The following is a 72,089-nucleotide window of genomic DNA, read 5'->3' as shown; positions in this document are numbered from 1 at the left end:
TTTCAGGCACCCGCTAAAGAGGCTGGTGGCAGTTGTTACTTTTTACCCTATTTTTGAATTCATTCATCAAGACTGCTGAAACAGCCGCGATAATGCACTATAGGGGGACCATATAATGAAAATGTCTCCTCTTATCATTTCAAGTCCTGTTTAAGACGTCCTGTCCTTTGTTGGCCTTCCTTCTTCCTTCCCAGGTAGGGACAGGCCCTTTCTTTGCATGCACCTTTGCAGGGTTCTTGCAGAAATCCAGTGAGGGCTCTCCTTTGTGTGTGTGCTGGCAGAAAATGAGGAGGGGTTGCCCAGGCCCCAATACGAACCCCCAGGAGACTTGTCTGTTGCTAGGCAGATTCTGGGAGGAATTCTGCCCCAATTGGACAGCCACCTCTAGTTTGAATGTTGCAAGTGTCCTTATTGGAGGGCTGGGGTCACACCCAGCCACTTTCCTGCCTATAAAGAGACAACCTCGATCCAGGAACAGAACTTGATCACTTGACCAGAAGAGACCTGAAGAAGAAGCCGACTGAGGGACGCCGGAGGACAGTGACCAGTACTGGACCAGTAGAAACCATTGCATCGCACACCTCGACCTTCTAATTGACAGGAAGACCTCTGCAAGGTGCCTTCCTCCATAAGACTGCGGGGACTAACCAGTCATCTGTCCTGCTCGAGGTTTATCACCAGTTTTCCACCGCTGAAGTATGCACTGCTGCACTTGCTCTCCAAAGCCCAAAACTAGCAGGCTTCTGTTGCAAGGACCTCCGGCATGCCAAATGACTGGAACTTGATGTGGACATACATCTCCAAGGCTCAACAGGGGCTCTGGATATACACTGTGCTGCCCCCCACCAGGAAACATGCCTGTAAGACAACCAGAGTTCAAACGCTGAGTTGCAGAGTGTGCCATGACCCTCTCTGGGGTCAATGCAAGAAGTGCATCCATGAAGATCTCTTTGAGGGTCCCTTCTTCATCGTGGAACCAGACCATATAATCCTGCCTACAGTCTGAGGCCACAGTAGGTTCTAAAGATGACTGGGGTTACTTTCCTCGAACCCATGACCATGCCCGATGACTTCAATGGTGAGCCTTGCTTTTCCCAGCAATTTGCTATCGCCTGGGCCTGCTTCCAACTTTCTAGCGGTTCGGGCCCTGAGATTATCTATTGACCTGAACACCCTCCCCACAGGGTTTGCATTGGGAGCAACGTCCTGCTTACCTTATGTTAGATGCTTCATACAGACCTGGCCTTCCCAAACCTTGGAGAGTTTACACCAGGGCAAGAAAGAGAGGAAGCTCAGACTTGATGTATCAGAACTCCCTCCCACTCCCCTAGAGTGATATGGAGTCCCAGAAAATTAGGCAGGGAGGTCTTCTGCTCTGAAAAACTGCAGTCAGTTAGGGAGAGATAATTGAGAGTTAGAGACCTTTCCCTTAGTTTCTCTATCTTTATGTACCACAATGATTTTTTTTTAAACTATTTTATTGGTTCCAATACAAACAGCATACATCAACTGATATATCACAATCAAATGTTCAAAACCTTATTTTATATTAACTCCTGTCTTCAAACAGAGACGCTACTAAATGTCTCCAGCTTATCAATGTCTACGCCTCATCTTCCCCTCCTCTATTCGTGGCTTCTTGCCATACAACCGTTTCAGCATTAGTCCATTTCCAGAGATCCTGCCACCATGCTTAGCCAGTATATACGCCAGGTCTTTAGGCTTACGCACATATTTAAGGTTACGTGGTCTAGGGAACCCTCCGAACATCCCCGCGCACAGGGAGTCTACATCAAGTGTTATCTCTTTCTCAGCTAGGAGATGCGCCACCTCTATCCAAAATCTTCTGACTTCCGGGCATACCCAGAACATATGTGCCATCCCAGCATTCACCTCTCCACATTTCGGGCATGATTGAGGTCCTGCATCCTTGAACTCAGCTATCTTCTCAGGGGTCATATATGCTCTGTGAGTTATAAACAACTGAACTTGTTGAAGCCTTACATTCCTAGAGACTTTTTTTATGATACCCTTGCACTCTGTTCCACAACCCATCACTCATCAGCTCACCGCCATCTTTTTCCCAATCAAGTCTTACTTTGATCACCTCCTTCCCCAATCGGGTCATCATCAACTCGTATATCCAAGAGACTTCATGCCCACCCTCCGATATATCACAGAATGTTTCCACCACAGTATTAGGTTGTTGAGCCATGACCGTCTCTGTCCATTTACTCTTAACTATCTTAATCAATCTGGCGTACATAATATATTGACCTTGGTGCAATCCCGTATCTCTTACCAACTCCTTGTAAAGACTGGAGGGGGGTCTGTACTACTGCTCTCTATATGGTAGAGGAGAGGCACAGAGGATCCCAGCCAAGATTCTCTATTGTTGGTAGCAATGGACAAGCAATTAGGCCTAGCTTCTCAGGCGGTGATGCAGGCTTGCTCGTAAGTACAGTGTAGTCCCCAAGCACCCACAAAGGAATGTCCACACACTGTATTAGTTAAAACACAGTCTTTATATAATTAATGTTCATGGTTATGTATAATATCACGATAACTCACTTTGTACTTAGTTATCTGCAATAGCAAATCTATTCAGTTCTACGTGGTACCACAATCACTATTCGATCTATATAAAGTGCATCAACTGTACAGTTAAATGTCACACAAATCAGTTTGTAAAGGAAACCAACAATAGATATAAGAGGAAAGCAGTTGGTTAGAACAATTGGCAGAATACTGGCCCCTACCACTAGACACAGATCCCCCCACCTGGGCAACCTGTAGAATAAAGATATATCACAAGCCCAGCCCATATATTGTTCACAAGAGTCTTTCCAATACTTCAGCAACCCCAAAGTACCTGGTGTTGTAGAGTTCCTCATCGGGAAATCGACGGCCCTTCTTGAGTGCAATCCCTTTAAGGCAGGAGCCACTGGTCGACGCACATCCGTCGATGAACAGGGTGAACTACGGCATTGAAGTGGCAGCTTCATTCCTAGGGGTGCTCGTCGATGACGGAGCATAGATGTCCTGCAAAGAAGAGGCATACGGGCACCTCAGTGTCGATAGTTCAGGACCGCTTTGAAGAACTGTGGCCCAGCAAGGGCGGCGAGTCGTCTAGCATCTCTGTGGTCTTTAGGTGGCGGGAAACCCACCGGTGGATGCTCCTCCGCGCGTTGGTGGCCTCGACTTTCTCCGGCGGGACAAAGTGGTAGACGGTGCAGACGAGAGCGTCCTTGGATCAAATGTTCCTAGGCAACGGGAGCACTGCGGCTCCCGTCGGCGACGGCGGTTGTCGACGGTGATGGACAACAGTCCGGGCGCTTCTCCTTGGGATTCCGCGGCAGTCCACGTCTCCGGTCGGCAGCCTTTCGTAGGTCTGTCTACCAGGGAGCTTTGGCAAAGATCAGCTTGTGCACAATGGTCCCTCATAGTTCGGGGAGAGGTCTCCTTACCAGGTCCTCCCTTGGATCAGTTCTTGGAGACACAACCACTTTCAGATCAGCAAAGTAGGACAACAGCAATTATTCTCTTCCAGCAGGGCTTCAAGGTCAAGCTTCAGTTTCAACTCCAGTTTCTCTGCAGCTTCTGAACGATTTCTAGCAGTGAGAGGCCCCCAGATATACTGTTGATCTCCAATTCATTCTGCTGGGTCACACTCAGGCAACCAATCACTCAGAAGGGCATTCAGCTCTCAGTCAGCCAATCAGGTGCACGGTGCATTCAGTCCGTTCTTCTCTATCCAGACACTCATAACACAGAATGTGGAGTTGGACAAGTACCACGCCATTCAACACTACACACTGCATTCATACCAGTTCGGACAGGGCTGTCTCAGTCATTGTGTCAAACACCAGATACCAGTATCCACAACAAGAAGTGCATATTCGTCACACACTCCATTCACCCAGGTCCCACCCACAGGTGTGCCCACAACATACAGTGGTTGGGAAGGCTCCAGCCAGACTGGTCAGCACTTTCCCACAATACCATATATGGAACTTCAACCCACCAGCAAGTCAGGGGGAAGGGACAGAGTCAGGGCTTCCCGGGACTTCGGGAAAACAAAGGTAACAGGCGATGGAAGGCAAGAGGCCACGGGGGCCATCTTATCTCAATCAGGAATCTACCGATCCCAATTGTTAGGCAGAATCCTGTTCAGTTCCCTTGGGGAACACTGCAAAAAGATTAAGACTACAGGAGTAAGCAGTAAACCCAATTGGTAGCAGTCTGCACTGCCCAGATTTACCTGGTAGCTGTGGCTGAGCAGTCAGACTTCTCCCAAGAAGAGTAGGGCAGTATATAGAGTGTACACAATAGGGGTAAAAACACAGCAGAGCAAACAAACACTGACCAGAGCTTTGTATCAAAAGTATATAATTATTTATTTAAAACACACTTTAGGCAATAAACTAGCACTCTAAATCAAAAGCAGGTTAAAACACAGTCAGGTAAAGTATAAACACCTCCCTTGATAACTATTAGACAAGTCAGAGTTAAAACACTACTATTTGTTAAAACAGATGTGAGCGCGTAACCTAGATGGCACTCCAATAGTTAAGTTAAAGGGAGAGAAAAAGGTTCAAAGCAAGGTAGTAAAGGCAGTATACACTGTAGAGTCAAAGTTCATAGGCCAGACCCACTTTAATTGGACCAAAGTGAAATGTGCCCAAGATCACACAGTTTAAAATGCACTAAAAGTCTTTGCAGATGTTCAAAAGAGGTTGGGGTGATTAAAAAAGTAAAGTTAGAAGGTCTGGGGCCGACCCTGTTGGAAAGCCAAGGATTTAAGGGTCACCTTTAGCAATCTGTGGAAAGGGAGGCCAGGCAGAACACAGTACCTTATAGAGAGAGGAAGCTCCAGCGGTGGCAGTTGTTCCTGGCAGTGGGTGCAGTTGATTGTTTCGACCAGGGGAAGAGAGGATCTCGTCGAGGAGGAAACTTGGAGTCGTTGCACTGCCCAGGGATGAAGCCAGCCACAGAGTTCGTCGGTTGAAAGGTGAGTTCCTTTTATTCGCGGTAAAAGTGGTGAAGCTTGGCTATCCGGCCACCGGGGTGCTTGGCACGGGCGATTCGACCAAGAGACGTCTTTGGAAGACGAAAGGGGCAAACTGGTTGATCCCACCAGCTCAAAGGAAGAAGACTCATCCAGCAGAAGATCTTCTCTTGTCGTTGGGAAAGTGGTGAGTTTGTTGCAGCAGGGCTCCACCGGCGGTGTTGTCATTGCAGATGACTCAGCTTCTTCCCTCTTCGAATTCTTAGGTCCTTTGGCGACTTCTGAAGTTCCAGTCCCAAAGGCCCTGCTTTTATGCAGAAAAAACCCCATTCAACAGCCTAGCTGTCACTCACACATGCTAAGTGGTGAGCCGGGCGGCTCACTACTGGGCCAATCAGAATAGAGTGCGACTTGGGTTGCTAAGGCAATGCAGTCCAGGGTGCCAATTCCCATCCCCACACATCCTGTGCAACCCAGACAGAGTGGCACCATTTGGAGGGCTTCTGTGGAGAAGCCCGCCAAAAAGTGGAACAAAGGGCCCGACCTTGGTTGGAGTTACAGAGACGGACACGAACGCCATTTTAGAAAAGAGTTCTGGTAAAAAGACCCAACTGTTGATTTAATATGAAATAAATAAACCAGCGATATCTTTAACATTGCACCAAAAAGTGGTGCGTTTAAAATCAATGGGAAAATCCCATAGGAAATATTCAGGTGGAATATTTTGCGTGGTAACCACTGCCACCAGCCAGAAACTCGACAAGGGGGGACTGGACAGTGCCCCCTTGGAAACAGACCCAGGGGCAATTGAATTAACCCCTTCCAGTACTTCCACAATATGATGGTTTGTACTGGTTCTGTTCACAATTTTGGACTAGTAAAGTCAATGGTGACTTTACATGCCCTGGTAGACAGTAGTCAGTCCCAGGGTATGGAGTCTATGTTTGGGGGTCACTATGACACCCCTGTGTTACTGCACTGAGGGTGCTGTGTAACACATACACAAAAGCCAGATGATACCCTATGGAGAAAAAAAAACATAGCCCATAAGCACACAAAAAGTCAAAGACATACCTCAAATCATGCCTAAGAGTGGGAGGAAAAGAGTCTCACTCCTAGCAGGATTAAAAAACAAACCCCCGAAAATCCAGCAAAGCTGCTGGGGGACTCACTAGGTTTGGGAAATTAGCCTTATAAGAGAATTCTCCCTAACACCAATGACAGGGCCTGGGCACCCCAAAATGGAGGACGCTCAGGGCACCTGTCAATTAAGCGTGCAGCTGCCACCAGCCCATACCCTGCTCTGTGGGCCATGCACAGGTGCCCAAAACATACACTAGGTGCACAGGGTTGTACCCCCACCCATGGGTGCCATAAGGGTATCCCATGGGTCTGTACACAAAACCAAAAGAGAGAGCTGCACTGCCAGGAGTCCCACAAGAACTCTTGCGTGGAAAACACAACAGAAGACATGATAAAAAGCAATAAAGGAGAAGGATTTGGAGGCCATGCCCCTCCGATGCATTTCCAGCATCACACTCCTCAAATTGTACCATTGCACCTTCTTGCCATATATCCCCATGTGTTGCTATGCCAACGGTTTCCCAGTGCCTCCTGAGTATCCCCCGCATATGGCGATCAATCCTGTCTAACGCTACAAGTGGCTTTTGTGGGAGGCACAGCTCTGGATTACCTAGCAGCTGACAGGATCTCCGCCATACGTTTTTACCCACATCTAACAACCTCGACCGGCATTCCACTTTCTAGTTGGTAACCACATCCATTCTTTCAAGAAGTGAGGGGTGCAATCTGCTCCAAGCAACCTGGAGTCTGATGTGGAATCATTCGCCAACCACCGAGCCACATATTGGAGCTGGCTGCCCAGAAAATACACCTCAAAGTTAGGTAGTCTGACTCCACCCTGCTCGTATGGATTTTGTAGTTTCCATAGCGCAATCCTATTTCTGTTATTGCGCTAAATAAACCCTCTGCACATGCTCTGTATACTAACAAAGAGGCGTCTCGGTATCAGGTATGGGATATTGGCAAAATAATGCAACAACCTAGGCAGCACAACCATTTTCAACAATGCTACTCTCCCCATGATGGTTAACGGGAGCTTAGCCCAGAATATCATGCTGTTTTGAATGTTAGTCACTGCCTGAACCGTATTCCGCTCATATTCGACCTCAACCTTATGGTAAATATCGGTTCCCAGATATCTGAAAGTTTTGGGTGCCCATCCAATCTGTAGCACAGGGAGTCTGTTCAGTTGTACCCCCGCGTATCTACCCAACGGGAATATGCTGGACTTCCCAGGGTTGACAGTAATGCCAGACAACTTTGCGTACTGTTCCATTACTTCTGGACTGTACTGAAGATTTTCTTCAGGGTATTGTAAATATAACAACATATTGTCCACATACATCGAGATTAGCTGCCGCCGCCCTTTGGTATTAATCCCAACTTCTCCATACTGCTGTTTTAGATATGCCGCCAGGGGCGCCAGTGCCAGGATAAATAACATTGGGAACCAAGGGCATCTTTGTCGGGTGCCCCTACCCAGCCGACATTGTTCAGAAATAGTCACCCCTGTTTTGACCCGAGCCAACGGGTCACTGTACAATAGTTGAGCCCATTTAAGGTATCCAGGCCCCACCCCATACTTCTCCAGCACCGCCAGCAGCCAAGGCCACCTGACTGAGTCAAAAGCCTTCAGCGCATCCAATGAGATCATCGCTATTTCCTGTGTGCTCCCTTCTGTCTAGTCTATAACATGGTCTAGCCGCCTAAGATTATCTGATATGCACCTCCCGGGACATAACCCGACTGATCTGGGTGAATAAGTCGCTGTAAAAGGGGATTCAATCCATCCGCCATCACCGCCGTCAATATTTTGCTATCTTGATTGAGCATTGAGAGCGGTATGTAGGAACCACACTCTGCCTCTGGCTTGTTAGGCTTGAGCAGTGGAATCATTATTGCTTCATGAAGGGATGTGGGCAGTCTACCGGCCTCAAAGGCCTCAGTCAACATGGCTAACAAGGGTGGGAGCAGCTCCTTCATAATTACTTTGTAAAAACTCACTAGGTAGGCCATCTGCTCCTGGGGCTTTACTAGTAGGTAGTGACTTGATAACGTATTCAAGTTCCTCTATCGTCACAGGCGCATCTAGACTCTCTCTCTCCCACTCCTCTAATTGTGGTAGGGTCATTTCCGTCAACTCTTCCACTATATCTGTTTCACCCTCCTCCTCAACTTCTGCATACTGTTCCTTATAGTACTCATAAAAGCTTCCATTCACCCCTTTCTGGGTATCTCGTAACTGTCCATCTGCCCCTTTAACCACCCTGATAACTTGTTGTGGGCTCTCACTTTTGCACAACCATGCTAGTAGCCTGCTTGGTTTATCCCCTTCAGCATGTTGTCTCTCTATAAACTTCTTATAATTCAAGTTACTCAATCTATCCCAGTGCCCCCTACATGTTTGTCGTAGTCGGTTTATGGTCTCTGCCCCTCCTGGAGATCCCCCCTCTTCTTGTAGCTTAATTTCTAGTTCTCTCTCCGCTTTACTCCGGTCGCTCATGATGCTGCCTTGAATGTGATATGGCTGACCCTCTTACCACCACATTGAATGCACCCCACAGTGTCCCAGCTGAATTTACGCTCCCATTATTAAGTTGAAAATACTCCACCATGTCTTTTCTCACTCCTTCTCTGAAGGCAGTGTCTTTCAATGCCTCTGCTCTAAGTCTCCACGTCAGGATTTTCGCTCTAGGGAGAGAAATCTGCCATGTTATTATCAATGGTGCATGATCAGAGAGGACGATAGCTTTGTATTCTGCTTTCGTAATAGCATCTAGTAACTCAGGTCCAACAAACACATAATCCAGTCTGGTACATAAGTTCTACGGAGCACAATAATGCAAATACCCCCTGTCCTGTGGGTGTTGTACTCTCCATATATCCTCCAAACGAAAGTCTTGCAATAGAGGACGCAAAGCTGTTGCAGCAGGGGCAGGCTTCCCTCGTCTGTTATCTGATCTATCTAGTTCTGGGTCCAACATGCAGTTGAAGAGTCCACCCCAGATACCCGCTGTATCCATATACGGGCTAATCTTAGCATACAGGTTCCTAAAATATGCCCCGGTGTCATGGTTGGGGGTGTAAACATTTACAATGTTCACTTCTGTATTCTCAATGAATCCCTTAATCAGTACCATTCTCCATCTATGGTGGACTGCAGTAATCTGTACGGGACATGTGGCGCGATCCATGTAAGGACCCCCCTTGCGTAAGCCGAATATTTTGCCCCTAGGGTTGTGCCTTTCCATTTTGGCATAACCACCCCCAACCGTTCCTTAGTTAGGTGAGTCTCCTGTAACAATGCGACATCAACTCTCAACCTCTTCAGATAAATCATTACCTTGTTTCATTTGATATAAGAATTCAATCCCCTCACATTCCACGTCACTATTCTTAAGTCACCCATTTCATCCGTATCCTACACCGTTCATCTCCACCCCCCCTAGATTCCCTACACGGCCCGTTGATGCAGGCTTGTGTTTCCATTTTCAAAAATATCTTGTGATCGCAGGCTCTGCCCCTCCCCACAACCCCAACTCTTCTCCCATCCCTCCACCCCCCCAACAAAACTACCCCGACCCCACTCCCCCCCAACTTCCCAAACAAATGCCCAGCTCCATCCCTGGATCTCAGGCTCCCCCGCATCTAGCCCTTTTCTATGGTTCACACCGATACCCAGAACACAGCAGGGTGATACTAACCTACTAATATCCTAACTCCTAGCCTAAGCTACTGGGGGTTACACATGCTCTTACTGGTGTCCCTGCATAAATTCCCATACACCGCTATGCTCCTCCTATAGAGGATCAGTTCAGTATAGTCCGTCTTACATCGCACATGTTGCCTTAAAGTGTTGGCCCACAACCGTTAACCCTGGCAAAGAATGGCATATTTATCAGAACCCAATGTACAGTGTGTCACAGCGACCTCTAATGTTCACTCATCTGCTTTGCTCTGCACCTGGTCGTATGTATCTGCTGGGCAATTCTGCATATCCATCCACGCTGATGCTTCCTCAGGGGTGTCGAAGCAATGCGCCTTGCTGTTATGAATCACTTTCAGTTTTGCTGGTACAGTACCATGTATTTGTACCCAGCATCGCGCAGTCTCCTTTTCACTGACACGTAACCCAACCATTGTTTCTGTAAGAAGAAAGTGTAGTCCAGATAGGTCGTAATGGTCGCAGACCCCCTCCTGATCATCCCGTCTTTCCGAAAATGGTCCAGTATCTTCTCACGTACTTTATATTTCAGGATCTTGCCAATTAGCAGTCTGGGAGGGGCTCCTGGTCTTGGCCTTCTAGTCAGGGCCCTGTGTACTCACTCTACTGTGAATCCCTGAGAGAGTGCACCGCGCTTGGGGTAAGAATCACCCGATACATATGTAACTGGCCAGTATGAATCCTGTGTCAGTTTCGGGGGCACGGAGCTTCACGGCCTGTCTACGCGCATTGCCACACGAGACCAGAGCAACTATGTATCAATGTTCGGGCCCGGTCTCCTCTCCGCACTCACCATGTCTCTGCCTAAGCTGGCTCTTAAGGTTGTTCAGGTGCTGGTGCTGCTGCCCATGAAGCCGGTCCTTTGTTCCTGTTGTAAATCCTTTGTGCTCCGGTTAATGTTTCAATGTGTGGTGGTGTCCTAATTGTGCATCGTTATCTATGGCCTGCATTGACTAAATTCTGTATTACACCTGCCCAAGTTGAGTGTGCCCTCCTGACTACTCACCTCCATCCTCCAGAACTCTTTGGAACCCCCATAATATCTAGAGACTTGTGGTAGACTAGGGCTGGATTCTAAAGTTTAGTATATGGTGTTGGGCCAACCTATGTGATCACATAACATGCTCCCTAGGATTTGATTACTAGTATATATTATACAAAGTTATTACTAAAAAAACTAATTATAAAACCTGGAACCCTGATTTCAGTCCGTCTAGAGTCTGAGCATTACAGAACATGAGGTGTGTTAGCTTATGGACAGAGAGTAGTTCCAATGTAACTGTGGGGCTGCTTTACAATCACAGCAGCAGTGCAGCAGTGCAGCTTAGGTTGCATGCAACCCTTCATTGTCAGTTCAGCAAAGCTGATTCTGTCAAGACAAAGCTGTAAGGCAAGATGCCTTTTCGAACCAGGTAATGACACAGAGTCATTCCCCCTTTCCATAACCTGATGAAAGGTTTGAATAGCTGAGATAGCTCATGGTTAGTTCAGCACGAGTGTTAAATATTCTGGTGCAACCTGCAGTCATAAATTCGGATCGCGGTAGGAAAGACTCTGCCTATTACCCTTCTGATAGCTATATGTTGAGTACCATAATTAGTTAATAATTTAGCAATATGCCCCGAGCGGCGGGGCCATTACCGACTCAGGTAATTACCCGGGGCACATAGCTTCGCTCGGGCCTTAACGAAGTACCTTCCCTTCCCTGTTCTTGTAAATAATAAAAAAAGAAGGAAGGAAGGAAGGAAGGAAGGAAGGAAGGAAGGAAGGAAGGAAGGAAGGAAGGAAGGAAGGAAGGAAGGAAGGAAGGAAGGAAGGAAGGAAGGAAGGAAGGAAGGAAGGAAGGAAGGAAGGAAGGAAGGAAGGAAGGAAGGAAGGAAGGAAGGAAGGAAGGAAGGGAGGGAGGGAGGGAGGGAGGGAGGGAGGGAGGGAGGGAGGGAGGGAGGGAGGGAGGGAGGGAGGGAGGGAATGGGGTGAAAGAAGGAATGGATGGAGAAAGGAAATGAAGGAATGAAGTAAAAGTAGCAAGGGGTGTAGAGGGGACAGGATGGGAAGAAAGAAGGAAGGTTGGAAGGAAGGAAATGTAGTGATAGAAGGAATGGATGGAGAGAGTGAAGGAAAGAAGGGAGCCTTAGAGGGTTGGAGAGATGGATTGATGAATGGATAGAAGCATTGATCAGTGAATGGACGGACAGTTGTATGAATGAATGGACAGATCAGTGGATGGGTGGACTGCCAGACTGACAAATGGATAAGTGGATACCTGGACAGATGGAGGGATGGGCGGATTGATCAATGGATGGATAGATGGACGTACAGATGGATTCGTGGATGGGCAGATGGATGGGTTGATGGATCAGTGAATGGATGGACAGACGGACGGATCTATGGATGCATGGGTTGATGGATGGATGTATCTGTTTTTGGATGGACAGATGGATGGATCAGTGGATTTACAGGCAGATCAGTGGATGGATTGACTGGCGGATGAACGGATGAATCAGCCTAGGGACAAAAGAAATGGTGGATGGACGAACGAACGAACGGATGGAAGGATCAGTGGATGGATAGACAGTTGGACAAATAGAGGGATGGATTGATCGATCAATGGAATGACAGATTAATGAATGCATCAGTGGATGGATAGTCGAATGGATCAGTGGATGGACTAATTGATGGTTGGATCAGTGGATAGATGGATGGATCAATGGATACATGGATAGAATGGTAGGTGGTCGACGGACTATGGATGCGTGGATGGATGGGTCAAAGGATGAATGGATGGATCAGATGATTAGTTGATGCCGAGATAGATGGGTAAACGTATGGATGAACTGATGAATTGTCCAGACCTGGAGAAAATGTCCTGGTGTTCTTTTAATGGAGAATGAAATAAACGTGTTTGTAAAAGGTCTCAATAATCTAAAAATAAAGTTTAATTTTTCATAGGTGTGTATTTATGTTTTAGGAATTATGTTATCCATGTTATGAACTATCTTGTTTTTAGATTGTATTGCTGCAAGTTCTGAGTCACATGACTTGTAATGTTTTGTGATGTTTTGTTGATATTTGCGCTGGGAATTTTTGTGTATGGTTGTTTTAGTACAGCCAGTATCACAATAAAATGTTTAAACATGATGGATGGATGACTTGAAGGATGGAGGGATGGAACAGTGGATGGATGCTTAGATGAATGGATGGATCAGTGGAAGGTTTGATGGGTGGATGGGTATGTTTGTATAGATGGGTGGACGACTGAATGAGTATGGTAGCATGGTGGATGGTTTGATGCATCAGTGGATAAGTATGAATGGACTAATGGGTGGATGGATGGATCCGTGGATTAGTATGGTTGTATGGATGGATGGGTGGATAGGTACATGGAACAGTGGATGAGTACGGATGGATGGATGGTTGAATGGATGAATCATTGGATGAGTATAGTTGTATGGATACATTAATGGATGAGTAGGGGAATATGAAGCTGCATTAGGGAGTGAATCTGTTTGGATGGGAAGATGGATTGATGGAGGGCAGGGTTGGATGGGATTGATTGGTGAATTGGACTGAGGGATGATCTGTGGATGGATTGATAAGTATATGGATGGGTTGATCAGTGAATGTGTATGGTTGGATGACTAGATGGGTTGATGTTTGGAGGGATGGATGAGTATGTGGATGTGGTTACATGAATGGAATGATTATTGGGTTTTTTTGTGCTCAAAGCGGGACTGATTATCTTCTAGGCAGCACCAGATGGGAAGTGAATGTTGGGCAGATGTTATCCACCCACACTCCCTACATGCTCCAAATTATTTGACCATGATCTGGAGACTTCCGGGATTATTAAGCCACCAGAAAGCTTTCTTCCTGGACAAAACCCCACTGCAGTTTAATTTATATTTGCCCATAGTTCGATTAAGTGGTACCTACAAACTCCAAGAGAGTAGCATCCATTAACATAGAATTTCCTCTAAAGTATACAGTACAACAAAATGTCATCTTACCAATGTCTTTTTATGTCAGGGATGGATACATTTGCATAATTAAATGGCAAAAAGTAAAGCAATCATTTCCACATATGTCCATGTTTCTATTGCATCACACTTCTTTTTTTTCCTTTGTCCTTTATTTTAACATTTTGGAACATAATTCGTTATTTTCAGACTTCTGTATAAGTTAGGTTTGGTTTTCAGTTGCTTATTGTGTGGCTTATTGAAATATAGGTACAACACAACAAAAAGATGTATAAATCTGTAGCTCACAGCCTAATACCAGCTTAACATGGACATTCATTTAAAAGAAAAACTACACAAAGCTGTAAAAAGCATTCTGTTGACAGCTATTGCAAGTGGGAAAGGCTGCAGGTTAAGGGCTGTGAAAATTAAAGCATTTTATATCCTAGGAATGCGATGTACAGCCTACGGACGTCATTAAAGAAGCTTTCCTGTTAGCTGCGCCTTTAGCATGGGGCGTACGGGGGGAATCACTGGAGCTCTCTGGCTGTCTTGGTAATTAGATAGAAGTGCATATTGTGGCAGGTGAGGAATGAGGTGAATGGCTGGACGTCCACAGGTGTCCAGACAATGGGACTGTAGTCTTTACTGCCAGTCAGGATAGATGTGAATCACAGGACCTCTCTGGGGATTGGAGTGCATACTGCAGGCCAGCATAGCGGTTACTTGATGGATCTCTGCTAGTGCCTCTGTAACAGGATGGCTTCTGTGTCAAGAGATGGTAGCAAATATACGGATGGAATGTATCAGCAGTAGGCAGTTAAGGGAAAAGTCGAAAATCATTACGAGCCTGTATGTTACAAGGCAGCAGAAAATGACCAGATAATCTAATGGAGCCCACATGACAAAAACATAAATCCTTTCATTACTTTTGGGTATTAGCTTCAATATTAAGCAAACACAATTAAACACCCAGCATAAAAACCATACCAAAATGTGTAAATTATTTTCAGGAAAAAAATATCATCCAACTCCAACTAACACAAGAAAGGCATTGTCTCCACCTTTCCTCTGCCCTCCTCCTCCCTTTTGTGTGTTGATGCACCACAAGAAGGCAAAAAAGGCCTATGTTTTAGCCAAAACATTGCCCATCTCACACTTTTTCAAAATAACTTCAAAACTAAACAAACACAATTTTCTGACGCTTATCCCAGAAATCTTACTAAATGTTGCAAAAGTGTAAATATTAGGGCACAAATAAGTCAACCGTGCCATACTTCTGAAAGGAAGCGACTCACTTGCCAATCACCTCTCCCTTTTTTTAAAATTAAAAATAGCTTTTAATCGGCGAGATGATACCTTACACGCTCCAGGAGGCACACTGGGGGTGACAATGCTCAACTTGTGCATATGTCGATCCTAACAGCCTATCCCAATCTCTTGAAGGATATGATATGATATGGCATTTATACCACACCTATACACAAGTGTTTCAAGGTGCGATGAGGCAGGGGGGGGACAAGGGGAGACAGACAACGATCCTACTAGGCCAGGTGTCATTCTGATTGCGCAAGTGCAGGGTGGAGGGGAAGGGAAAAGTGCAAGGGGGAAAGGGAGAGAAGAAGTGCAGTACAGGTTTAGTAGAACAAGATAAATAATAAGGGCCCGCTGGTGGCAAGTGCAAGATAAGTGCAGACAAGTGCTGGGAGGAGGGGCTGTAGGGATACAGAAACAGTCCCACAGTGCAGGGGTTGCCAGGGAGGCAGTGCAGGGGAGAGTGGCAGGGAGACGGACTGGGATAGGTGAGTGGCCCCGTAGCAGATTCAGTGCAGTTTCAGTAATATTAACAGGGGAGAGGGGGAGAGAAAGCGGAGGCAAAGAGGAAGGTTTTGAGGTGCTTCCCGAACCGGAGATGGTTCTCCTCAAGTTCTATCTCTGGAAGGACAGCCCTTATAATGAGATGAAAAGTGCTGCCTTTCATTCATAAACTGATGCACAAAACCTGCCAAGGAGCTTGGGCAGAGATATTTTCTTAGCAAGTGGTCAGAGATACGTCAAATTGGAGACTGGAGTGTTAATGGATTTCAAATCTTACCATCCCACCCAAATGCCCTTTCATTTTATGTTAGCATGTTTCTCTTCACATTCCTGCAGCCTCTGCACCACATTTAGGCCAAGGTATGGCACCCCCCAGTTTTGCTGGACTCTTTGAGGAATCCACACTCCATCTTTTATCCTCCAGCTCCTCATTTCATCATGAGTACGCCCATGCAGGTTTTCAGCACCATTCTGAAACCAAAGTTATGAATCTGCCTCAACACCGAGTGACAGGGAGCGGGTGTGGACCGAGGGCATTTCATTTCACCCTGTGGCTGCGTGGTATGTGTACTGGGAGCTTGAGACTTATGGGAGACACTGGGGAAGATCGCCCGGAGAAACTACTAGAGATTCTGGCACTTGCCCCTATCGCCTGACGAGCACCTGTGATAGACAAATGTCCCAGCTGGCCACAGCTCCTTATTAGGTTAGTGTGGTGAGGCTTAAGGTATCTGGACACTCATGCATGAAGCAGTTGCACAGAGAAATGTGCAGACAGAAGCATCATTTTCCATTTCTAAGGAGCACCGTGGAAGAGGTGCATGGGGAACTCTCTGACTAGGTGAAACAGCTGGGTGAAACTCAAGATAGGCTTACCATGGAGCAAGGCAAGAACCTATGGAAGAACTTCTATTTCCTGAGACCACTAAGGGCAAAGAAGCATACCTCAGACTGTTTTCCCTTCCACACTATTATCTGTCATATCCACCGTCTCTGCTCCAGCATGTATCTGCCTCCCCCGGACATCCTGCTAATAGACTCTGTCTCTCCCTTGGCTGCACCGGTTGATAGCATAACAACATGCCCATAACACCTTCCCCTGTCCATGTCCCCTTTTCACTTGACGCAAGCTCACCAGCAATTACTTCTACCACTGCAAAAATCCACTCGTTGTAGCTTCTGCCTGAGATGGCCATACACCTTACATTCCCTTTTTCAAAGGAGGAAGAGGACTGGTGTCCCTTTGCCTGATTACCTCCTGATTACCTCAAGAAAACCTTGTTTGTGGATGATATACAGGTCATTGATAACATTTGCAAACTCTTTCCGGGTGAAATGGTCTGACATCTACTCAAATAGTTGGTCATTATCTAACAGAAAACACAATGGTTAAACAATGACTCCTAATAGGAAGATCACTATGTGGCATTTTGTTCATTCCAGGATCTTGGGGAAAAACATGACGTATTGTAAGAACAAGGTACATGATTTGAAGATGGAATGTTGCAATCCATGGCCCTCTGCACCAACACGCACTACCTCCCTTTCCCCTAGTACAGTGAAGTTCTATATTACCAAGCATTACACCTCCACCCTACTTGCACAGTGTGAACCTTCAAAATGCTAACATCTCCTGGCACCCCAACATTACAGTCACGAGCAGCATTTACAACATCTCAACAAACTAAACCACTTCTAGAGATTTGCCAAGGCAATGTTGTTTATCGCAAAAAGTGTGTCATATATATCATGTGAATACAAGTGTACAATATGAAAATAAGTTCATGTTTTTATAACGCAAACATCAAAGGATCAGAATCTTACTTGCCAGTCACTTCATGTTCTTGCCTTACTTGAGTGACTGGCTTGTGGGATATATAGTGAGTTGCAAGAACTCCCACCCCTTGTTAGGGGTACTAGACACTAGAGACTGGTTTGGTCCAGCTGATACCCAATGTGCAAACTGACCCCCGCTGTGTTTGTTTTTTGTTTTTTCTTAGCATCTGTGGCATCAAATGACAGTAGCCCAGCTCTGAAGTGGCCTTGGGGAGAAAGCGTACTACCGATTGCCAAGACATGTTTGGGGAATTGTATTTGAACATGCTCTACCATTGGACTGTACCAGATTTCTTTGTCAAGGAATCAGTGTGAAACAATATTGGACCAAGGAGAGTTACTATCCCTCTACCCCATTACATACTTTCCACGTATGATTTTTTGCTAAACATGAATGCTAGTTGTTACAGTTGAGCAGAGTTCATGCTCAGTGAGTATGTAACATAACTGCTGCCATTATTATGTAATGATGATTTATACTGTGCACCGCTGCCATTTACATGGTCTCCAGGCGCTCACGTGGCTCCATAAGAAAAGGGGGTGGGGTGGTTAGAGAGAAAAGGGGGATAGGATAGAGGTTGTGCTATTCTGTTGATGCTTGCAGAACCCAGGGAAACCAGTGACTGTGTGTGTGAGCTTTCTGGGTGTGCTTTGGTGTGTCCACTGGGCTTGTGTGACCAGAGGGGTGACATCCAGTGTCTGAGTTGTTAGGTGTTTGCAACTGTTTGATTTTGTGGCATGGTTAGCAAGGGATGTGTGGTTTGCAGGGTTTTGTGTGCAGTTTTGCTGACCCTTTTGGGTATTTGTAGTATGTGAGAGGTATGTTGGTGTGGGAAAAAAGGAGGGGGGTGGTTAGTTGGTTTCTATTTGGTTCCGGGTGTGCAGTGTTTTTTTGTTGTTGGTTCTTCAATCCGTATTCTCCCATGTTTGCTTTGGTCCCAGAATATAGTTTGTGGGGGTGGACATTTTTAGGTGTGTCTCAATAAATTGAATAGATAGGTTTTCAGCCGTTTTCTAAAAGTTAGGTGGTCTCTCTTTGGTGCCGAGTTGCATAGTTGAATAACTTGATGCCACTTTTCGCGTTAACTTTCTTTAAAGAGACATAGGCATTAACAGATTAACATCATACATCTGTCTATTGGCGCCGTTAATTATGTATGATTCTCATCTATCACTACACCTTGGAGAGAGTGGAGTTGTGCAGTTAGTTTTCTTTTAGGTGTAGTCATGACATGGAAAAATACATACATGTGTGGCCTGTCAAGAGGAAGGATATCATTTTACTGCAAAGGACACATTGCATTCCCCCTTAGATTACACATTGTATTGCCCATACTTACTCGAAATGCCTGCTTGAGTTGGAAGAATTATATTTGGTATAAAATGAAATCAGACACCAATATAAAGGTTACTAAATATTTTATTGACGTATACCCTGATGCATGCTAGAGAGAACACACAACCAGAGCATCATTGCGTGAACATTTGTATTCCTTCTTCCAATTTCATAAGGGTATATGTGTGGCAATGTTGTACATGCTTATTATTGATTCTAAGAACTCCATAGCTTAAGTGTAATAAATGTAATATCCGATCACGAACTTGTTATGCTCGTCCAAACTTCAGGTTCATAAAAAACGTGTTATTTGGTGAAGAATGTTAGGGGTACCGCAGGACTGCAGAAATCAGAGCATGACACACTGTGGATTATGTTTGAGTGTGAACAACAACAGTGTTCTAAGAACTTTTGAAGCAATGTGTCTGGGTTTACGATTCCAGATCCGAGTCTGCAGACAGTACATCCTTTATTAAGGCCCACCGCACCACAGCAAAATCGCTCCCGAGAAAATCGATGACAGAAAGCAATGAAATGTGTGCATTCCATATAGCCAATGTGCACAATGCACTAAATGAGACTTTTCGCTTTGGCCACGGTACACACGGTGCCCCCCCCCATCCCCCACCCTGCTGTGCTTAACTGGGGACTCGGGGGAGGATAGAGGATGTTTTATTGATCATGGCTGCCGAATAAGCGGGAATAATAAATCACGTGAACCTCCACGGTTCATTCGACACTGGCAGCTCTGTGTAATGTGGTTTGAAGACCTGCAGAGTTTAAAGGAAGTATATTCATCATTTAGTAGTTACTACTGTCAAATTGATTCTTTTTCTTTGCCTCCTAAATCAGGACTGGTCGCTTTCTCTGGAGTAAAATATGTTTCAGGAAGACCAGTATATGCGCCTGCCCTGTTTTAGACAAGACGTTCATAATGAAAGAAAACCTAGGAGTTACTGTGTTTTTTGTAAACACTATTAATAGTATCACTGTTAATAATAACACGTCCCGCCCCGTTCGCGGGAATGCAGACCGATCTCACAAAAGCAGGTGCACGACCGCGCCTCATCAGCTGATCCCTGCTAAACAGGAAGTAGTTGAAATGACGTTGACCCAAGCATGGGAAGACTCAGGGCCCGATTCTCAACTGGGTGGTAATTGCCGAAAATTTCGCAAAAAGGGCTAACGACATTTTCAGTAATTACACACTATTCTAAAGGTGGCGCAATATTCCGAAGTCAGAATGATTGCGCCACTTTAGGAATATGGGTGCCGGTTGCTAGGAAGGTCTGGAAACTGACCTAGCAACCAGCACTCTCGTTAACTATGCCTTTGCATGGTTATTCTTGTGGCACTCCCCCAATTTCGCAAGCGCTTGAAATTGGCGCTGAAATATGGTACACAATTGGTGCCGTTCGGAGGAGTGCCACAAGAAGCAGTTGTTTTTGTATGTGAGTTGGGTGAGAAATTATTTGTGTATGCTACCATACTTGCCAAAATGTGTGACCAAAAAGATGTATGCTTTTGGAAGTTTCAAAAATAATAATTTTAAAATACATTGTTGGCACCACTGGAGCAATCTTGCGCAATAAAACAGCAAGCGTTTAGCTATGCTATAGCGTTTGGACTGAGCAGGCTGCAGCGTTTGTGTCCGCCCTGAGTTTTTCCAGGCACGATTCAAGCAGCTTCAACGTTGCTGCAACGTTGAAGCTGCTTGCTTTGGTGTACATGAAAGTGTTCATATACAGCACACGGGTGTATATGAACACTTTCATTTACACCAAAGCAAGCAGCTTCAACGTTGCATCCTGCATCCTGCAACGTTGAAGTTGCTGGCTTTGGTGTAAATGAAAGTGTTCATATACACCTCACGGATGTATATGAACACTTTCATTTACACCAAAGCCAGCAGCTTCAACGTTGCAGGATGCAACGTTGAAGCTTCTCGCTTTAAATGAAAGTGTTCATATACACCACACGGTATATGACCACTTTCCTATACACCACAGTAAGCAGCTTCAACATCCTGCAATGTTGAAGCTGCTCACTTTGGTGTATAGGATCGGCAGCATTTTCGTTAAATAATGATTCCCTCGTTATTTCACGAAAGTGCTGCATAGGTTCTGCAATACGCCTGTTTCCATTAGAAACAGGCGGATTACAGCGAAAGCACTGTCGTGCTTTGCGATGACGCCCAGGCCCACTTCAGAATAGCAGTGGTGCCTGGGCGACACGAAATGGCGCAGTGAATGATGCTATTTAGCAAGGTCAGTGCGCCATGATGAGAATCGGGCCCTCAGAAACTGATGCGATTGAGAAATACAGTGATTGATTTTAGGAAAAGGTGGCTGGAAAGTGCATTAACTGTCAGTGATGCTGAAGACAACCAAAACAAACATTATGCAGATTCCAGTTTCCATTTCACGACAGTTATCTGGCTGAACATTTGGAAATCAGGGTGTCACTCGAAGCGTTTCCCAATAATCTCCGCCCTAGTTGCACTGCAGAGACCAAACAGTACTGTATGAAGGCGGAATCAATCTTCACCTCTCAGCAGGTGTAGCTTGCAGCTGTAGATTGTCATGATGACAAACGAATTAAAGAGAACCGCTTCTCCAATGCTTTCACTAGTGTCGATACAATGAATAATTCATCACTAATGATTTGACCTTGATTGTCAGAAACACTCTTCGATCTGTGTAATCGGTCTCCGAGTGCTAGATTTCCACTCGCTCCTTGGAACACTTGTGTATAGGTGCGTTATAAATGCCATATCATATCATGGATGTGCCAGCCGCATTGCCGTCTTCTATTGCTCACCGAAAAATGTAAACTGTAATAACAATACAGAATCATGGTCCCTAAAATTACATACATATATTTCAGCTGAATTGGGTCTTGAGACTTCACGCGAAGAAGTTTCCAATGTTGGCTTACTGTTTCCGCTCCTTTCAGCTCCTAGCCCCCCTCTACTGGAGCTCCTTACCTCTCTCAATCCGCTCCATACCTACCTTTTCCTCCTTTCACACTTCCCTGAAATCTCTCCTTCACCATTCCCCGCCTTGAACCCTTCCCCACCTCTCATCCTCTCCCCTTCCCTCAAATCTTCCCTATGATCCTCTCCTCCCTCCCCTTCCCCTTATCCTCCCTCGCTTCACCCTTATATCCCTCCTGTTTCTCCCCTCCTCTTTCCCTTCCTCTCCCCTCCCCTTCTCCCTCACAGATTAATTGCTCTACTTATTGTTTTTGTTGGTTCGATTCATTGTAAATTGCTTCTTCTGTTAAAATGTTCTAATGTTCTATGTATTATGTTGTTATAATGTAAAGTGCTTTGGATGAAAGTGCTATATAAACATAATAAATACAAATACAAATACAATGGCCCTCATTAGGACCTTGGCGGAGGACCATGGCGCTATTAGCACCATGGTCCATGGCGCTAAGCTGCCAACTCCGCCATGGGGGTTGGCGGACTTACCGCCCCATTCCGAGGTTGGCGGGGCGGTAAGTCCCCAATCCCCATTTACCCTTCCCCATTCCCATTTCTGGCCCCATAGGGCATAATGGGAGTGGGGAAGCCGTTAATTACGCCACCGTAAATTACGGTGGCGTAATTAACAACAAGGTCCCTTAGCGCCATGGATTTTAACGCCTGCTAAAAGCAGGCGTTAAAATCACCATGGCGCTAAGGGAACTCGTACTCAGGCGGTAAGGGGCGCCATGGTTTACGCCGGCGTAAACCCCTTACCGCCTGGGTCCTAATGAGGCCCAATGACCCTCGACAGGGCCATCAGAAGCTTTATAGCCATTCAGCTGCAGCTGTCGTTCCCAGGCGCATGCTTGGAAACTAGTTCAGACTTTTGGAGCTGGAAAGTGGTTGGAAATTGCAATTTCATCTTTGTAACAGAGGGTCATTAGTAAAGAAACGTTGCTGTCGCTAGTGTACGCTGGTGCTCGCCTTTCTGAGTTGGTACATTATATTTCTATTAATTGCTGCATGTTATTTTCAGATTAATTTGAATTTGCCCATTGCTGGTTTTTACCTCAGGTGATGAATTTTGTAGTCTGTCCATTAGCAAATGGGGAAAGCAATTGCCAAGCATTGACACAAGCAGCCAAACAATAACTTTTTTTCGGTCAAAGGCCATAAAAGGACATATAAAACCACCAATGATACAATGGTAAAACAATGAAAGACGTTAAAGCATACATAAATTGCAGTTAGAATCATAGAGCAACACATCAATACATTCTGGGAAAGACAAATCGCATCCTACGTACCATTCGTGTAAGACTTGGCTAAAGTTAACGTATGGCCTTAACTATCAAACCTAAAACATAAAATCAATACAAAAAAAATATAAAAGAAAGGGAGGTTGTATTTTACTTCCAGTGTCCTAAAGTGCAATGTCCTTGTGGGGACCCGATCCTGCGTGATCTCGAACCCCTGAGTCTCATGAGATCACGCACGTGAAGCGCGCAGAGAACGGAAGAACTGGGAGACGCAGAGCAGACCCAGGGGGCTCTGGACTTGCCCCGGCGCTCCTCCTGGTGAGAGGCTTGAGGCCTCCAGAAGCAGTCAACCACATTCTGGTTTTCCAGGTACCCAATGAATGTAATTGCATGGCTGTCATCTGGAGCCTTGTGGGAGCTCATGTAAATATGTTATAAAAGTGCAGCAGAAATTGAATCATCAATGCAGTGACTCCAACTGCCCCCATCTGTCCAGAAGACATTGACTGTGAACATAGCCACCCCTCTGCATTTTTATGTGCTGTTAATAAAGCAGCCTATGTTCATCCAGGTGTCCTGTGAGAGAAATGGTGTGGAGAATACAGAAGAGCAAGTATGTAATGATAGCGCAAAGAGACGTGCACAGGTCCGCCCAGCGTACAGAAGTCAATCAGGGGGACCTTGTAAAAATATGGCTGAGGACAAAGATACCATAACCGGCTCCAGGTGTAGCTAAGCCATTGAAGTTACCCAGAAAGGTACCAACCACATTTATACCTGTGATGGAATAAGGTGGAACCTAGAAAGGGTGACCTTGAACAAGAAGAAAAAGCCAGAGAGCGCACATCCATAGGAGTGGGAGATACCAGCGAACTGGGAGAATCAGCCGACGATGCTGAGCTGACTAGAGCAGGGGACACTCGGCAAGCGAGGCAGGGCGAGAGTGTCGTGATAAGCCCTGCAACTCTGCAAGTGGACTCCACAAAGAAGAGACTCTAGATCCCCAAGGCTCAGAGGAAGTATCGGGCGTGAGCATGAGCGTTCGCAGTCCCCAAGCAGCAACCAGCGAGAACCGACCCCAACGAGAAATATGAAAGCCAACCAAATATAGCGACTTCATAATGGAGTAGGCCAGAGTTGTTCTAACGAAAGGAGGTATGTGGGGATCCGATCCCGCAAGATCTCAGACACCAGAGTCTCACAAGATCATGCGCACGAAGCGTGCAGAGAACGGAGGAACTGGGAGACATGGAGCAGCTCCAGAGGGCTATGGATGTGCCCTGGCGCTCCTCCTGCATTGAGGCTTGAGGTCTCCAGAAGCAGACAACCACATCCTGGTTGCCCAGGTACCCAATGAGCATAATTCCATGGCTGCCATCCGGGCCCTTATGGGAGTTCATGTAAATATGTGCAGCAGAGATTGAATCATCAGTGCAGTGACTACAACTGCCCCTGGCTGTCCAGAAGACATTGCCTGTGAAAATAGCCACCCCTCTGCATTGTTATGTGCTGTTAATAAAGCACCTTATGTTTAACCAAGTGTCCTGTGATCATTAGGCCACCACAGTTATATTCCCTGCATATATTTTGTTTAAGTATAAACTAATTAAGGAGATGCATGCTAGCAATTCAAGTTTCTTGTACGTGCAGCAAACTGCTTTAAATGTTATCAAATGAATGTTCACCTTGCTGACTTTACATAACCCCACTGCTAACTCCATATAGGGGTTACCCAGTTCAATTAATTATACAGCTGTCTTGTGTTATGATTGGTGTATTGACTCTAAGAGGTTTTGATCTGATCTTCCAAGCCCTATATAACTATGCAGATACAGTAAAAACAACCAGGTTGTTTGAGGAATATTGGCTATAAGAGCTTCTTTGACCATCTTGTAGTCCTTTCTGTGCATAGCATTAAATTCCATAACAGCATCACAGCCATTTTGGGGGACTTCAGACATAACCCATGGGATAAACTCATTCTCACTGATATCCTGCACACCACAGTTAAACTCAAAATTACCCAACCAATCTAGTATATCAGGCTTTGCCTCATACCCACTTGCCACCTCTTTGGGAAGGTGAGGCTTCTTGGAGACATCGGACTGAGAGGACCCTGAAAAGGAAGTAGAGTCAAGAGACATCTTTCTCATGTCATATTCATGCTGCATTTCCTTTTCTGTGAGTGTCCCCGCTTTGTCTTTGTCTTCAGATTGGAAAGTTAGTTTCCTGAATTCTAGTTCAATGCGCATTTTTCAAGAGACAGATATTCAGGTTGTAGATTGTGCCCTGGCTTGGTCATTGTAGGAGGAATCTGGAGTATGGCAAGGAGATGTGAAGGGGGGTTTTCAGACCCTCTTGGTTTCCCCCTCATCCTCTCATCCAGGAGGCAAATTAGAACTGAGCTCTAATCGTTCATCCTCATCATTATCTTCCATATTAATGTTAGGAGTAGGGGTTACATGCCTGCTTGTAGGGTTTCGGAGATTCAGTAAAGCTTGAATCGGTTCCTTCTTTCTACCCTTATAACTGAGGCTTTTTTCTTTGCACAATTCTTTGAGTGTATCTACTGGCCTTGTCCTTAATTTGGGTGAATACCCAAACAGCAAAAACAGTACTCCAAGAACAAAAGAGCGACAGCATTGGCTCAAGGTGAGTGTACCAAGAGAGTTGTAAGGGAGGCATGGTATCACAAGTAGTCACAGACACAAGACTGACAAGTTCAAAAACCTTTATTGTAACTTGAAGGGGAGGGTTGAAAAACTCCTAACTTGCCCTATAGCTAAAGATGGGAGTACTCTCAACCATCAAAGTAAAAAAACACAGTACTAGTCATTTGTCAGGCAAAACAAAATGGCCTATACTAAAAAAAAACTATTGCCTGACCTTACTCTACTACAATAAATGTGTTTAGGGAAAGATATATATGTAAAGGAAAAAGTAGTGTTCAAAAGAATATGTCAAGGTAACTAAGCAAAACGCCCTTCCCCACATTTTTAGCATGGGATAAGGTGGCACACTTGGGTCTTAGAACACACTCTGGCTTTAGACACAGGGATGCAGCTCAGGATGCGGACCAGGGCCTTCCATGAAAATAAGTCTCTTGGTCACACTAAGGGCCCGATTTTCATGTAGGTGTTAAGTACCGGAAAGGACGTTAAAGGGCTTAACAACCTTTTCGGTACTTAAGACCTATTCTGAAGGTAGCGCATTCTTCTGAAGTCGGAAGGAATGCGCCACTCTCAGAATAAATGTGACGGTTGCTAGGATGGGTTGGAAAACAACCTAGCAACTGCCACATTCGTAAACTGGCTTTTTGGAAGCCTATTCTTGTGGCACCCCTCAAGTTTAATATGTGCGTTAAACTAGCGCACATCTACGGTACCCTTTTGGTGCCGTTAAACTGGAGGAGTGCCACCAGTGTAAATAAAAGTGTCCATACACCTGTGTTGTATAAGGACACTTTCATGTACACCAAAGCAAGCAGCTTCAACGTTGCTGCAATGTTGAAGCTGCTCGCTTTGGTGTAAATGAAAGTGTTCATATACACCGCACGAGTGTATATGAACACTTTCATTTACACTAAAGCGAGCAGCTTCAACATTGCAGGATGCAACGTTGAAGCTGCTCACTTTAAATGAAAGTGTTCATATACACCACATGGGTGTATATGAACACTTTCCTATACACCACAGTAAGCAGCTTTAACATCCTGCAATGTTGATCCTGCCGATCCTATACACTTTGGTGTATAGGATCGGCAGCATTTTCATTAAATAACGATTCCCTCGTTATGGCGCAGTGAATCGTGCTATTTAGCACATTCACTGCTCCATGATGAGAATCGGGCCCTACGTCTTTTGTAGCACAAAGTTTCTTATTCGATGATGCCTTGGGTTCATTCAACAAAACAAAGGTTACTTTCCTCCAGGATTCATAGTTCACAAACTTCAGGTTTTATAGCTCACATAGGTCTCCCTCTGTCAGTCTTGGACCTTTCTGATCACACTTTCTCACAGTTCGTTACAGGTCTCCCTCAGTTGGGCTCAGACCTTCCGATCACACGTTCTCACAGTTCGCTACAGGTCTTCTTCTGTCAGGCTCGGACCTAACAAATCACAATTGCTCAAAGTTCGCTAAAGGTCTCCCTCTATTGGGCTCAGACCCTCCAAATCCCAATTGCTCACAGTTTGCTTTTCTCATCAAAGACTTTCCAAAGTGTGAGGAGTTTTACGAACACCTCAGCATGACCACTTTGATTACAGTTCACTTTTCGTATTCATTTTCCCACTGATGTCAAATTCATTTGTCATTCATGGGTTTCTTGGCTTTTTACTTTTCCACTTGCACCACTATGCATATTTAAACAGAGACCTTAGATTGGGCACTTTCGCTATGCTGGGCCTCTCTGTTATCTCTCCATGTCTCACTTATTCGATTCATAGTTCAGCAATACTTTGGTGGCTTAATCACATTTTACTTTCACTCGCATCTCAGTGTACGCGCAACCTTAATTCTTGTGATACACTGTGGCGGCTTGTAAATTTTATCTTCAACACAGACCATCCTTTCACGGCTTTCTTTAACTCACGGGTTGTGCTGGTTTCTGTCCTTGCATCTTTCATCTAGGACCCAAGGTTGATAACAGAGCTGCTCGTATCTTTCGCACACAATGCCGTGATCATGGTTTTCTTTCGTCAGGGTCACTTGTGCAATCTTCAAGATTCTTTGGAGGTAACGATCGGTCACGGGAACGCCCAAGGTATCTCCACTCCTTGATTCTGCTTCTCGGCATGCCATCTAGCTCCACTTGCTTTGCTGCTGCCCCAGAAGAACTGCTCCTTCTTGTGCTTTGCCTTGCCCCAAGTGTGTCCCAGTCCTCTACCTTTTTTCCTTGTGGGGAAAGTCAATAGGTATCAGGTGTATGCAATTGTGGTCAATTGCCTGACTCTGACTAACGATACTAACGAGACATGTTCGTGTGATGTTTGAGTGTTTGTTTTTCTTCGCTCACACCTCCTCTTCCTCTGCTCAGTGTTTGTGCAGGAAAGGGTGGGAGTTGTAAAATTGGAATATCCTAAAAAATAGGATGGGGTAAAGGGGTTTTGATAAGGGAGGGATACCGCATCTCACCATTGGGTATCACACCCACACTCCCCGAGGACACCTCACCCAGGTGATCCTACCACACTGGTCCACCCCCAGGGTCTGGGTCCAAAGTCAATGGCGGTGCCCTGGCTACCTGAGCAAGAGATACCCGGGGACTAGATGGTGAGACACCCTCTGGTTTCTCACATGTCCTTCCATATGCAATGTGGACACATCTATTTCACAAGGGAACCGGGAAAGGAAGTCAACATTCCCCATTAGATAGTATTGAAGATGGAGGACTAACCTTTTTATGGCCAACGCTTTTAATTGTAATACAGAATATGTATTTTCTCTGGGGAATAGTTTACGCCTAGCAAATAGGATGGGATGTTCTAGACCATCATGTACTTGGGATAATACCACTCCTAATCCTGTCAGGGAGGCATTGGTCTGTAATGCAAATTCTTTGGAGAAGTCTGCCACTTTTAGTATGGGGTTCTGGCATAGGCTCTGTTTAGGTTGGTATAAAAGACATCATCTTCTTCAGTCCAGCAAACTTTCTGAAGCTCTGCATTTTTTTATTTGTCAGTCAACCTTGATGTTTTGTCGGAAAACCTTGGGATAAACATATGGTATTATCCAATCAAACCCAAGAAGGCCTGAAGATCTATCTTGGTCTTGGGTGTGGGAGCGTCTAGAATAGCTTTTACCTTTTCTTGCTGCAGCTGTACACTACCATTCCCAACAAAGAAGCCCATGTATTTTACTGCTGATTGAGCTAATTTGAATTTCTATGGGTTGGCCGTCAATCCGGCTTGTCGGAGTACCCTCATAATAGTGTAAAGATGGGAGAGATGGCCTTCCCATGTTTTGCTATATATGACAATATCGTCAATGTAGGCTCCACAGAAATCAGAGTAGGGTTGGAGTATCCTATCCATAAACCATTGAAAAGTTGCTTGAGGCTCATGTACCCCCAAAGGCAGGACTTTAAATTGGAATAGTCCTATTGGGGTCGAAAAGCTGTCTTTTCCTTATCAGGTCCATGTACCATGACCTGCCAATATCCCTTTGTTAAATCCATGGTTGACAAAAATACTGCCCTTCCCAGCTTATCTATCAAATTATCGTTACGAGGCATGAGATAGGCATCAAAGGTGGAGATGACATTGACCTCCCTGAAATCTATGCAAAACCCACCAGGAATGGTCCGGTTTTGTTACAAAAATTATAAGGGAGGACCACAGCTTGAAGAGGGGTCACTGACATTGGCTTTTAGCATATTCCCAACCTCCTCAACCACTATTTACTTTCGTGCCTCTGGGAGTCTGTATGGTTTTAGAAGCACTACCTTCCCTTTTGGTCTCCTGATGTAGTGATATGTACCCTGTACCCTTCCAGGTTTTTCACTAAATACGTAAGGGAAAGTACCAGCAAGGTTATTTAAATCTCTCTGTTTATCCTTAGATATCTCTTGTGGAATTAAGTCTAGATTATCCATCTCTGCAGCTACCAGGCACAATAATATGGAAGAGTTGGAGGCAGCTGGGCTTTCTTTCCACTCCTTAAGGAGATTTATATGATACCCATGTTTTTTTTGTCTTTTATCAGGTTGGGCTACTCTATAGGTACAGGTGCCCGCTTGTTCTAGAAACTCATAGGACCCGTGCCATTTTGAAACAAGTTTATTTTCTGAGGTGGGTAAAAGGACTAACACTTTCAGACAAACTGGTTCACTCTCTTATCATAGGCCTGTTTTTGTTGGGCTTGAGCTTTTTCCATATGAGTATGAACTAGAGTTCTAACTAGCTTCTTGGGTTCTCGCAATGGTAGCTGTCTGTGAGAAGGATATTGGTGCTTCTTCTCTTTCTGCCCATGTCTCCCTGAGCATGTCCAAGACATCTCTCGGCTCCCAACCATACAGTAATTTGAAGGGGGAGAATCCGGTTGATGCTTGGGGGGGGGGGTTTCTAACTGCAAACAGGGCCCATGGGATCATGCGATTGCAATAATTTCCATCCTTACTTACTAACTTTCTCAAAATCGTCATGAAGGTCTTATTAAATCTCTCCCCTTCTCCGTCTGTATGGGGGTGGTAAACTGAGGTTCTCAAGGTAGACATATCGAGTAATTACTTTATTTTTGTGCTCTGAAACACTTGTTTACGATTGCGATATAAATAAAATATCATATCATATCATTTCATTTCACCCATGAGCTTACTCATGAAATTCGCTCCCTGATCAGTTAGAATGTCCTTGGGGAATCCAACCCTAGAAAAGAAGGGTAAGAAATGCTTTAAGATTTGCTGAGTGGTATTACCTCGTCCCCTGCACACCTGTACGTACTGGAAAAAAAGTCCAGTCAAAGTTTAGTTCTGTTTTCTGTTGAACCGTATTTCTTCAATGTTTAGGATTAGATGTCTTGTGACTCAGCGACACATTAATATCTCTAAGTTATCAACACATCAATGTTTCTTGATTTTCAACTCAAATAGAGTTTATTAATAAATATTTTCAAAAAGATTTTCAAAAATAATTTTGTATGTACTCATGGTCATACAAATTTCAATATCTTCACAGTTATTTCAAAATACATACATTTAAAGCCTGATACATAACAATTAAATCAAAAATTCCAATTTAAAGCTCAACACATTTCGAGACAATAACTCTCTTCTTTAGGAGCAAAATATAATCCTTTCACTATCAGTAATTAACAGTTTATTGTTGATTTCTTCTGTCTTTTATGTGGATAATTCCATTCTCCAACTTCCAACTATTTGCCAATGTGAAGTAATGGGCACAAGAGCTTGAGTGTGGTGATGAAAAGGACGATCTGCAAAGTATAGAACTGTATTACTATGCTGCTCTATTCGAGTGATACTCATTCTATTCATAATAATTGAGTATGATTTACCTAATGCTTGCAGGTACTAACTTCTGAAAGTTGCCAGACGATTACCAAAAGCGTCCACTAAGTTAAATTTTTTCAAATTGCTCTGTTGACCCCTGAAATATAGATGTCTCTGTGTGAATGCCATTCAAAAAACATCATGTTAATACATGAGTGTGTATATTATATGTTTGTAAACCATGGCAATTATTTGAAGATAACTTGTGATCACCTATTTCATGCTCGCCGGATGGTTGATTAGATAAATCCACAGGTTCCAATCTTTCGCCTCGCGTGGGCGAAGTCAATCGTGCATGTACACATCTAATTGAAAAATATGTGTATTACTATCTAAGTCTAAGATTTTATTTTGGAAAACTAACTTAACTTGACTTATCCCTTACTTAATCTCTGTCATTCGCATCTATCTCACACCAGCCGCGATATGGAAAGTCCAGTCGCGATGTGCAAAGTTTGCGCATTGCCAAGCAACCGAGATTTGTATCGGCGTACGTGCCAACGTGCCGTGGTCATGTGTCATGGTCATCGGGCAAAGAAGACAGACATGGCCCGGATGGACACAGTCCTGGCGCCATTGACGCCAGGCTCATGAATAACAGTCAACAAGAACGTTCATTCAGGACAAGAATGCTTTTATTGTGAACATAGCACCTCATTTTGGGAGCAAGGTGCATTTAGCATAGGAACTTCCATCACTAAAGCAGCCCCACGTGTACTCTTGGGTGGGGCTATTATTATTGGGTTTCCTTGCACGTGCTGACTCACTAGGAGTGGCAGGGTGTGGCAGGCAAGCCAGGCCTAGTGGGCGTGCCCACGATCACAGCTATATAAGCTGCTACAATCCAGGCAGACGCTTTGCATTATTCTGCACTTACATGCAGCGTAACGCTCACCGCCACCTGGGAAATCCTGCTTCGTGCCTTTATACTTGCCACATGGGGAATTTTCTCTCACCTGTGTGCGTCTTCTTCAAATCTTCCAGAACGCCAATATCTTCATCTTGGCACCACAGCTCACCTTCAAACCTTCAGGAACGCTAAAATCTTCATTGTGGAACCGCAGCTCATCTATAAACCTTCCGGAATGCTGAAATCTTCATCGTGGAACCGCAGCTCATCTTCAAAGCTCCAGGGACGCTGAAATCTTCTCATTGGCACCGCAGCAGTATGCGCTTCGTAGGTGACCGCAGCACCTGCAAGTAAAAGCAAAAAGCAAAGTTAGACATTAAAAAGACATTGGGCCTCATTACGAGTGAGGCGGAACTGGTTAATGGGCTCCGCTAAAGGAGGCGAGCCCATTAAATCCGTTCCACCTCATTACAAGCTCCCCTCGCGGGACCCGGTAAGTAACACCTGGCCAAACCAAGTGTCCTTACTGGGTCCCATGAGGGGAAGAGGGAGCAAACAACGGGCCTCTCGTAATCGGCCTGTTGTTTGCACCCTCTGCCATTCTGATTGAGCCCTAACGGGGCTCAGATGGGAAAGGGGAACGTCCGGGCCCGGGTTCCTGGAGGGAGGAATTACCAGGCCCTCCAAACTCGGAATGGCCCAGTAATTCCCCATTCTGGGAACCCGGACCCGATTTCGGTGGCAGCCATGCCGCTACCGCCAAAGTCGTAATGAGGCCCATTAAGTTTAAGGTCACACATCTCGCGCTTTTCCTTAAACCATCACTCACCTGTTGTCAGACAGTGTGGTTTCATCTATCTTCCTCCCGGCCACGTTCCGCACCTCCACAACTGCTTTTGGGCCGCATTTCCATCTACTGGGAAGAAAACAGAAAAGAACACGATATTCAGGAATTAACAACAATATTGAGAACAATAATACCAAGACAGAAAGCGAGAAGGGGCAAAGAGAAAACAGAAAGAGGAAAAGACAAGAGACATTGAGAGACACTTACTACCAATCAAGAGAAGCATAGTCGCAGCTGGACTGGACTATTACTTACCAGGGATCAGTAAAGTAACTAGATCCCATGAACAAGCGCCCCTGCCAGAAGTAGCAGGACAGAAAGCTCACTGTTAGGCAGAATCCTGTGCAGTTCGCTTGAGGAACACTGCAAAAAGATTAAGACTACAGGAGTAAGCAGTAAACCCTATTGGTAGCAGTCTGCACCACCCAGATTTACCTGCTAGCTGTGGCTGAGCAGTCAGACCTCTCTCAAAAAGAGTAGGGCAGTATATAGAGTATGCACAATAGGGCTAAAAAACAGTAGGGCAAACAAACACTGACCAGAGCTTTGTATAAAAAGTATATCATTATTTATTTAAAACACACTTTAGGCAATATACTATCACTCTAAATCAAAAGCAAGTTAAAACACAGTCAGGTAAAGTATACACACCTCCCTTGATAACTATCAGACAAGTCAGAGTTAAAACACCACGATTTGTTAAACAGATGTGAGCGCATAACCTGATGGCACTCCAATAGTTCAGTTAAAGGGAGAGAAATAGGCAGAGCATAGAATTAAAACAGGTCCCAACACTTTTAGGAGTTCTCAGCAAGGGAATAAAGGCAGTAAATACTGTAGAGCCAAAGGTCATAGGCCAGGCCCACTTTAAAGGGAGCAAAGCGAAAATGTGCCCAGGATCACACGGTTTAAAGTGCACTAAAAGTCTTTGCAGAATGTTCAAAAGAGGTTAGGGTGATTCAAGAAGTTAAAGTTAGAAGGTCTGGGGCCAACCCAGTTGGCAAGCCAAGGATTTAAGGGTCACCTTGGGCAAACCGAAGAAAGGGAGGCCAGGCAGGACACAGTACCTTAAGAGAGAGGAAGCTCCAGCGGTGGCAGTTGTTCCTGGCAGTGGTTGCAGTTCGTTGTTTCGACCAGGGGAAGAGAGGATCTCATAGAGAAGGAAACGTGGAGTCGTTGTACTGCATAGGGATGAAACCAGCCGCGGAGTTCATCGATAAAAGGTGCGTTCCTTTTATTCGCGGTCAAAGTGGTGAAGCCTGGCTATCCGGCCGCCGGGGTGCTTGGCACGGGCGATTCGACCAAGAGACGTCTTTGGAAGGCGAAAGGGGTGAACTGGTTGGTCCCACCAGCTCAGAGGAAGAAGACTCGTCCAGCAGAAGATCTTCTCTTGTCGTCGGGAAAGTGGTGAGGTAGTTCAGCGGCGATCCAAACAAGTTCACCATATTCATGAACTAATGTCGCCTTTATTTCTTGTGCAGACCAGGAGCCTTTCCTAATGATCAAGCCAAAGTTGCATTCGTACTCTCATATCTAGGAGGCAATGAGGCAGACTGGTCAATACCATTGGTAACTCAAGACGACCCTTTACTTCAGAACTTTGGGGATTTTCAGCACGAGATGGAGAAATTGTTTGCTCGACATACTCAAGGACAAGCTCTGGACAACAAATTGTTGTCACTCAGACAGGGGAATCAAGATCTATTGACCTACATTGCAACCTTCAATCGTCTCATAGCCCAAACCAACTGGCCAGAAGAGAAGAGAAGTACGCTCTTTTATCGGGGGTTATGTTGCGAAATTAAGGATTTGTTTGCTCAAGTTGTGAACCCACCATAGACCTGACAGTGCAACTCGATCATAGGTTGCACAATAGGAAAATGGATCGAGCCAGAACAGAAGGAAGATCAGTTTATATGCGACCCTGTGAGAACCAGACCAAACCACACGAACAGGTGGAACCAATGCAAATCAGTGGATTACGGAGCCCTCTTACCAAGGCGGAAAGAGAGAAAAGAAGACAGCAACAGCTCTGCTTATATTGTGGTAAAGCAGGTCACTTCCTCTGTGAATGCCCGGTAAAAGCACCCAATAAAACCATTGGAGCAACCGATAAAAACGACGAAGTAGAAGAAGCACAGGACTCGGGAAACTCCAATGCCCGGCAAGTGTAGGGGTCCACTTGTCGAGCGAGAAAAAGGAATCCGTGCAGACCTCACATCTAGTCCTTCCGGTACTTTTGGTGAATCACAAGCAACCGTCAATGATAGATACTTTGGAGGTGTACATTGACAGTGGAGCCGTGGGAAATTACATTGACCAAGATTTAGCTACCCGAATAGGCCTTCCTCTCCAACAGAAGCAGAAATCGGAAAACGTCACTGCAGTGGATGGTTCTCAGCTATCATCCGGGCTGGTGACACAACACACCGAGAACGTCAAGCTTCTGTTGCAGGATGGACATCAAGAGGACATTACCTTCGATCTCATCGGTGCTCCTCCGTTCTAGATGATATTGGGAATGCCTTGGCTGGAGACCCATAACCCTAGGATCGACTGGCAAACACAAGTTCTGACCTTTCCTTAAGACAGTGCCGACACCTGTTACAACAAAGACATCGTCAACCGGAAACCAAAGAAAGGAATCGTGCTGGGCCTCACTGGCTCTTTACCACTTGAAAACCAGGATTACCAGGATGTCTTACAAAAGGAACAAGCCAACGTTTTACCCCCGCACAGACCCTACGATTTCCAAATAGACCTCATGCACGGAGCCCAAATTCCCTGCAGCCGGATTTACGCTCTAACGGAACAGGAAAACCAACATTTTAGAACTTACCTGGATCAGTATCTGGCAATCGGCTTTATCCGCCCATCCAAGTCCCCTGCTTCATCGCCCCTCTTCTTCGTGCCTAAAAAGGAGGTGGTCTTAAGAACCTGTATTGACTACAAAGCAATCAATCAGATCACAGTAAAAAAAATGATACCCCTTACCACTTATACCAGAGCTCCTGGATCAGGTGAAACACGCTCAGATTTACACAAAGCTGGATTTACGAGGGGCCTACCATCTTGTAAGAGTCAAAAAAGGAGATGAGTGGAAGATGGCTTTTCGCACGAAGTATGGCCTCTTCGAATACCTGGTCATGCCCTTCGGGTTATGTAACTCCCATGCGGCATTCCAATTCTTTATGAATGACGTGCTCTGTGAACTATTGGACGTTTCCGGACTTGTCTACATCTACTCAAGTTCCAAGGAAGAACATGTCGGTCATGTCCCGGCAGTCTTAGAGAAGCTTCGAGAACACCAGTTGTATGCCAAGCTGGAAAAATGTTTCTTCCATGCGACCGAGGTCGAATTTCTCGGTTTCATGCTCACACCACAGGGTGTATATATGGACACACAAAAAGTGGACGCAATCCTCCAATGGCCCTCACCAACATCCACGAAAGGAATACAAAGTGTGCTCGGATTCGCTAATTTCTATCGTCAATTTATACCTGGGTTCTCAAAAATTGTACACCCAATTACCTCCTTGATGAGAAAGAACAAGAAATTCCATTGGTCCACGGAAGCTGAGGAAGCCTTACAGAAATTGAAACTAGCATTTACCACAGCACCAGTTCTTATACACCCTCGACCAGACCTGCCATACGTGGTTGAAACAGATGCTTCAAACACGGCAATGGGAGCGGTATTGTCCCAACGGGACCCGGAAACAGGACAGTTACATCCCGTCGCATTCTGGTCCCGCAAATTTTCTGCCCCCGAATTGAACTATGCAATCACAGATAAGGAATTACTGGCGATTAAAGCAGCATTCAAGGCATGGAGACACTATCTTCTTGGGGCAAGACACACATTCACTGTCATCACGGACCACCGTAACTCACAATACTTAAAGACTGCCAAAGCACAATCCTCGCGTCAACTTCGTTGGGCTCTCTTTTTCGCAGAATACGACTTTATTATCACCTATAGACCGGGAGTACGGAATGGAAAGGCAGACGCACTATCACACAGTGAAGAAAAAGAGGCTTTTACAACATCTCATCCCGTGGCCATCATTCCTGAAGAACGAATCCAAACCAAGATTGCCACCACTACGTGTGTAGACGACTTAAAAACCAGTTTGCAGTCCCAGATGACTCTGTCAACAGAAAAGGAATGGCTTTTAAAGGGAGACCGGTACACCATAGAAAACAATCTGCCATATTTTCACGGAGGCTCATATATCCAAGTAAAGAAACTGCAAAACCAGATCATCACTAGCTATCATGATTCATTAATGGTAGGACATCCAGGAATAGCCAAAACCCAGGCTAAGATAAAGCAAAACTACTGGTGGCCAACTTGGAGAAAAGATATTGCCCAGTTTATTGCAACGTGTGGTGTTTGCGCACAACACAAGTCTCAGAAGCAAAACTCTGCTGGTTTACTATGTCCCTTGATGGTACCGCCAGCACCTTGGCATACTCTGTCAATGGACTTTATCACAGATCTTCCTCCCTGCAATGGTTACAACACCATCTTAGTCATTGTGGATTTATTCTCCAAAATGGCCCATTTCATCCCTCTGAAAGGACTCCCAAATGCATCGACTCTCGCTACTGTGTTTTTAGAACTAATAGTCCAGTTGCATGGATTCCCATCAATATTAATATCGATTGTGGAACTCAATTTGTTTCCGCCTTTTGGAGAAGGTGTTGTGCAATCTCCAAGATTGACCTCTGGTTGTCCACAAGCCATCACCCTCAAACTGATGGGCAAACCGAACAAACTAATCAGACGTTGGAGCAGTATTTAAGGTGTATGCTACAGCACTCCAAGGACTCCTGGAAAGACATGCTCTGGGTAGCCGACTATGCATACAACAACTCTGTCCACACAAGTACTTGGCAAACCCCATTCTACACTGTGCACGCAAGAGATCCACGAACATCAATGTTTGATCCACTCAATACTTTGGAAATTCCAGCAATAAAAACCTTGCATAAGACCATCACTCACGTTCATGCGGAAGCGACAGAACATTTGACTAAAGCCAAAGAAAGACAAAAACTGTTTGCTGATCGACACCGAAAAGAAGCTCCCGATTACCAGGTTGGGGATAGAGTCTGGTTAGCATCCAGATACATACCATTGAAAGGACCCTATACTATCAAAGCAATAATCAATCCTGCCACCATGAAATTGGAGTTACCATCTCACATGAATATTGACCCAGTATTTCATGTCTCTCTTGTCAAACCAATGAAACCTAATACACGGATTAGTCCTCCACCAGAGCCCAAATTACTAGATGGGGAACCAGAGTATGAAGTAAAATCCATCCTGGACTCCAAGGTGGTTTCGGTCCAAATTGTATTACCTTATAGACTGGAAAGGTTACGGACCCCAAGACGGAACATGAGAACACAGTGAACACGTCCATGCTCCACGTTTAATCAGGCAGTTCCATCAAAATAATCCCACCAAACCAGGACCAGGAGGAGGACCGCCCTGGTGAGGGGCCCTGAGGGGGAGTGCTGTCATGGTCATCGGGCCAAGAGCACAGACGGGGCCCGGATGGACACAGTCCTGGCGCCTGTGGTGCCAGGCTCATGAATAACAGTCAACAAGAACATTCATTCGGGACAAGAATGCTTTCATTGTGACCATAGCACCTCATTTCGGGTGCAAGGTGCATTTAACATAGGAACTTCCATCACTAAAGCAGCCCCACGTGTACTCTTGGGAGGGGCTGCTATTATTGGGTTGCCTTGCACATGCTGACCCACTAGGAGTGGCAGGGTGTGGCAGGCAAGCCAGGCCTTGTGGGCATGCCCACAATCACAGCTATATAAACTGCTCCAATCCACGAGGCAGACGCGTCGTGTTATTCTGCACTTACATGCAGCGTAACACTCACCGCTGCCTGGGATTAAAATGTACCTTGGAAATCCTGCTTCCTGCCTTTATACTTACCACCTGGGGAATTTGTCTCACCTGTGCGGTCTTCTTCAAATCTTCCAGAATGCTGACATCTTCATCTTGGCACCGCAGCTCACCTTCAAACCTTCCGGAACACTGAAATCCTCATTGTGGAACTGCAGCTCATCTTCAAACCTTCCGGAATGCTGAAATCTTCAGCGTGGAACCGCATCTCATCTTCAAAGCTCCAGGGACGCTGAAATCTTCTCCTTGGCACCGCAGCACTACACGCTTCATCTGCGACTTCAGAACCTGCAAGTAAAAGCGAAAAGCAAGGTTAGACATTAAAAAGGCATTACGTTTAAGGTCGTGCTACCACCACAACTCACGCTTTTCCTTAAACCATCACTCACCTGTTGTCGGACATTGCGGTTTCATCTCTCTTCCTACCGGTCACGTTCCGCACCTCCACAAGTGCTTTTGGGACGCCTTTCCACCTATCGGAAGAAAACAGAAGAGAAAATTATTCAGTAATTAACAAGAATATTGAGAGCAATAATACCAAGACAGAAAGCGAGAAGGGGCAAAGAGAAAACAGAAAGAGGAAAAGACAAGAGACATTGAGAGACACTTGCTACCAATCAAGAGAAGTATAGTCGCAGCTGGACTGGACTATTACTTACCAGGGATCAGTGAAGTAACTAGATCCCATCAACAAGCGCCCCTGCCAGAAGTAGCAGGACGGAAAGCTCACCATCAATAAATAACAGGTGCGCCTTATGGGCCGGTACATGCCCACAGAAATCGCACCTTGGGTAGAAGGATTTTAGAGGTCCCATAGACACCGATCAGCTCACTCACGTTTTCTTATATCCACGCAGGAGCAGCGTCACCAATTGCCGCAGTCCACAGTTTATCTGCAGGGCGAGAGACCTGACGGGGGTGATCTAATTCCTGGGAGGGCTGAAACCGTGCCCCAATGCCTCCGCAGAGACCAGGTGAGCGTAACATCACGTTTTGTAATTAGCTTGCTTGGAAATGTGGTACGGATTAATACTTTTTGAGTACACTGAAGGATGTGCAACACATGGAAAATTATTGGACCTTATTTACTCTGGACGTACAATCATTGTACACCTCCATACCTCATGAAGAAGGGCTAGAACTACTTGAATGGTTGCTACTAAAAGAAGAATACTTTCCTTCCAACAAAGTGTTTGTAATTGAATTGGTGAAAATGATTTTATATAACAACTTCTTTAGATTCCAGGAACAACATTACATTCAAATTTCCGGTACCTCAATGGGCTCAGCGATGGCTCTAGCCCACGCCAACAGTTTCATGTTTCATTTTGAATCTCAGTACATTTTGGACAACCCCACATGGTCAATCAAATTGGCCATGTGGAGATTGTACATTGATGACATCTTTGGTATTTGGAAAGGACCAGCAATTGAACTTGAACATTTTCTGAATTACCTGAATGGATGCAATCGGAAGATTAAATTCACTTTCGAAATGGGAACACCAGAGGTCAATTTTCTAGATGTGAAGATTATTCCTAAAAATAACCAACTACACACAACAATATTCAGAAAACCAACAGACGTCAATACCAGTTTATATTACACCAGTCACCACCCACAACATCTCAAAAATAATCTTCCTCTAAGCCAATTGTTGAGAATTAAGCACATAATTTCTGAAGAAGGAACATACAAACAAGCTGAAGAGGACCAAATGAAAGGATATCCGGGAAGAGGCTTTCCGGAACAAATCTTAGCAGAAGCATCAAGAAAATGTGGATTGAAGAACAAGTCAGAATTACTACAACAACAACATAAAGTGAATCAGGATGATCGTCCACTAATCTATCTGTCTCAATATTCACAACAAAGTGCACAAATTAAAAGAATATTGACAAAGAACTGGAAAATCCCGAGATTGGACTCACAACTGAGTACCCTTTTTCCTAAACCACCCCGAATGGCATACAATAGGGGAAGGAATCTGAAAGATATTTATTGGTAAAAGCAGAAAGAATAGGCTAAGTCGAAGCAACTATTTCTTGCTAAACCTAAGAAAGGTACATTCCGCTGCTTGACTGCTTGAACTGTTGCCACTACAACAATGTACATAAGGGCTAAAAAAATTAACTACAAGACTATGCAACATGCAAAACCAAATTTCCTATCTGCCCATGTGGCCAGTATTACGTAGGACAAACATCCAGGAGATAGAATTAGTGAACATAAATCAAACATACGTACAAAGATGTAAAATCTCCAGTATCAAGACTTTTTTTAACTAAACATCACACTATTTCTCAATTATGATTTGTAAGCCTAGAAACATTCACCAGACCATCCAGAGGGGGGTATTTACAACAAATATTGTGTTGCAGAGAGATGTTCTGGATACACAAACTAGAATCGTTAGAACCAAGAGGTATAAATGAGGAATTTTCTCTAAATGTTTTTCTGTGAAGTAACTGTAACATATGGAGCATGCCTATAAAGAATAATGCATTGCTCAGAAGAACTAGCATTTAGTGTACTTGAGAATACTTACCTCATGAGACCATCTCATATTGGATGAAATAGAACTGGTTACAATTTGTTACATTTAGTTATATTGTGTATAAGTTACTATTGGTTTCTGGTATCAAAAATGGTAAGGAAGAGAGTTTACAGTCCGAAGGTCAGATTTGTTGTAATGGCTATTAGCCTCATTTCACATCATTTTAATTAAGGAGTGTAGTAACAATGTCTCATTTTACTCTACAAATTGTGCATTTCTATAATGTACAAGTATGTTATGTCAATAATGTGTATGAATTGCAATATCAATGTGGACTAATTGGCACATGGGCACCACCACATCTACAATAAGAGATAATATGATGTTTACATATCGAATAGACCCTACAGGGCATCATGTCAAATAAAAAATGGAATGTATCAGATGCGTAATACGCGGTAGAATATGTGTCTCAACCAAGTCTGAGTACCTGCAGTTCTTCCAGTACTTTAAAATTACATAATTAGGCTCTGCAGCCTTGGAACTCTGTTTGCACTACATTTCCCAGGCATCTCATCCCCATGCGAATGTGAATTGTTGGCACACATTGTGCGCGCACTAAAAAATAAGGCGCGATACATGGTATTACTAGTATAGTGCATTGACACTTACTGAACATGCAGTTTATGATTACAATTAGGGACCTATAACTTAGATACTTTGTAATTCTTTGAAATCTGCACTTGTGCATGTTTCCGCCCTACATTTCACAGCAATCTAATTACGAAATGTGACCACAGCACGTTGGCACGTACGCTGATACAAATCTTGGTTGCTTGCCAACGTCCAAACGTTGCACATCGCGGATGAACTTTTCCATATCGCGGCTGGTGTAAGATAGATGTGAATGACAGATATTAAGTACGTGATAAGTCAAGTTAAGTTAGTTTTCCAAAAGAATATGTTAGACTTAGATGGTAATACACATATTTTTCTATTAGATGTGTACATGCACCATTGACTTCGCACACACGAGGCTAAAGATTGGCACCTGTGGATCTATCTAATCAACAATCTGGCAAGCACGAAATAGGTGAGCACAAGTTATCTTCAAATAATTGCCCTGGTTTGCAAACATATAATAAACACACTCATGTATTAACATGATGTTTTTTGAATGGCATTCACACACAGACACCTATATTTCAGGGGTCAACAGAGCAATTTGAAAAAATGAAACTTAGTGGACGGCAACTTTTCAGAAGTGAACACCTGCAAGCATCAGGTAAATCATACTCAATTATTTACGAATAGAATGAGTATCACTCGAATAGAGCAGCACAGTAATACAGTTCTATACTTTGCAGATTGTCAGGATTGCCTGGTCAAAATTGTCCTCATAGTGTCGAAGAAGAATTCTACCCTACTCTGTAACCCTGTGTCTGGATACAAAGAAACCAGCACCAGGGATCAATTGTTTGGAAGAATGGACCCAAAATGCGTGGAAGGTGACTTCCTAAACCGGAAAGGAAAAGAGTAATTAACAACAACCCTTATTCCTTCCTTGGCAAATACTAAAGACAGTTAAACTTACTACCTTAATGTAGATGCGCAAAACCCCAAGGTAACAAAGCTTGATAACCACATCACATAAATGGAAGCCCTGGGATATCTGTTTACAAATACAAAAAAACAATACAAAGAATCCTTAATACTCACAGACAATCAGGTCTAAAAAATAGGAATCAAAGAGGGAATGGACAGACACTTCTTACCCTGACATGATTAAGGGGTAATCATGGACAGGACAAGTGCTCCAGGTAAAACTGTAAGGTACTGAGGTGTACGGGGCTGTTCCTGACAGCACGTGAACGCCTAGGGGTGAGGAAGTCCAACAGAAGCACCCGACGACACAAGGACGTTCCTCCCTTTCCCCAACAATGGTACAACGGCAGTCTCTAGTCCGTACCGGGATAAGGTGAGGAGGAGAGTACCAACAGTTTATACGGGGGAGTACTTGCGGTTGAGTGGGTCCAGTGAAGATTCAGCAGTCGAATGGATTCTGGGTCGGCAACGTGCATGGAGGGAACAGTAACCAGTTCGTGAGACTTAAGCAATCCAGTAAGAAGTCCGAATCGGCAACGTGCATGGAGAAGGCAGTAATCAGTTTGTGAGACAAAGACAATCCAGTAGGTAGTCCGGGTCGGCAACATGCAATCAGGGATAGAGCAGGATGGATAACACAGGATAGGGATACAAGACACAGTAGAAAACAAGGTGCAGAGAGTCAGGGAGGCGAAAGGTTGACATGGGAAGACCACCAGGTGATAAAGTCTCTCAATGGGCTCTCAAAGGTCAAGGACAGGGAAAACAGGCAACTTGAAAACATGAACGTAGCACACTTCGGAAAAATAATCAGAAGCAATGAGCGGAGGGCAAACGGGAGTTTATGAAGTTAAGGTCACATGACCATAACGTGCGTCTGACGTTGAATGATTCAGCGTCTCCGACTCAATTTCCATGGCAACCTCCACCGCGAAGAGAAGGAAGTATACTTTCCAATAAACCTGGTTCTGCAAGGTGTTAATAGTCCCTTAAGAGGGTTTCTACGAGATGATACTTGCGACTGAGTGTGTGAATCCTGTCTTTTAGAAAACACATGTTGTGTTTGACAAGACGGAGGTGGAGCCAACCCACCTCGATTCCTGACACAGATTGTCCTTTTCATCACCACACTCAAGCTCTTGAGCCCATTACTTCACATTGGCAAATAGTTGGAAGTTGGAGAATGGAATTATCCACATAAAAGACAGAAGAAATCAACAATAAACTGTTAATTACTGACAGTGAAAGGATTATATTTTGCTCCTGAAGAAGAGAGTTATTCTCTCGAAACACGTTGAGCTTTAAATTGGAATTTTTGATTTAATTGTTATGTATCAGGCTTTAAATGTATGTATTTTGAAATAACTGTGAAGATATTGAAATTTGTATGACTATGAATACATAAAAAATTCTTTTTGAAAATCTTTTTGAAAATATTTATTAATAAACTCTATTTGAGTTGAAAATCAAGAAACATTGATGTGTTGATAACTAAGAGATATTAATGTGTTTCTGAGTCACAAGACATCTAATCCTAAACATTGAACAAATATGGTTCAACATAACACAGAAATAAACTTTGACTGGACTTTTTTTCGAGTAAGCACAGGTGTGCAGGGGAAGGGAGTTCTCATGACCCATGGGTATTCCATTTATTGCCTCATTATATTGACTTTTGATACCAGAGTCATATTTTTCTCCCCCGCACGCCTGACTTTGGCTAATTACAAGTGAGCCTTAGAAGCTCCAAATGATTTAACACTTATCATAAACATGTATTTAAATATGGTGTGCTTGATCTCATGGGGAAGGCTTCTGGGTACCTGGTGACATAGTCTACAATTACAAGAATACTTTTGTTGCCCAATTTAGAGGTTTCTAAGGGCCCGATAATATCCATCCCTATTCTAGAGAAGGGAATGTCTGTTATATGTAGTGGATTTAACAGAGCGGGTAAAGGAATATGTGCATTGGTCTTTTGTCATATTTTGCATGTTTCAATAAAGGTTTTTATATCTGATGTATACCCGGCCAATAAAAGTTTCCACTGATATGGGCTTGGGTTTAAGATTTTCCTAGGTGTCCCCCTGTCAAATGAGAATGTGCAATTTCCAATACTTTTTTTCAATGAGTTTTAGGTATTAACTATTGTGTTTTGACTAGTCCTTCCCCAGATGTTTCTCTCCTATATAGAAGTTCCTGTTGCAGGAAGAAAAAGGGGCTGCCTTTTTCTTAGCCTTCTTCTTAAGGAATACATTGTAAGAAGGCTTCTGCAAGTATTGGACCATTTCGTTGGGCAAAGGCTAAGTCAGGAAGGATGATGGGTTTGTCATCCCTTTTGGCGTTGAAGTCGCCTCTCTCAATTTACTCAGATTCAATTTCCTTCTTCAGAGAGGGAAATTGGGCCTTTTCGAGAATTCCTTGGGCCATTTTATCTCCAGGTCGTATTTCAAAAGGTTTTCTCCATGATTTTGTAGAGGAACTTTTATGTCTCCCCTAAAGTCTGGATCTATGACTCCTGCCAGGACATCCAGACCAAATGTACAGGTTAAAACCAGATTTTGGGGCTAACCTGATAAAGCACCCTGATGGGAACAAGTCAGTGGTAATTAATCCTCTCTTCCCAGGAGGGATGGTAGCTTTCCTACTGCTAGATATATCAAAGCCAATGGATTCCCTAATGGCAAAAGAGGGATCTGAGGCTCAGTGGCTAAGTTTCGTAAACTTAGCCACTGAGCAAGATATCCCTGGGAACTAGATGGTGAGACACCCTCTGGTTTCTCACTGAGTGAAGAAGATGATATAATTGGATGCCTTCTCGATGCACAGATGTAGACCCGATCTCCTGTTCTTTGGTCGTGGTGACAAAAAAGGGGGGACCTCGGATGGGGTCCTGCAGCAATAGTCGAGAGAGGAACTCACCAGCAAAGAATTATTCTTACTCCCATATCGGTTTGCGGTTTTGGTACCTTTTTATGACCACCAGGAGTGAATGGTCACTGCCGGCTGGAATATTCTCTTTTACTCAGTCCTGCACTCTGGTGAGGGGACTCTGGGTAGAGGATTCTTGCTTTTGGATGTCCACATAGATGCCACCAAAGTTCTAGCAAGATTCGTTAATGGCAAGATGATGCACTCCAAGATGGTTGAGGTACGGCAGGTATTGGGATTTTGCAGCCCTGAAAGGTCGCAGGATGTCAGGGGATGGCTCATTGAAGGTGGTATGGAGGCTGGCTATGCTCATCAGCTTCCCTGTCAATTCTGAAACAGGGTAAGTACAGCAGCGGTAATACAGCAGTGCTTCTGCAGGTGCTGGAGGTGCTGTAGGCGTCTCTGGTTGTCTTCTTCTTTGGAGCTTCAGTTCCAGTGGTTGACTCAGCCTTCTGTCCCAAAAGTCTCCCCTTTCATGCAGGGATTCATTCATTCAGTTCCTACTTGTCTATCAATCACCTGGTGGTAGCTGTCCTCGTAGGACAGGCAGATGCACAGTTCAAACTGGTTCAAGCCAGGCATGCATTCAGACAAAGGCCAGCAAAGTTTTGGGCTCTTCCCTAACTTCCTGCCTCAACAGACACACTAGAGCCTTTGCAGGCTTCGGAAAGGACTCATGCCAAAGGCAAAACTCAAAGGGGACCCACCCCCGCTTAGAATGGTAGATGAAGGACAAGGAAGGAACACACAGATGAAAAATGGTGATAAAAGAAGACTGGGCTATTTTGTGAAAATGGTCACCCAAGTGTGCTGTACTAAAGCTGTGCGAGTAACTTGCACACAAATGGTAGACAAATGTATCCTCTGCCACCAGCCATTTAGATCTGTCTGTTACTATAACTATACCAGGCAAAGGAGCAGCAGGAAAGGAGTTACAGTGTAGCATCTCAGTCCTCCACATAAGGCGGTATGTGCTGATCCCACTAAAGAAAGGTAAGTACAATAAAAAGTATCCTACTATCCTTGAGAACAGTAGTTCCCATGGTAAAATAATATAGAATAAAAATGGAAGTCCAAGGAACCCCCACCAACACTGCACATAGGGTGCTGTGGGCTGCACAAATCAATTACAGATACCTGTAGTAAAATACTTGCGGATTGGCGAGAGAGTGGCTTTCGGTGCAGAACTTTCTGAATTGGCAAGTTTTTGTATTCTGCTGTCAGTGGCTCTTTGCTGGAGAAGGAGCCTTTCCATAAAAACATCCAGTGATTCGTGGAGCGGCGTGGAGTGGCGAGAGAGTGGTAGTCAGTGCAGTCAGTGTGGGTGGTGTGGACATGGGGACATTGGTAGTGCTACTGCACTATGGTGATAGCATGGGAGTGGTTGTGTGTTGAACTGCTCCTTTAAGTTGTGGACTCCCTGTTTGAGCTCTGGTCACACCCCTTTGATAGCGGTCTACTGTCTGGATCAGTGGATCCTCTGCCTGGCTCATGTACGATCTACGGAGTGGTAAGCTGATGACGCCACAGCAACAAAAAAACGTTGTCATTATTATGGATGATGAGATTTTGGCGCTACAGAATATGCCTTTACCGCCCTCTCCTCAGTCTGACGTGCCTCTGCTCCCTACGAACAGCAACGGGGCGTGTGATATTGAATCCGTGTATCAGGAACAAAATTTGAATCCTCCTCGAGCAGATGTGGTGGGAGGTGATCGAGGTAGGAAATCAAACTTAAATGGATTGATAACACCTTTTTTCTAGCTGAAATCGAAGCATATCAATCGGATGCACTATAAATTCCTGCGCCACGTGTTACATTCTCAGTTCCACCCCATCATCTATGGAAAGTAATGGGATTTTGATCTACCTAGACTCACCCCCAGACTTGGGCCACCCAGCGGTAGCTTTTGTTTACTACAGCTGGCTGGCTTTTCCTTCATTAGTGCCGCAAAAGCAAAAGCCAGCACAGGAGGGCATCCATTTCACAAAATGGATGCGCCCATGTGCTTGCTTGAATAGCTCAAAATTTTACATAGGAAGTTTTAAAAAAGAGAATGCTAGTATTTTTTTTTTATGTTGCCTATCTATTTTTTAAATAAATATTTTTACTAGACCATGCCTTTAATAACTGTATCATCTCAAAAGTTGGGGTCAGTCACAGAGCGTAAACAAAAACAGGGTGCCATGATGATGTGTGGGTCTTCCCCTAGAGATGTGACCTGCGTGGAGGAGAATATGACACAGAGGTCCCGAGATCAACTGCCAGTGGGTAAAAACCATTACAGCTTCAAGGAACTCAGAATTGCCATATGACAAACTTCGGCTTAGTTAGGGAGAAGTCCTTTGGACCATCTCGGGATGGGAGTATTTCCCGGATTTATCAGCCTACACACAGGGTGTGGACAAGGAGTATGAGGGGAGTGCTGGCCCGTGAGACCGGAGGTTATGAGCACCCGTAATGACATGGGAAGAAAAAACTTTGTGTACGATCAAGGACAAGGATGTGGTTAACGGTGTCTTATCTGAAAGTGTAATCCCAGAAAACAGGCTGATTAGTTTGAATCGCATGATTATCTTACGTTTCTTGTTAGAGATACTAAGTTTGGAAGGCATCTAAGCAACTTACATAAAAAGGGTGCACTTTCTGGTACGACACAGTGTCGAAAGATCGGTTGTGTATTTTAATTCAAAGTTGGTTGCAGATTTGGTATTACAAGAAAGAGACTCAATCCGCATATTTGGTTTTGATTTATCAGCATTTGTGGTGAACCAGTCTGCGGAAGATGTTGTTAAGAAATCAGTCTTGGACCAACAGCTGAATACCGAGTACAAGCACTAAAACTAAAAATAAAGGTTTCTGAAGCAACAGATGCCTGGTCTTGGTTGCTTAGATCTATGCAACATTAACTATCAGTTTACTGCCACTTAGGAATAGGGGGAAGGACCCCTTTTCCATTTTGTCGTGGAATACACAGGGTCACTCTAGATTATTTGATCACCAGTCAATGGGTCGTGAACTAAAAGGTTGATGGGTAGTTTGCTTACAGGAGACCTGGTTACAATCCACTGCAGTGTTGGATGGATTTGTGGTTACCGCTCAGGCAGCCAAGAGGGGGGAGAGAGGTCGTCCCTATGGGGGTCTCTTCACCCTGGTTAGATCCACCGAAAAACCGAGGGTGATGCAGAGTGTCAGTGATTTTTATGGCATTCTCGTGACCCATGTTGAGTTCATTTGTGGAGCGGTCTATGCACCTCTTGATACTCAACGTGTATTGGCAGGAGAATCTTCTAGAGTTAGTAATGTTTCTGGACTATCTGGTGGGACTTATTAATGACTAGTGTGGTTTAAATGTTGGTGGTCAAGTACTCCTGGCAGGTGACCTAAACACTGAGTGCATGCTACACATTGGACAAGGGGGTAGTCTGAGGGTGGATAGACTCACCTCGCTAAAAAACCTTAGAAGTTATCATTGGTTTTGAAGTATGAATGGACTGGGTTTATATCCTCTAAACGGTGTGGTGTCGGGTTATATCCCCGACAATTTTACTTGGTCCAATGGGCAATCACACTCAACAATAGATTACATCTTTGCCTCTGATTGGCTTCTTGAAAGGTGTGATTCACTAACTATTCTTCCCACACTGTTTAGAGACCATGCTAGGCTAATAGCCAAGTTCATGTTGGACATAGTTTGACCAATTGAAAGTTGTGGGCCCTGCTGACCTGGTTTTTAATTCATAAGGGATTGGTAAATCTTCGAATCAGGCTTTGGCCTTAGTAGTGAATTGCGCTCTGCACAAAGTTCTTAAAACCTCAACAATGGATTGGAAACTTTGAGTATTCAGTGCTCCTAATTCTGAGGAATGTATAAAGTGTCTAATCTTAAATAAACAGGCACAGGGTCGGGGTGTGCGAGTTAACACTCTTAAGAAGAATGTGCACCCATATAACAAGTAAGTGGTTGATAGGAAAAGACTACTAAGAAAATACATGAGGTCACTAAAGCAAAGGTCTGACCTCTCTCCTGGTTCACTGATAGGTTTGGCGAAGCATTTACGTCAGACTTATCAGAATTTGTTGAGATATAGCTGGAGTAGGAGAAGCCAGGCAGATGCCGAAGCTCTTTTATTCACTCTGAGGAATGAGAATTTGTATACTTTTTGGCGATTGATGAACTCAATAGATTCACCTCAGTCTGAGAAACAAATTAATGCAGTCTCAGAAAGTGATTGGTTTCTTAATTATTCCAACTTATATGCGCAGCCTAGTGAAAGTGGTATGTTCACTCTACCTGGTGTGAGGGATAGAATGGATCTTGCAGCCTTTGATCAGGATGAGATTTTTGAGGTGTTAAAGAGGATTTGTTCTTTTCGGGCCCCAGGTACTAACTGACTATTGAATTATCTGTTCAAGACTGATCCCTTTATTTGGGCAGCCGTGTTGAGTGTCTTGTTTAAGAGCTTGGTGATCGAGAACCGGTTTCCAGTCTCTTGGTTTAGGGCTCACATAGTTCCTATTTTCAAGAGGGGATTGAGAACGTGTCCCCTAAACTATCGACCCATCGCACTTCTGGATGCAGACAGCAAGGTGTTTGCTTTTATCTTGCTGTCCCATCTTGAGTAGTGGGCGTTAGCTGTTGGGAGACTAACAAAATGGCAAACAGATTTTCACTGGAATTTAGGAACTTCCCCTAATGGGACAATTGTTAAACTTGTCCAATACTTGGTTTGGTATGGAAAATATAAAACAGCATATATCGCATCCATAGATCTAACTGCAACTTTTGATGCAGTGGATCACCAACTCTTGTGGACTAAGTTACATAGGTAGAGGGTGCATGCAGGTTTACTAAGACTCTTGATTGGCCTTCACGCGCAGACAGAAATTTAGGTATGGCTGAAATGTGCTGGAGCACTTTCTCAGCATATATCTTTGGGTAGGGGGGTCAGGCAGGGTTATGTTTTAGCACCCTGCCTGTTTAACCTCTACTTGTCAGATATAGACAAACTTTTAAAATCTGCTTTGTTTGTCACTCCAGCAATTTATCAGTTGAAGCTGTACTGGTTGTCGTACGCAGATGATTTCCTTATTTTCGATCTCACTCTGGTGGGACTTCAAAGGTTGCTGAATGCATTTGTTGCTTATATTGTCATTTACTGAGTAAAGCCAACTTTAAATAGTACATAGGGGGTAAATCAATAACGGGAGTGTATTCATTAGTATATATTTTTTTTATCCAGGCCACTTCAGGCCAAACCAAGCTGAAAGCCTGGGTTAGAGATCGTATTCTCCCATTAGTAAATCAACTTGTGAGGGTTGACAGTCGCTATGGTAATTATACCCTCAAACCAGCTCTCACATACTATGACAGGAAATGAGTCCCTAAATTCCTATATGGCATGGATACTTATTTGTTATCCTTATTGGACCTTCTGCCCTATCTTGAAGCCTTGGTTTGGTGTAGGGTGCTGATGGTGCCCAATGCAATTCCCATTTATGCTGTACATTATGCATGAGCTATTACATCCCTGAAAGCACATGCAGAGTGGACATTTTTATCATTATTGAGAACAATTTTAATTTCTGACATGGGATCCTTTTTCGAAGACTTAAAAATCATCCTTGAGGGGAGGGGTCGCACATGGGTGAACGAGATACATAACTATTTATGTGTAGTGCTAAGGAAAGTGAATAGTTCACTGACTGAATTGTGTGAAAACCCTCAGCTGGTTAAGAAATGTTTATTCGAACAAGATTGGATTGTAACCACGGAAGGAATGCATGAATATTTCTCTTTCACTTAAGTTGCTACCATAAAAAATTGGGAACTTTAGCCATGTTTCTAGCATTATATCCTGCAAAATGGGTTTGTTGCCCAATTTTGAGATTTCGTTGGAACCTGCGTCCGACAAAGCAAATCATGACCTGAATGGGTTACATGGGTGGGGATCAGATCGGTTTTCGTTACTGTAAGAATCAGACTATGGCCCTCATTACGACCCTGGCGGAATTCGGAAAACGATGGCGGAAATGCAATACCGCCATCGAATAGCGCTCGGTGCGACTATGACCCGTCACCGCAAAGTACGATGCCATTAGCGACACCGTAGTGAACGCCAACGCTAACTGCACCAAGCACGCGCGCGCGCCATGCCAAACCGTAAACACCACCATGGCGCAACGGTACGCCAATTCCGACCCCAGCGGACATGTACCTAACGCCATCAAGCATGGCGGAATGCACCATTCCGCCATGGTGAGAAGTACGGCATCGCGAATCAACCGTAAACGGCCCCACTGACTGCCCGTACACCGCTCCCTGCCCACAAAGTACAACTCCCCGTAGGTGCAACGAAGCCACAATGCAACCAGTGAAATGCAAAAGTCACCCATGCATGCCAACGAACAAATGGACCTCAAGAGGGGCCAATGGGAGCTGCAGGGCACAGATGGCACGAATACAGAAGCCATCCCAATGGACATGACCACAGTCCAACACCAAGAAACGCACGCAAACACAGGCACCTGTGACCAGCAATATTCAGAAAATCACAACATTCCACCAGTCCACCTGGCTGACCGGCATCTGTCACACAAAACCCAATCCCCCGCCCCTGAGCATGACAACATTCAAACTGTCATATTGGCAGCCCCCATCCCTGACCTCACGGGCTTCGTAGGCAAACGCGCCCAGTACAGGACCACGCAACAAAACTCCGAAGCTGGAACCCAATGCAGATCCCCTCACAATACATCGCTCCCCAAATAGGAATATGCCACATCACTTGCAAAGAAGAACGCTACACGGCCCATATCAGAATAGAATTTTAATGCACATCAATATCACCAAGCCCACACAGCCATCAGGCCATGAACTCCAAAACACATTTCACCATTGTGGGCTGCATCCGCAAGAAATGACCAGCCACTACTCGTGTGACGCCCTGTTCCCTCATGGTACACAGAGCCACATACACGTACGAAAAGGCAACATGGAAGCGCACAGAACCGCAGGGCCGTCCCAATGGGGAGGCACTAGTCCAGCTGAAAGGCCGAAATGTTGCTCCGAGCCACCAGTACTGCGTAAGGGCATGTGGCCCATTGGCGATCGTCCCATAAGATCGTAATGCTGCTCCACTGATTAACACGAAGCAGCAGGTGTCGGGAGTAAAATCCATCTGCAGGAGTGGCATACAGATGGCAGTGGCAAAAGGGGAGGAGATACCTGTCAACCAAAAGAAAAGAAACAGAATAGAATGGCCATCAGAACTACATTCGAACAACTCACTTCAATGATCACACTAGATCCACAGCCATATGCATGCAAGCCCACTCCAAAGGATCATCACCACCCCAAAACCACTTGCGAATCATAACTACCTATATCGAGGTGAAAACACCATCACAAACGAGTGTACCTGTGCATGCGCCTGTGAAAACAGAATCCTTCAGATGGGATTGGTAACGTGCATGGACACAAGTGTCTGAAGGCGCGTCGAGACAGGGAGGGCTCAACAAGGCCAGATAGACGATGGTCCCACTATGGCAGCCCTGCATCACATAGCGCAGGGGGGGCGGACAGATCCCAAGAAGCCCTGTACATGGCAAACACTGTATCAAATCACCTGCCCATGCATCCATTCATCATTCCCTCATCCCGTAATGAAAACGCCTGAATATTTACTCACATAACATTAGAAATATCCATTGAGTCTGTGCGTTATGCAGCCTGCAAAATCCACAGTGCCCCAGCACGTAATTCCAGTCTAGTGAAGTAACATGTATTTGGGAACGTCCTGCCTTATCGTCCACTACGCAATTGCGCATCCCATACTATTCATATCAATCATAGCATTCTCGCCATGGCCCCTGTCCCAAGGACATTGAACAATAGAACGTTATATTTGCAGTCAGACCTGTGGGCATCTCCTCGCCGCTAGCTGAAAACCGAAAGCGCCGCCCTTCGAATTCCTCATTTGCAACATCACGTCGAAGAGGCATCTGTGGCCGTTTGAAAACACTAATTAATCCATCGAGTGCGGCTGTGTGTGAAAATGGCAACTGCCTTCACCCACGAATGGGACGCCCCGCCCGTCGTTGCAACTCGGTACAGTGATGAATGAGGGCCCACCGTTACTCGAGTACTACGTTCCACTGACCCTTCACAACTCTGTTCGCGACTGCACAGATAGTATGTGAAACAATGGGACCACAACAGAATGAACATATCAACCAATGTTACACGGCCATCGGGTACAAATACAAGATTGCAATAGCAAGATGCCATTCCACGAATTGCAGCGTTGTGCGCGGGACGTGCTCGGCCAAAGGGGAGAGCAGTTTGCACAGGTGGAATGAATCACCACAGGTGGAGGCCATTCATCCTGGAAACACATAAATTGCACAGCCAGTCTCCTCCCACACCCACTCCGAAATGCTACCGGCAGGACTCGCGATGTTGGCCCTGGGGGACCTGATAGCACTGCAAGTACTCCAACTCCAAGAAGAAGACGAACACCAACTACAACCGGCCGCACGGAGGAGACGCAGGAGGAGGAGGAGGGCAAGGCAGGGCCAGCAAGGGCCGCCAGCACAGCCACTACCACCACGCAGGCAGGCCGCAATCCCACGCCTCCGAGCACATCCGTTCAACCTCACTGATGAGCAGATCCACACCCTCTACCGTCTGGACCGGGACACCATAACCGCCATTGTGGACATGACACAGGCTGACCTTGTCGGCATGATAGATAGCCCAACCGCCATCCCACCCCTACTGAAGGTGGTGTCTGTACTCCACTTCCTGGCCACAGGCACCTACCAGCACACAGTCGGACAGTTGCATGGCATTTCTCAGCCACTGTTCTCACGGACACTATTGCAAGTGCTCGATGCCCTCCTGCAGCACGCAGACGACTACATCTCTCTACCACGCTCGGAGCAGGAAATTACCAACACAAAAGTGGGATTCCATGCACTTGGCGGCATACCGGGTTGCATTGGTGCCATCGACTGCACCCATGTGGAATTGGTCGTCCCACATGCCATGGAGGCCCAGTACCGCAACCGAAAACAATTTCATTCCCTGAATGTACAAATGGTGTGTGACTCCAACAGGATCATTACACATTGTTGTGCCCGATTCCCTGGATCAACCCATGATTCTATGGTCTTGAGGAACTCTACAATACCACGCTACATGGAGCGACACGCAGGGAACAGATCCTGGCTACTCGGTGAGTCTCATTACATGCATGATGATGTGGGGTATGTGATTCGGCAATGACCTGGCAGGAAGGGGGGGGGTGTGCGTACGTAGCAATGGCATTCCACATCATACGTTTCTCGTCCACATACAGGTGATGCTGGATATCCACTGAAGAGATGGCTCCTCACATCAGTCCGGAACCCACGGGACCAGCATGAGGAGGACTACAACCATGCCCACTCACGTACCCGTGTAGTCATTGAACAGGCATTCGGCCTACTGAAGACCCGTTTCCGGTGCCTCAGCAGGTCTGGCGGGGCACTCCTGTACCGCCATGAGAAGGTTGCAAAGATGGTGATGGCATGTGTCATGCTCCACAACATGTGCGTACGTAGAAATGTGCCCATGCCCCCTGATGCAGAACTGCAAGCACCTGATGATGGTCATGATGAGGGTGGGGATGTGGCAGCACCTCAAGGAGTCTGCGAGGCACCGGAGGCCCGTGACATTCGTCAGCATCTCATTGATGCATGCTTCTAGCACTCACGCCTGGTGGCTGATACATGGACACGGGATGCGTGGCACTGTGTGTGTCTGGTACATGCACAATATGGACTGTACGCCTATAATGGCCTAGTACACAAAGATCAATGTCCACACATCTCATTGGTTGATCGTGCACTTTTTATGGCATATGTGATATCATGTTGTACACCCTATCGACCCGCCACCCAAGTGAGCCCAACACACCCCCTCCACCCTCCCACCTCCCCCCCGAACACCAGTGTCCAAAGATGCTCATCGTCCGTGGGCAGTCGCTATTGCAAGCCCCCTCTGCGGGTATCAGGGGCACCCCTGCCTGTGGAGCGCAGGTTCCTCCCAGATCTACGTTGGGGGCTGCCCTGGACGGAACTTGCAACGGATGATGTCTCTGCCTGCTCACGTCCATGCATGTCCCTAAGGGTTTGCGAGAGCTCAGTGAGCACACGGCGCACTGCGGCAAGTTCACCACATACGTCTTTGGACGTCGCATGCAGTTCCCCCCTCAGGCTCTCGGTGCTTCTCTCCATTTGGACTCTCAGGCTCTCGGTGCTACTCTCCATTTGGGCTCTCAGGCTCTCGGTGCTACTCTCCATTTGTGCCCTAAGTGTCTCAGTTGATGTTTCTATGTCTGCCTTAGTGCCCCCACATCCATCGGCATGGTCCTTGAGGAGCGTGGCCAGTTGCTGCTGTTGCACGATTAACTGGTCGAGGGACTGTTGCCTCTGCTGGGCCATGGCCATTTGCGGGGGTGTCACAGAGGGGCTGTTGTGCTCATGTTGCCCTGCCACAGGGCTTGTGGGGGATGGCCAGTCGTCGTCTTGTGGGTGCCCCTGCGTGGTATCCTCATGTAGTACGGGATGGGACAGACAGGGGGATTGGGACAGGTCATGGATGGATCTGACTTCGACATCCCCGTCTTCTGTGTCGGAGCATGCTGCCATCAATGGGGTGTCACCTATGGTGCTGCTGCCACCGGAGGCAGTGCCTTCTGTGGCATCCGTTGGGGGGACCTGTGGTGGTGGTGTTGTGGCCATGCTGGCTGCTGGGGTGCCTGTTGATGTTCCCTCCTGTGTGCTGCCACCTGATTTGTGCTGCTGCCGTGTCTTGATGCGTGCAGCTGAGGTGGAGGGTCTTTGGCCGTCGGTCTTGGCCCTCTTTGCAGGTGTGCTGGTAGGGGTGTCCTGCAGCTCGTCGTTTGGATCGGACCCTGTGGTGGAGTAAAGGAGGGCGAGGGTTATTGGTGGGTCTGTGGGAATTGGAATGGCATTGTATCACATGCATTGGGGTGGTACCTGAGGGTGATTTGGGTCGGGGCCTTGGAGGTGCTTCCATTTGTGTGTGGAGTGAGGGTGCAGTTGTTTGGCAGCCTGCAGTTAGGGTGTGCCTGCTGCACGTGTAGTGCGTGTTTTAGGGGTTTTTAATTATTTATGTATTTATTGTGGGTTTTAACGTGCGCTATCAGGCCAATGTGTGTGGACGTTCTCCTGGACATGTGTTTCTGTTGCACTATGGGGACACATGGTGCTTCGAATAGATGGACTTTGTGGATTTAGCATTGTTTCATTAGGCCCACCTACCTGAATCTTCGGATGTCTGCACTCCTTTCTCCATCCCTCCGACTCCCTCTATGCTCTCCATTCCGATGGTGGAGGCACAGATTTCTTCCCAGGGGGTCAGCTTGATTGGTGATTCCGACCCTCCCCCGGTGGCTGTGGCAATGTTGCGGTTGGCAGAGAGTATGCTGCGGACGCGTATCCGCAGGTCGTCCCATCGCTTGCGGCATTGCTGTGGGGTGCGGGGTGCGGTCCCCACCGCACTTACCCGCTGTGCCACCAGAGCCCATATGGCCTTCTTGTTTGCGAGTGCCGTCCTGGTCATTTGCGTGGAGAAGACGACGGCAGCATTCTCCTGGAGGGTCTCTGTTAGCACGGTGAGTTCCTCACGGGAGAAGTGGACCTGCCGCTTGCGGTCGCACGCTTTCTTCGCTACTTTTCCCATTTTTCTTGGTTTCGCTAGGGTGGATGACGGGTTGGGTTGTGTCTCAGGGTGGTGATTTTAGTGGTTGTGTGGTTTTAGTGGTTTTATAGGTGTACGGCGGGTTGTTTCCCGTTCCGGGCCCGTGTTTTAACTTCCGTTTCCGTATATTTCCGGTCACCGTACTTTACGGTAGGCGCACACTGCGGTGTCCGCTGTGATGGGTGGCGGTATTGCACCTAGGGCGCCGTACGGCGGCGGTGTGGGCCGTTTTGGGGTCATTTCCGCCATCGCGGACTTTGCACTTCCGCCATGCCGTGGTGCTCGTGCCCGATGGGTCGGAATGGGCCGCACTTTGCTCCTTCTTGCAATGGCGGAAACGCTATTTACGCTGTGGCGGTCCGGTCAGTCACTTTCCGCCAGGGTCGTAATGAGGGCCTATGTATGATACTTTGAAGCAGATATTTACTGCCTGTCCTGCGAGTGAGTTAAGATCAAAGCATCTAAAAAGTTTCTACCTTCTTTGATGTCTGGGGACATTGAGGGGATTTGGTCCTCTTGCCTATCTTGTCATACAACTTGTACAGTAATTACAATGGTTACCTTCCCAATAGCACTGAGGCTAGAGGCGGTTGGTTGAGGAAAGTAACTGTGTTAAATAAGGGGTTTGAGCCCCTTTTGGATTGGTAACCTTAATCATGTTTTGTGGTTGTGCTGAAAGCAGTACCTTTTTATAGTTAATACGTTTATGATATTTATATGGTTTAGGTGAGAACTTATTTGATTATTTGGTGATTTTAAAATTGGGTGTTTACTAATTAGAAAATATAAATTGATGTACTGTTTGATGCTTACTTTTAATTTTTGTAATATGTGTGGATAAATATCATGTTTTCTTTTTCCTTTCTGCATGGATGTTAGAAGTTACGTTTGTTTAACCATAAAACAATACAAAATCATTTTTAAAAAATGCATGGAGGAAAGCATGACTCCATTGAAATAAAAAGAATTACAGTAGCAGTGAAACAGAGTTCCCTGGTTAGAGCAAAAATAATTAGTGAGTGGCAAAAAGTTCCATTCACTCAGGAGAACGGATAACAAACAAATACCAGAGTCCAGCAAAAGTGCAGGGGGTATCCCAGGTTGAAGGAAATTGGCACAAGAAATGAAAATTCTCCCTAAGAGGTGACTTCCGTTTGCTTGCACTAAGGAGGAAATATTCTTGTTGATGAACACACAAAACAGGGTTGGTGCAAGCACGCAACCTTGTCTTACCCAGGCATCTATGTTGTTTTGGGACATTACATTACCAGCAAGATTCCAGTGCAAATTTGAGCTATTGTTGTTATACAAACCCTGAATCACAAGCAACACTGAAGATAGAATGTTAGGATCGCTCAACACCTACCATGACGTAGCCCTGGGTACCCCATTGAAAGTGCACTTTAGGTAAATAAAAGTAACATAAAGTCACATCTTTCTAAGGGTAACACATTTTTGGATCAGCTACATAGCCTGAATGATTGGTCAATGTTACTAAGGCCAACTTTCAAGGTTGTTATTGTTATTGTTATTGTTATTTTGCATTTATATAGCGCCTTATATACCATTGGTATGGTCTGAAGGCGCTGGTAGGTTGAACGCCCTTGGGAACCGAGGTTCGAGTCAGTAGAGAGGGTGAAGAGAGACAAAAGGTGCGTGTGCGCACAAAGTATGTGTGCAGCTGGTGCGGGGTTAATGTGGTAGCTGCTTCTTAGCGGTAGGTGTGGTGGTTGAGAGGTCAGGAGAATGTGTACGCTCCGGCAGAATTAATCCAGCTCGGGAGTGGCTGCGTTAGGCCTGAGGAGAAACGCCTGGCTGGGGGTGTTAAACCAGCGGTGGTTACTTAGAGTGATGGGGAGTGAGCGGGAGATGTTGATATGAGAACAGTTATACCGAATGGTGTCATAGTATCCCTGTGTTCTATTTGAGTGATGGTGTAAAGAGGAGAGTAGGTGTGAGGTGTGGTATCATATGTTCATTCGAATGTTCCCGCAAATCAATGCATATTATGTACGTTCCCCACACTCAGCTAATTCCCCACACTCAGCTAATTCCCTACACTCAGCCATTCCGATATACTCGGCCATTCCTACACATTCGGCCATTCCCCACACTCAGCCATTCCCCACACTCAGCCATTTCCCCCCACTCAGCCATTCCCCCCACTCAGCCATTCCCCCCACTCAGCCATTCCCCCACTCAGCCATTGCCCCCACTCAGCCATTGCCCCACACTCAGCCATTGCCCCACACTCAGCCATTGCCCCACACTCAGCCATTGCCCCACACTCAGCCATTCCCCCACACTCAGCCATTCCCCCACACTCAGCCATTCCCCACACTCAGCCATTCCCCACACTCAGCCATTCCCCACACTCAGCCATTCCCTACACTCAGCCATTCCCTACACTCAGCCATTCCCACACTTAGCCATTCTCCACACTCAGCCTTTCCCTACACTCAATCATCGGCCACACGCAGCCATTCCCCACACTCAGCCATTCCCCACACTCAGCCATTCCCTACACTCGGCCATTCCCCACACTCAGCCATTCCCCACACTCAGTCATTCCCCACACTCAGCCATTCCCCACACCCAGCCAAGGTGTATTAACAATACCCTTGCATACACTTTCCCAGTGGAATCAAGCAGAGAAATGGGCCTGTAAAGGTATAATAGTCGCCTTCTGTCAGGAGCTTGGTATTTTACCAGATACCAAAACAGCATTAAATAATTGAAAGAATACCAGTACCCAAAGTTCGGGGACGCTCTTAAAAGGTTTTATTGGTATTGAATTTGGGCCAGGTGCCTTTCCCCTCTTCTGTTGCTCTAAGGCCCTTCTAATTTCTTCCATTGAGAATCTCAGTGAGGGAAATCCCTTCCAGGTTCCAGCCCAGCAATCTCATTATCAGTTGGTCTATTCTCTTTAAATTTCGAATATAGTTTTTTCTAGTGGATTGTCTGGAATGTTTCCGATATACACACTCCAAGCTGGTTTTTATCATCTTTCTTGGCCACAGACACCCTTTTCCAAAATTCTGTGCTATCTTTGTTGGTGCTGCTTCCAGTAACCCCTGCAATTGTTGTTCAAGAAACTCACTATTTTGGTTTTAATTAGATCCTTATAATGAGTTCTAGCCATTTGGAGATTGTAAGCATCCTATGGGACTTCTTTTTTAAATATCGCTAAAACAGCTTTCTTTGCCATGGGACATTATTTGTCAAAGCACATATGCCGACGTATGGAAGACAACAGTATCTGTTTTCGCACTTTCATTACCGTATTGTGCCTATTTTCATTACCATTGTCTCAAAGACGGGGATCACGCAGTTTGTTAGCAAGTAACTCGATAATGATTGTAATTCTGGTAAAATATTATCTTAAACGCCTGGTTCTAAATTATTATCGATTATCTTACCATCAGATTTTCTGTTTAGCACTACCCAAGACTGGAATGGCCGGACAATGGCAATCGATGAGCATTGATCTAAGGAATTCCTCTTTCAAATCCAGGGTCAGACAGAGTCGGCAATGATCACTGTCTGACCTATCCTTAACTGACATGTCTTTTAACATAGACCAATCACCTACGCTAAGTAAAGCATAGTCGATTCAAGGTGATTTATGCCCATTAACAAAGGTGTATTTAGCTAGCTGATTTCCTTCAGTTCTGCCATTACATGCTGATAGATTGAGATTAATGAATGCATGAACAGTGCTAAGGGCTAACTTGTAAATTGTACATGGGTAGTCAACAATCCGCTTCGGAATGTCCCAGTTACCATCTTCCTTCTATAGAAGAACCTCTAGAGGTCTCAGGGGCTCTAATTACATATTAAAGTTTCTTACAGGTTGTAAGGCAGAATCCCGTGCAGTGCCCTTAGGGACCACTACACACAATTAAGACTACAGGTGGTAATACAAGTTTTACCTTTGGTACAAGCCTGTACTACTAGGTTATAGTGGTAGCAGTAGCGGAGCAGCCAGGATCATCTCAATAGTATATGAGCAGTAGCAGAGATTACACAAAGGGACACAATTACTGTGGCTCAAGCAAACACTGACTCAAGGTTTCAGGTAAAAAGTACATTTATTTTTAAAGCATTTGTTATTAACACAACACTTCTATTAAAATTTAAAACCACACGTTAAATACAATACCCCTGACCATTTCACTTTGTATGGTATAAATCAAGGTAAGTACCCTGTGTTTGAGAGAACCGGTGTTACGAAACAATACACGTTACCGTGAATACGATTGCGATCACTTTTTGGCAGTTCGGTCTACAAAATAAACGCGTATCCGTGGCAAGAAATGCTACCGGGGCAAAAACACACTTAGCACCTGAGATACCCAGAGAGAGTTGGGGGCAAAAATCATAGGACAATATGTCAGATAGGCAGATAGAATCGAAGAACACTCATAGACAGAAATACAAGAGTCAAGAGGCCGGAGCCAGTGTCAATTGGAACCGGGTTCCTGTGTCAAGGATCACACGTCGGATAGTTCGGGATTCAAAGTTGCCAAGAGTACTTTAGATATTGTCAAATGTTTGGAAGCAAAAGGTATAAGAAGAAGGGTGTAGGCACTTGGAAATGAGAAGACCAGCCTTCAACACTTAGACCTACTGACTTTTATTTGCAGAAACAACAGCGTCTTTAATTCTGGGGAAAATGGGGGAAAAAATGCCATCCGCTTTTCTTTCTCAAAAAGATGAAGATACTGTTCAGGAATCATTCTGCTGAGGCTAACAGCGTTCGGGAGTTTTCTGCAGGAGATGGGGCTCTATTGTCTTTTATTCTGTGGAAACTGTTTTCCTAGGGATCATTCACCATCAATTCCTTAAAGTCTCATATTGTCTTATAAGCCTCCCTCTTCATTTCTCTATTATTCTCCAGAGGGGAAGTCTCTAGTTCACACCCTCAGTGGTGTTGCTTGTACTCCAGCCTCTTTGGCCCAGCCTCTCCCCTTGTTGGGAAGGCTTCCTGGACAACTGTTAGCACAGTCCTCTGCCTCTCTGTTCATTCAGTCTTCCTCTCATTCACTCAACGCTCACCTTTGTTTCTGGATGACAGACGCCTCCAGCTGGGTCTCAAGTGCCGTTAGGGCCGTCAGCAGCAACTCTCTCACGGCTAACTTCTTCTTTGGGGATAAATGTCTTAGTAAGTCTCTATAAACGGGTTATAACAGGATAGGGCACAATGGGTGTAACTTGGACTACTGTTTCCTTATGGCCGGAGGTCAATAGGCTCACTCATAGGCCACCTCCTCCTCAGGCCCCGGGCCCTCCTCCAACTCTTCTCTCTAATTCAAAAGACAAACACCCGAGACCTGTATCAGTATGACATCCTTGGAATCTTTCTTGTTCTAGAGCATTACCATTGGTCCAATTGTCTGTCTCTCCCAGGTTGTAGCCTCCCTCCATTATGACCTCATCCCCCAAGGTCTCCCAGGTTGTAGCCTCCCTCCATTCTGACCTCATCCCCCATGGTCTAATTGGCTTCTTGCTAGAGATCTTGTCCTGGCTCTGATCTTCCTTCCTTTCCACCGCCTTGTCACAAATCCTCCCCCCTTAAGCCCTTTCGATCAGGAAAGGCATGCAATCTGGATAAGTAATCAGCTTGAGCCATTTTCCTGCCCGGCTGATGGATGGTGCGGAAAGAGTATGGTTGTAGCGAGAGAAACCATCTTAAGACACAGGGATTCGTATCCTTATTCCTGGACAGCCAGACCAAGTGAGCGTGGTCCGTAACCAGAGTAAATGTTCTTCCCAATAGATAGTACTTTAGAGTTTCTACGGCCCATTTCACTGCCAGGCCCTCTTTTTCGATGGTTGCGTAATTCATTTCATGAGGTAAGAGCTTTCTGCTGATGAACAAGACAGGCCTTTCTTCTTCTCCCTTACTCTGGAAGAGTACAGCGCCTAATCCTGAACCAGAGGCATCTGTATGTAGGTAAAAAGGTTTCTCGAAATCCGGACACCTTCCTTAGAATGGCCTTATCCGATAGGGCACTCTTAAGGGCCACAAACGCCTCTTCGGTTTCTGTATTCCTCCATTCTCTCTTACGTGGTGCATTGGCTTTCAGAAGGTTCGTCAGTGGGGCAGTGATTGTTGAGAAGTGTGGGATGAATCGCCTGTAGTATCCTACGAAGCCCAGAAAGGCTCTGACCTGTCTAGTCGTTGCAGGGAACTGTAGCTTACTGATGGCCTCTACTTTCTCTTGTTGAGGACGGATTTCTCCTCAACCGACAAAGTAACCAAGGTTTTTGGTATATGTGTTGGCCAAATGGGTCTTTTTGGGATTGACATGTAAGCCGGCTTCCTTTAGGGTTTGAAATATCGCCTTTAAATGTTTTAAGTGATCCGGCCAACTTTGACTGTATACCAGTATGTCGTCTAGATATGCTTCGATGTATTCTTCATGGCCCTTTATCAAATAGTTCATTAGCCTCTGGAATGTGGCTGGGGCACCATGTAGCCCGAAGGGTAACACAGTAAACTGGAACAATCCGGCCGGGGATGCAAAAGCCGTTTTCTCGCGGTCAGCATGGAACAGTGGTATCTGCCAATACCCCTTTGTCAGGCCAATTGTCGACAGGTACTCCGCTTTGCCCAGCTTCTCTAACAGATCGTCAATTCTGGGCATAGGGTATGCATCGAATTTCGAAACTTCATTTAACCTTCTAAAATCCATACAGAAGCGAGTGCTCCCATCTGGTTTAGGGACCATTATTAATGGTGAACACCACTCACTGTGAGATGGTTCTATTACCTTCAGGCGTAGCATCTCTTCTATTTCTTTATTAAGCGCTTGTAGCCTGGCTTCCGGGATCCTATATGGTCTCAGCCTCACCTTTGTACCTGGGGATGTTTATATGTGGTGACATGTCAATGATGTTCTACCTGGGATTGAAGAAAAAATCCCTGTGTAACGATTGATTAGGTCACACAGTTCTTTCTTTTGACGTGGGCCAAGGTCTGGGTTGACATTCAGGGTTTCTTTTCCTATGTGGCTTTCCGCTGAGGGTAGATATTCTGGAGCTATTTGGTCATGCTCAGTATTAATATCCGAAGTTTCCTTAACGGCATGACCCCCTAGCTTTAGTAGCTGCTTTGATGGGATCTCTTTGATCTTGAACGCCCCTGTTGTGGCCACCGGCTCCTTCCATTCCTTTAAAAGATTAATGTGGTATGTTTGAAAGGGAATTCTATTCCCAGGTTGATGGACTCGGTAAGTAACAGGGCCCAAAACTTCTTTTATCTGGTATGGACCCTTCCAAGATGCTAGCATCTTATTTTCTGTAGTAGGGAGTAGCACGAGGACTTGGTCCCCCACCTGGAAGGTACGTAACTTCGTTCTTTGGTTGTAATAATGCTCTTGTTTGACCTGAGCCTGTTGTAGATGTGACTGTGCCACCTCCTGCAATTTCTCCACTCTGGACTTCAGCTGAGCCGCATATTCGGTCAATGACATTTATGTACTTGGCTGCTCCTCCAAACTCTCATTTAGGATATCCAGGAGAGTCCTTATTGGTCTGCCGAATAGCAACTCGAAAGGAGCAAAGCCCATAGATGATTGGGGGTATTTCTCAGCGTCATCAAGATGGTATTAGTCGGTCCCAATTCCTCTCTCCTGGCTGGATGGTTTCCCGCAGCATTTGCTTTATCGTCTGGTTGTATCTTTCGACAAGTCCATCCGTCTCGGGATGATATACTGCCGTCCTGATTTGCTTGATACATAGGGTGTCGCATACTTGCTTTAATATACTGGACATAAGGTTAGTGCCTCGATCCGTGATTATTTCTTTGGGGATCCCCACTTTGGCCATGAAAGGAACCAAGACGTTGCATCTTTGTTGAGTATTCGCAGAACGCAAGGGAAATGTCTCTGCGTCCCTGGTGGCATATTCTACTATTACTAATAAGTATTTGTGGCCCCGACTTCAAGGGTCCAGAGGTCCGACTATGTCCATCCCTATACGTTGAAAGGGTTCCAATATCAACGGCATGGTTTGGAGGGGTGCCTTTAAAATTTTGGGATTGTTCTTCTTTTGGCACTCAGGACAACGCTGGCAAAAGCGTACCACCTGGCCATAAATCCCTGGCCAGTAGAATCTCGCCAAGATCTTCTGAGTGGTCTTCTCCGCCCGAGGTGTCCCTCTCCCACTTGAAGATGAGCCACTTCTAATACAGTCTGATAGTATTTGATAGGGACCAGAAGTTGTCGTGTGGTTGCTTTTTCTGTAGATTCTGTAAGGCGATAATATAAGCCGTTCTCTTTCACAAAGCATGGCATTCTTCCATCCGGTTTGTTGACCACTGAGGCTCTTGCGTGTTTCAGGATTGGGTCTAGCTCTTGTGCCATGCAAAAGCTGTCCCCCTGTTCATCAATCCTCCAATCTATCGCCACCGGACACATATTTTTCTCTATCCTTCTCCTTTTATCTAGCCTCTTGGTAGACTTACTCTTCTTCAACTTAGGCTTTCCGGCATTTAGGTCTTGGTCATAAAAGAGGGCTTCTTTCAGCCAGTGGTTTTCCAATTTGTGGATAAGGCAGGGAAGATCTGGGACATCAGAGCCAATCAAAAGCGATTCAGGCAACGTTGGCATCACAGCGGCTTTTACAGCCATTTGCTCACCTGCTAACTTTATCTTGATTTTCTTAAGTGGGTATATTTTAACATCCTTGTGAACACATCGAATGGGTATATTTTCATTTGAACTTCTCACCTTTCTTACCAGTTCCGGTTGGACTGCTGTCTGTAGACTTCCCGAGTCTAACAAGGCTCTGGTGGGCCGATCTTCCACTTCAGCCTCACAAACAAATGGATAGGTGATCATGTGACTTGAGGTTGAACTGTATGGATCCACCTCCTTTCCCACAGCTCTTTCAAACGTCCTATGTCCATTGGCTCTGACTTGATTTTCTTTGGACATAACCTCGCCAAGTGCCCCCATTGTCCACATTCAAAACACTGGGGGCCCCACAGCGGGGCACTTGGGGTTCGGGAAGGGAAGGTTGATCCGGAGGTTTCATGGCTAGGTCGGGGTCTTGACAGCTCCCAGTCTGTTCTGCGGAGCATCAAGTTCGGCCAGTGTGGATTGTTGGTCTGTCTAGAGCCTATATTATTAGTGACTCCGGCAGCCCTAACTTGAGGTGGATAAGAGGCCAATTTCCCTTGTCCCGCTTTCTGGTAGACGGAAGCTATGTCCACTGCTTCGAGTAGGGTGGGTTTATGGTGTTGTCGCACACATCTCCGAATTGGAGGAGGAAGGGCTTCCACAAACTGCTCGAGGACCACCTTCTCTACCACCTCATGTACAGTAGCAGAAGTGGTTTGCAACCACTTGTCTCCAAGTTCCTTGATTCTGTAAAACAACTGTCGGGGGGTTTCCTCGGTTAACAGCTGGGTATCTCTGAACGTGATCCTGTAGGCCTCTTCATCATGGCCCATTCTCTCTAGGACAGCCCGTTTCATCTCAGGGTATGTAGTGTCTCCTATGGGGTTAGCGGCCTCGTATGCGCTCTGCATTTCCCCCATCATGAGGGGAGCAATATAGTGTGTCCACCACTCGGCTGGCCATTGAGCATTTCGGGCCACCCTTTCAAAGTTGACAAAAAAATGGGCAGGATCTTCCCCCGGGGAGTATTTCTGCAACACTGACGCAGGTGCTTGTGGTTGGGCTCTAATTGCGGTAGCTTCTAGCAGCTGAGCCTGTTGCATTTGAGTAGCTTGCTGGAAAGCTTGCCGGTCAGCATGGGCTTGCTGGCTCTGTAGCTGAAGGGCTTACTGCAGCAACTGTTCCCCTCCCTTAGTGACTTTATCAGCTCTTCCATCGTGTTTCTTGATCCCACCGCTGCCACCAAATGTAGGCACTTGGAAACAAGAAGACCAGCCTTCAACACTTAGACCTACTGACTTTTATTTGCAGAAACAATAGCTTCTTCAATTCTGGGGAAAATGGGGGAAAATCATGCCACCCGCTTTTCTTTCTCAAAAAGATGAAGATACTGTTCAGAAATCATTCTGCTGATGCTAACAGTGTTCGGGAGTTTTCTCCAGGAGATGGGGCTCTATTGTCTTTTATTCTGTGGAAACTGTTTTCCTAGGGATCATTCACCATTGATTCCTTAAAGTCTCATATTGTCTTATAAGCCTCCCTCTTCATTTCTCTATTATTCTCCAGAGGGGAAGTCTCTAGTTCACACCCTCACTGGTGTTGCTTGTACTCAAGCCTCTTTGGCCCAGCCCCTCCCCTTGTTGGGAAGGCTTCCTGGACAACTGTTAGCACGGTCCTCTGCCTCTCAGTTCATTCAGTCTTCCTCTCATTCACTCGACGCTCACCTTTGTTTCCAGATGACAGACGCCTCCAGCTGGGTCTCAAGTTGCGTTAGGGCCGTCAGCAGCAACTCTCTCACAGCTAACTTCTTCTTTGGGGATAAATGTCTTAGTAAGTCTCTATAAACGGGTTATAACAGGATAGGGCACAACGGGTGCAACTTGGACTACTGTTTCCTTATGGCCGGAGGTCAATAGGCTCACTCATAGGCCACCTCCTCCTCAGGCCCCGGGCCCTCCTCCAACTCTTCTCTCTATTTCAAAAGACAAACACCCGAGACCTGTATCAGTATGACATCCTTGGAATCTTTCTTGTTCTAGAGCATTACCATTGGTCCAATTGTCTGTCCCTCCCAGGTTGTAGCCTCCCTCCATTATGACCTCATCCCCCAAGGTCTCCCAGGTTGTAGCCTCCCTCCATTATGACCTCATCCCCCAAGGTCTGATTGGCTTCTTGCTAGAGATCTTGTCCTGGCTCTGATCTTCCTTCCTTTCCACCGCCTTGTCACAGAGTGAAAAATAAGGGCAAGCCTTGTGATTGAGAAATAGGGATTTCATCCAAAATTCCTCAAGCAGAACACAGTACCTTTTCAAAGAAGAAGCTGGTGCCACGGCAGTTGTTTCTGGTAGTTTCCCGTAGACCCACGATTCCTGGATTTGGCACACAGAAGGACGATGAAGGGGGTCTACACCACACAGGGATGAGGCCGGCAGCAGCGACAATGAATAAAAGGTGAGCTCCTTAAAAACACGAGAGGCTCTTCAGGTGGCCATCCAGACCACTACAACAGTGTGCAGCGATTTCGACCACGAAGACGACCTCTGGCTGAAGAAGACGAGCTGGTTATCCCCACCAGGCTCAAGGAAAGAAGACTCCGGACTGGATCTCCTCTTAGTCGTTGAAGGGTAGATAGCTCAGGACTGTAGCAGGGTTTCACCGGTACGGGATAGTTGCAGCAGTCGACCTTCTCTTTGGTTCCTTGTAGTTCCAGTGGCGACTCTCTGACTTCCAGCCCAAGAGAGCTGCCTTTTATGCGAAAATTCCCCATTTACACAGCCTGGCTGTTAATCACACAGCAGGGGGGTTGTCCAGCCCGGACAACCACCTCAGCCAATCATGAAAAAGTGCGGCTTGGGTTTCCTAGGATACCCTGTGCAGGGGGTGACTACACCCCTCCCTCACATTCAGCCCACCTAGACACCCAGGCGCCTTGAGGAGGGCTTCTTGGCAGAAGCCTGCCAAAACACAGTGAACAAAGAAGGCAAACCTGGTTTGCCACGCAAAGTAAAACACAAGAAGGATTTTAACAAAAAGAATTGGCGACTAAACCGCACCAGAGCCAAAAGAAAAAGTATTTGGTCGAGCGGGTTTAAGTTTGAGGCTAACACAATAGCCTACAATATTACCACGGTTATATAAGATAATCGCGGTAGAAAATTAGGGTAGATACCACTGCCACCAGCCATGTCTAAATGTTAAAAGAGCGAAACAATGCTCTATGAGGTACAGATAAAAAGGGCTAAGAGTTAACCCTTCCAGTACTCCGTATAAAATGGGGTGTACCGGATCTGTAGTTAATTTGACTAAGTAAAGTTAATTGTAACTTTACCCTTTTCTGGGGGACAGTAGTCAGCCTCAGAAATGGAGTCACAGGGAAGTCTGAACGACAACCCTTTGTCACTGCACAGAAGGTGCTGTGTGACACACAAAAGAAGGGGGCTACTGAAGTGGTGTACTCCAGAGTCCACAATCATAAAAACAGGTAAAAAAACATAGCAAAACACAAGTAAGAGTGGTGAAAAGCTCACACTCTTACCAAGTGGAAAGAAATAACTCCAGAGATCCAGCAAAGCTGCTGAGGGACTCTCTAGTTAAGGGAAATTAGCCATGAAATGAGAATTCTCCCTAACACTTACCCCCCGCCCCCAGACTTAGAGACAGGAGGATTTAATCCACTCCTGGATGGTTCTCATACTCATACCTCTAGTCGGTTACAAACATCCTAGAGAGACCATCAGCATTTTGGTGGTGACTTCCTGCTCTGTGCTCAATGGAAAAATGAAATCCTTGCAGGCAGATTGACCATCTGAGTAACTTTGGATTTTCCCCTTTCATTTGCATCAGCCATCTCAAGGGTTGGTGGTCAGTCTGAATGGTGAAGGTAGAACCATACACGTATGGTCTATACCTCTTCAGTGACCACACAATAGAAAAACATTCTCGTTCTATTGTTGCCCACCTTGTCTCAGGATCCTTTAACTTCCTGCTGATGAAACAAATGGGGTGTTCCCTACCTTTCTCTTCCAGTTGACTAAGGATTGCACCTATACCTGCATTAGAAGCATCAGTTTGTACAATGAAGGGTTGGTGATAGTCAGGAGCTCTTAGTACTGGAGCTTGACAAAGGGCTTTCTTCAGACCTTCAAATGCTTGATTGCGCTCCTCATTCCATTTGACTTTTTTAGGAAATTTGGGAGAGGAGATGACATTCAAGGGAGAAGCTATGGTCCCATGGTTCTCTGTGAAGTTCCTATAGTACCCAGTGAGGCCTAAGAAGGCTCTCACTTGGGTTTGAGTAGTAGGGGGGCCCAGTTTTGTACAGCTTGTACTTTGCTAGGCAGTGGCCTTATTTCACCTCCTCCTACCTCATGTCCAAGGTAGATCACTGAACTCTGACCAATTTGACATTTTCTTGCCTCTATGGATAGATGGGCCTCTTCCAGAGCTCCTGCATTACATAGCCTAGGTGTTCAATATGTTCTTTCCATGTAGGGCTGAACACTGCAATGTCATCCAAGTATGCCATGCAGAAGTCATCCATCCCATTCAGAGCTTGATTGACCATCCTCTGAAATGTAGCAGGTGCATTCTTTAATCCAAAAGGCATTATCTTGAATTGGTAGAGGCCAGCTGGGGTAGAAAATGAAGTTTTCTCCTTGGCATGGTCTGTCAGGGCTATTTGCCAATAGCCTGACGTTAGGTCAAATGTGTTGAGGTACTTGGCTGCACCAAGTTTATCCACCAGCTCATCCGTCCTAGGTAAAGGATGGGCATCAGTCGTGGTGACTGCATTCAGAGCTCTATAGTCCACGCAGAATCTCAACTCCTTGGATCCTGCCTTTGGTACAAGCAAAACTGGGCTAGACCATGGGCTAGTAGAGGGCACTATAACCCCGAGATCAAGCATCTTGTTGACCTCATTCCTTATATGGGTTCTTACATTGTCAGACATTCTGTAACCCCTGCTTTTGACAGGCAAACAGTCACCAGTGAGTATATAATGCTGGCCCCAAGGGGTTAAGCCTGGTGAAAGTGAGAACAGAGAGGCAAACTGATTTAACAGTAACTTGCACTCATCCTGTTGGTCAGATGTGAGACTGGAAGAGAGATTAACTTCTTCCACTTGCTCATCTAAAGATAAGCCTCTGAGGAGGTCAGGCAGAGGTTCACTCTCCTCCTCCTCTTGAGCTGAAGCTAGAAGCAAAGCTCCTATGTCAGGTCGAGAGACATATGCCTTCAAACGGTTGGTGTGAAAGACTCTGGGAGCCTCCTTAGGTTTGTCTAAGTTCACCAGATAGTTCACATCTCCAAGTTTACCCACAATCTTGAAGGGTCCTATCCATTTGTCCTGCAAGGCCCTCTGCCTTGTGGGCACCATAACAAGAGCAAGCTGGTCTTGAGTAAACTCAACAATGTTAGCCTTCTGGTCATGCCAATGTTTGACCAGAGCTTGACCAGCCTTCAAGTTATCAGTTGCCTCTGCCATAATGTGTGACATTCTCCTCCGGAGACCTATCACATAGTCAGTCACTCTGACTAGCTTGGGGGAAGGAGCACGCTCCAACCCCTCCTTAATCAGGGCCAATGGACCTCTGACTGGATGGCCATAAAGAAGTTTGAAGGGGCTAAATCCTACTCCCTCCTGAGGGACTTCTCTATATGCAAAGAGAAGGCATGGCAGTAGAAGGTCCCACTTTCTCTTAAGGGGTTCTTCTAAAGCACCTATCATGCTCTTCATAGTTCTGTTAAACCTCTCTACCAACCCATTGGTTTGGGATGGTAGGCAGTTGAGAACTTGTAGGTTACTCCACAGTTTTTCCACATGTCTTGCATGTAGTTGGAAATAAAATTTGATCCCCTGTCGGATATCACCTCCTTAGGAAAACCTACTCTGATAGAAAATACCAAGTAGGGCCTTAGCCACAGCTGGAGCCTTAACGGTCCTCATAGGTATAGCTTCAGGAAATCTAGTGGCATGATCCACTACAACCAGGATAAACCTGTTGCCTGAAGATGTGGGCGGAT

Source organism: Ambystoma mexicanum, chromosome 7p, assembly GCF_040938575.1.
Source record: "Ambystoma mexicanum isolate Mex_15411 chromosome 7p, UKY_AmexF1_1, whole genome shotgun sequence".
In the NCBI taxonomy this organism is placed as follows: Eukaryota; Metazoa; Chordata; class Amphibia; order Caudata; family Ambystomatidae; genus Ambystoma; species Ambystoma mexicanum.
This window is presented reverse-complemented; position numbering follows the sequence as displayed.